This window comes from Falco peregrinus, chromosome Z (genome assembly GCF_023634155.1).
Source record: "Falco peregrinus isolate bFalPer1 chromosome Z, bFalPer1.pri, whole genome shotgun sequence".
NCBI classification, from domain to species: Eukaryota; Metazoa; Chordata; class Aves; order Falconiformes; family Falconidae; genus Falco; species Falco peregrinus.
This window is the reverse complement of record NC_073739.1, coordinates 51543454-51615542: the sequence shown is the minus strand read 5'-3', so window position 1 is coordinate 51615542 and position 72089 is coordinate 51543454. Positions and strand designations below refer to the sequence as shown.

The 72089-nt window shown below is 38.0% G+C and overlaps 1 protein-coding gene and 1 long non-coding RNA gene across 2 annotated transcripts in view; one reads left to right on the top strand and one right to left on the bottom strand.

Moving 5' to 3' along the window:
* The window catches only part of LURAP1L (leucine rich adaptor protein 1 like), a 24437-nt gene extending 10562 nt beyond the window's left edge, over positions 1-13875 (top strand). Inside the window, exon 2 of the mRNA XM_055791567.1 lies at positions 13109-13875. Within this exon, the coding sequence (XP_055647542.1) occupies positions 13109-13483 (375 nt within the window). The 3' untranslated portion in view covers positions 13484-13875. The remainder of the gene's footprint in view (positions 1-13108) is intronic.
* Positions 13876-15325: 1450 nt separating this feature from the next.
* On the bottom strand, positions 15326-55742 carry LOC114013326 (uncharacterized). Its single transcript, XR_003556241.2, has 4 exons — positions 55647-55742; positions 55250-55342; positions 53627-53662; positions 15326-17247 (listed from the first exon to the last, which is right to left on the bottom strand). It is a non-coding gene; the product is annotated as an uncharacterized LOC114013326 (long non-coding RNA).
* Between the last annotated feature and the right edge of the window lie 16347 nt (positions 55743-72089).

Below are 72089 nucleotides of genomic sequence, written 5' to 3'. Positions count from 1 at the left end.
CTAGAAGCATATTTGGATGGTCATTTATTTCAAAAATAACCTGTGCTGTGTTCCAGCAGTGAGTTCCTCTGCCTACCTGCGGATGACTGTGTGGAATAAAATGTGTTTGAGGATTCCCCTCTCAAAGTTGCTCCAAAGTTTTGCCTCCTGCCATAAGAGAAAATAAGGAGAGGACAGTAAAGAGTATATATACATCAAGTGTTAAAGCTAGCTACTCTGTTTTGACAGAATATGCAACCTTTCCCAGAGCTTCCCTAAACACAAAGAGCAGCAATACTGGCACAGTTATGCTGCCCTGCTGTCAGCAACCTAATCCTTCTCTTTCCTCCCTACCAACCTGACATTTCTTAATTTTTGTGTTTTATCAAGGGAATGGTATGGCACATTTGTTACTTTAACAGGAAACACACACTAGCTAAGCTACTAGGAGAAGTTATCTGAATGTTTCATTTGCTGTGCTCTAAAATAAACTTCTCTTAATACTGTATGACCCTGCTGGGTACAGTACCAGGTGAAGCAAAAGCATTTAGTGTCTGCAAAGCAGTGCTAAATTCCTCTTTAACTACTGGGAGTTTCAGATTTTTATAAACAGTTTAATGGCTTAATTTGTATTTGTGTTCACTGTTGTTAGATACTAGCTGCATTCATGACTAAAATGCTTCCAGAAGGAGAGTAATTTTATTGCATTGCTGCTTTGGCCATGAAACTTACCTGTCTCCATACAGAAAGAAGCACACATTCAGGAATTATAATGTAAGAAATGTGCTGAGTGTTTCCAAGCTCCCACATTTTTACCTTGGGGTAGAAACAAAGGTAGAATAGCTCTGTTGCTTTGCATTTATCTAAGCGAGGCTTTTTTGTCTTACTACAGTTTCCACTGGCTTAAAGAAGTGTTTTATTTGAAAGGGTTGCACTGCTTTTTGTAACTCTTATATGTGCTTATGAAACATAGCAAACATTGGGCACAACCCTCTTATACATTTTTCAGTAAACAGTATTTTTTAAAAAAAACTTACGGAGCTTCAGATTCTGACCTTGACCTTTCCAATAATCCTAAATTACTAGGAAACAGTCCTGATAGCAAGGAGGAAACAGTGAAGCATTTCTGTGCCAGCAGAAGTGGGTTGTGCATTGGTTTGCCATCTCTTTAGAAAACCAGTGAAGTTTGGAAGGGTGGCTGGAGAAGGCCTGTTCCAGCTATATCATAAGCCTGAATTGGTCTATATCAGCAACCAGACCTATACAGCTTTCCTTTTGGGGCAAAAACAAATGATGTGTGTTTTGAACAAAGTACATGATAAAACAGTGGTAGTGTCATGTTTTAATGCAGTTGAATACTGAAGAATCCTTTCCATGGGCAGAAGGTTTTCTAACAGAATTTGGATGCATCCATGCTAAAACATGACAACATTGAGAAGTCATTCAAGGAGTCATGGTAAACTCTGACTTTAGACTATTGTTCTAGTCATCTTAAAACTATAGAGAGAAGCAATCATGAAGTCCAGGTGATAATTTTAGAAGACTTCTCCTGATCTGTGACTGCAAACACATTTTGCCTTCACATGGCCACTTCAGCCACTGTAACCATTAATGGACTATCCATATATCATGGGACAATTGTGCCATACCCTGAAATATTTTAGCCTCAAGTGGTGGCCTGTGACAGATTTCTAGCATTACAGGGTTTGTGGAAAACTAAATCCTGAAACAATAGAAGGGAAAACCTCTTTGCAAGAGAAGAGCAATACTACTAGCATGCCAAAGCAATAGTAATTTTCTTAAACTTCGCATGCCTATGGAATTTATGTACTCCTGCATTAGCACCCAGCAGTGGCTGCTGTGACTGGAGGAATAGAGTGGAGGCACAGTTGGTTTCCCCATAGGCACATGAGGTAGCTCACAATGACCATCAATGCATATAGCTAATTATGTGCAGAGCAGCAGTCCTCCCATTTCAGAGGAAAAAAGAAACGCAGCCCAAACCACCATATGATATGTAAGATTTTGTCATTTCTCTCCTTAATTTTTATTAATTTGTAGTCTGTTGAAATTTAATGGTGAAATTACTTCAGAAGAGCCTTAACAGCCCTTTTTGAATACAGCTGTATTTCTCTAGTTCAACTCTATTGTGTCCCTTGTCATCTACTTTCACTTCCCAGGTCACTCTTGATTATTGGCAAAGGCGGCATTTGTCTTTTCCTAGCTATCTGGTGCAAGTCTTGCACCTTATTTCTGCTTTACAACTAGCTTAGTAGGTAGCATTTCCTCAGTGGAAGGAGAAATGGGAAATGTAACCAATGACCCTGATTCCTTCCCCTCTACTCATACCTCTGGTAACTGCACTGATGGCTATGATTAATATTCTTTGCTGGACTAGGATCAAGCCATATTGCCCCAGTAGTCAGCTATGTAGAAATCTTTACCAAGAGCAGGTTTAGGTATAAAAAGAGCAATGTGGTATGAACTAGAGTGGTGTAGGAGAAGCTACGCCATATGGTGTGAATGATGTTTACTGGTTAGAGGAGGGATCAAATAGTATGGGAAGGCTGGTACCTAGAGCGCCTGGGTTTGTTCTGAGGTTTATAGTTCAACACTGATTACTGCTGCTACCTTCTTATGAGGTGACCTTAGCGACAAGCATAGGATTTCTGTTTATTTAATTTATAATATATCCTTTCGCTTTATGATCTGGGTAATCTTGCCTTGTGGCCTTGAGAACGCGTTACTGCAGTGTGTTCTGTGAGAGCTAAAGGGTCACTGGGCTTTTTGAGCCAAAAGGGCTCAAAAGCTGCAGCTAGGATAGCCTGCAGCAGCCTTCCTGGCTAAGTGTTTTGACCAAATTCTGTGTTTCAGCTTGCTAAAAATGGTTCTAGCCTCTTGTTTACTTCTATCTTTTTAACCTGGAGATCCTGGGTGCAGATTGGCAGCTAGCTGTTTGATACAGTCTTAGCGAGTGAGAAAGAACTAAAGTAGTTAACTATTCATAGATTATTGGAAGTTTGGAAGGGTATTTTTGGTGAAAAGATTCAAAATACTCAACTTTGCTTTCTTTTATCTGAAAGATCTCAAATTTGCTGCCACATTCAGATGGGCACAAAGCCGATGTACAAAATGTATTTTAGCAGGATGGTGATTACAATGGGAAATTTGGTTGAAGTTTTTGATTTAAAAGAAAAAATAAGACTGAATCTGAAAGACATGCAACTTCAAATAGAGCACAGATTAAAATTAGGGGAAAAAAAAACCAAACCAAACCTTATTTGATAAGATGTTGACTCATTTTTATTCAATAAGTGAAAAGATTTAGTGCTGAAACATGGTGATCATAACTTTTTCATAGGGGAAGAAAAATCCAGTGATCAGCACATCACTTTCTAACTCTATTAAAGCAGTTCTAAGAGGACATTTGATCACTTAAAATTACAAGGCTGTCTTGAATTTCCTTTTTATTCTTATTCATATAAACCTTCAGTAAATACAGTGGGATTTTCCTCTTAGTAAAGATTTGGTTATTAAGTTAATAATACACTTTTAACAGGACCTACTTAATTTCCAGGGCCACAGAATTATTACAAAAATAATCTAATTTTGAATTCTGGGGAGATTCAGACAAAGATGTTACACTTTTTTAATCTTATGTGTCTCTGCAGTGGTATTATGAGAGTTCAGATTTGTCTCCAGTGTTTTATCTTCAATAATGTCGCGTCTCAGTTCTGACTTAAAACAAGTTGCAAGTTTTTTCTTGATTATTTTTTTCCCTTCCTTTTAAAAATGATAATGAAGTGAGGATCACTGTCTTGGTAAAAGCAACATTTTCAAACTTTGAATATACCTGTAAGCAAAACCCATTATATTCTTTCACTTGTATTTTAGTTCTATGCTTTTGAGCATACCTACACAGTGCCAGTACTGATATTAAGGAATTTTAAAGGGATTAGCAGGTCTGGAGTGCTCATTAACCAAACCTAATTCAGAAATTAACAGATACTTTATCCAGCTTTTGCGCTCTATTTGTAAGATCATGTTTTGGTCAAGTCAAGCATAAATGAGGCAGAGAGTTAAATCCAATGGTAAAAAAAAAAAAAAAAATAAAAATTACGCTGTTGAGACCCAGTGCCATATCATGTTGGTGTGGAAGATGTATATAGTCCTGTGTGGTGTGGTGTCTAGAACACCACTACAGTGATGCTGTGATTGTCAGTCTGCCATGACACTTTGACACCCACAGCTGATTATTACCACTGTGTATTGACCTGAACATTTGTGCTGTTATTATCTCGTCTGTCAACATATGTGGGTCCATAGTATGGATTTTTCTAAGCATTTTCACCTCTGTCACAGCAGGTCCATTTCTAAGGTCAGATGCTGCTTTTATGACAGCAGTAGGAGATATTTGGAAATGTTCAGTAAAAACTTCCAATAGCATTAGAGGCTTTTTGCTCTTCGGAAAATCCTACATTTCCTTGCTGCTCCTTTTAATGTTCATTGAACTAAGCTTTAAAATATTTAGGACCTTTCTTTCATATTCATTCATCCTTCTGAGGCTGGATATTTCTCCCTCTGAATTCTGATGTGTTTCTGTATTTAAAGAGCTGATTTAGGTTTTTTTTTTTCTTTTTCATTTGGGGAGGAGTTGATGAAATAGGGACTTAACTAACTAATGGCGGGGTGGGGTGGGGGTGGTCCTATTACTTGCTCTCTGATTATGGCATGTTTCTTTCCGATAATCATAGTCATACTTACTTAGTAGGTATTTGAACTGTTTCTTCTTTTTCACCGTAAAATAAAAAGATGGCCAAAAATCTAAAACAAACATCCAAGAAAAAGATTCTTGTGCTGAGAATTTTGTGTTCTACTTAAGCATAGAGGATACCTTCAATAGTATAAATATATAAAAAAAAAAAAAAATAGAAATTGTAGCCTACTGAGTAAATGATTGTCCTCATTTCAGCTGGGATAGAGTTATTTTTTTATTCTTGGTTGCTGGTGCAGTGCTGTGTTTTTGATTTGGTATGAGAACAATGTCAATAACATGCTGATGGGTTTGGTTGTTGCTGGGTGATGTTCATACTAGGTCAAGGACCTTCCATTTCTCAGGCCCTGCCAGCGAGAGGGCTGGAGGGGCACAGCAAACTGGGAGGGGACAAGCCAGGACAGCTGACCTGAACCAGCCAAAGGGGTATTCCATACCATGGGGTGGCATGCTCAGTATATGAACTGGGCGGGGGTGGCCGGGGCCTGCCAGGCACTGCCTGGAGACTGGCTGGGCATCGGTCAGCAGGTGGTCAGCAATTGTATTGTGCATCACTTGGGTGGGTTCTTTTCCTTTTGGGTTTTATTCCTCTCCCCCCACCCTTTTTTATTACAATTGTTGTTATTATTACTTTTATTTTATTTTTATTATTAAGTTGTTCCTGTATCAACCCACAAGTTTCACCTTTTTCCTAATTTTCCTCTCCATCCTGCTAGAGTGGCAGGGAGCAAACAAGTGACTGCATGGTACGTACTTGCCAGCTGGTGTTAAACCATGATGATGATTCATCCAAATCATTGAGATTTTACTGGGTGTTAATGAAAATGACAAGCTGCCCACAGATGCTCCACAGAAAAGGCTCATGCACATTTCAGGGAGGTAGAAAGATGCCTTTAGATCCACTTTTTTTGTTACAGAGATAATGTAATTAAACAGTTGCATAACTTGTTATGTATTTTCCTGTGAAGTCAGAAGGAGATTAGTATGTATAAAATGAACATATCAAAATATATTGGTATTATAACACAAGAGTGTTGTAAGACGAATGTAAATCAGCAATATTGGGATTTCCTATACCAGATGATAACCATAGTAGCACAAATAAATGTCTTTGAAACCTGTTAATTTTTTACACTCACTGCTTACCGAGTTAACTTGCTCCTTCATGAAGTTGCTCTGCCTCCTGATTATTCTGGTGGTGGCTCAGATCTGAACTGCCCACTTCCTTGCTTTAGGTGATGGGTGTTTGGTACGCTCTGTTTACAGAAGGGGAATCCTCTTCTGGCTGATGCCAAATCACACTGTCTGTCTTTGTCTTTCCTAGTTAAAAAGAACTGCTCACAAAGCTGTTATGTTGCTGCCAAATTTTATGGAAGGAACTGTAGAGGTATTTGTCATAAGCATTTGGTTCAGGATCGCGCTGGAACTGCATCAGGTTGAAATAAGGTCATGACCAGGCTAGAGCTTCTTAAGCCAGCAAGGTCAAGGGTGCTGTTAGAAACTGAAGACTTAATGACCGTTCACTTTGTGAACAACTGGGACTTCAGTGATAATAACAAATGCTGCCTAAGAATCTACTATGAGGGTTTTAACAATTTTGGAGTCTTCAAGAGAAACAAGAGTATAAATAACCAGTTTTGCAGAAGAAGGCATGAATTAAGTGATCAGGACTGCCTCTGTAGCCTGCCACAAGGTTTTTATTGTGACTCATGATGGAAGTATGGCTGAGAAGGGTTGGTGTAACTTGCGCAGTTTGCAGAAATAAACTAGGTCAGCAAACTGCAATGACAAATCAACAGTGGGTCAATTTACCTTTTGTATATGTAGGGTTTGTATGTGCTGCCTCATTGTCTGAAGATTACCACAAGCCTAAAAAACATGAGGAAAGAAATGGGAAAACGTTCCAGCAATAAATTATAACACAAAGCTGTGCTGCAAGAAACTAGATGCACAAAAAGCTGTTGATCTACATGTATTACTGTTGACTGAAATGTAGTTTACCTAAAATAGTGGTGAGGTAAATCAGTCGGACATACATGGCATAATGATGAACAATGGAGCACCTACGCTGATTCACTGTTGGTTTGATCTGTGCCAGACTTTGGTTACCACATCCATTGCTTATGCATATGAAGACATGAGAGAGCTCACACAGTGTCAGGTTGATTAGGTTAGTTCAAATTATTGTAGTGCCTCCGTTATTCCAAGCAAGTTGACTTTGCGGTAGAGTGGATGTAGAACATTCACACAAGCACTTATAGTTCCACCCGTGCATAGATGATCCCTTCCAGCTACAGATACTAACCCCGTGTTCTTACACTGTGTCACCTAAAAGCTTCCTGGCTTTTTGACAGTTGATACTGAAGATAGTGTTCAAATTCAGAAGTCAGTCTAGACATTCTGCTCTGTCATCTGGATCCTGAAATGCCATCGCCCAAAGTGGCTTAATTATATGAAGAAACCAATGCAAACTTCCTGCATCAGTGGGAAAATTTTGAAGTAGGCAAGGGTTTTAAAGTCCTGCGCATGCATATTTACTAATTAAGTAGGATGGCATTTATGCACAGCATATTCATCAACCTGTGTGTTCATGGAGCAAAAATTTGTCCCTTATCTGTCATTTATATTTTTATTTTACACATGTTAAATGCAGAAAAAAAGCATTTTGTTAGCTCACTGGTGTTGAGAAGCTATTGTAGTATCATTCTGAACTTGCTAGCCTTCAGGTGGCATACCTCATACTTTAAGGTGGTTGCTTCATAAACAAAGCTTCTGTGTGTGTAAGTGTGTGAGTTAGCTCAGTCACTCCAATTAAATAATCTTGCATTCACATATTCTGAATTTTGTACTTTAAATTGATTGCTTATGGTCTTTTTAGCTTGTTATATATATTCTCTCCCATAATTGGTTGATGAGGTTTAATTGACGAGTTTTATACACTTTTGTATCTGCTTACTAAATCTGTATCTTTGTAAGACTCAAATAATTAAACGTTGCGAATCAATGTTTATTTTATTTTTCACACTCACACCTTTCTCCTTGGGAATTAATTTTCTTAGTTACTCTAAAAATTGTTACTCTGTAATGATGAAAGTGGAATAAGATTAGCTTCTGTGACAAAAGGGATACTCAAAATTCAAAATGAATTATTATTTGGACATTGTTACAAAAATATTAAAAATCTAACACCTCAAATTCCATGGAAAAGTGAGGTAACCTGCCTTTAAAAAAAAAGAAAAGGGAGGTAGGCATAGCTGGGTAGCCACAGAGCTGTTCATCCTGAATGATATGGGAAATAGAAGAAATTGAATGTGAAAGTGGAAAGCTGTCTCTGACACACCCTAGAAAAAGGAAAACAGCAGTAGCATCAATACTTCTAAATTGTAGTTGTCATGCACACCTGTTTGCCATGGAAAGATTCTACTGGTTTGAAATTCTGTTTGTAAAATCAGTGATACAGACTGGTGTAGCAGTGTTTAACAACAGATGGAATCTGCTCCAGTTTCATCTAACCTCTTCACTTGCTAATTCTCTTCTGCTCACACACTGAACCTCTGAACAAGTTTCAGTAGGGTGCCATATTTTGCTGCTGTTTCCATCCAACATCCATTTATTGTGAAATATCTGTCCAAAATTATACTGCCTTAAAAACACAGATTACATAGTAGCCAACCCTAGATCAGTGTTTGAATCCTGCCTGAGATCATAGGCAGAGCAGAACTTCTGAGCTGAGTGACATAAATAGCTCCCTGAATCCATTAACTTCTAAGGGGTTTTTTATGTCTTATAGTGACTTATTTCTCTGTGCTCTGCCAAAAAGATTTGTCTTGAAGGAAATACCTTGTTATTCAAACTCATTATGGGCTCTTTACAGCACACAACATAAAGGTGTTGAGGAAAAAATGAAACTAGTACCTTTAAAATAAATTTAGGAGTGTCTTTTCCTCAGACCACATTTTATGGTTACCATTAATATCCCTGCAGACTTCCTGTAGTTAAAAGAAGCAGCAGCATGTGACCCCCAGGAATCTAGAAGGAAGTAGTCTGCAGAGAGGGACTGGAGGTGCAGTTTTGAAAGATTAAAAGGATATATTGAACAGAATTTTTAGCTTAGTCATTGGGGGTGGGGGGCAGGGGGAAGGGGACCCGCTATCTTTGGAGGTGACTGGAAGCTATATCTGCAAGACATGCAGCAGAAAAACAAGTCTGTTCTGCCTGTAGTGTGAGCGCAAGTGCAATTTTGATCCGAAAGGAAAGTGATCAGGCTAGGGACAGCTCATGCACTATTTTGGGAGACTGCCAGGAAGTGATAATTGTCTTTGTTAACAGCCCTGGTCATGAAGAGTTTTATTCTAAAACCAATAATCTACCCAAATCCTTTCTTAAAAACATTGTATGTGTAAAAATAATATGAATATTTGTATATTTATGTGTATATATGTATGTGCACAGACGTCCATATGTTTGTGTATATATATAACGTCTCTTGTATAAGGTATGACAGTGTTGCACATCATCTTAGGGAAGACCATAAGCAAGGCTAGCTGTGCAAGGAAAAAGTACCTTGTTAGAACAACTAGTATGAGAGGGAGGGAGGCACAGGCAGGTGGCTTAGGCCAGTTATCCTTTCTAGACTGAAGGTCTGGTTGTGTTTGAATGCTGATCTGTTCTGTCCACCAATGTATGATAGCAGACTGCATTACTTGAAAGATGCTGTCACTTCAATTTAATTACTGTTCTTTGCCATGACTAGCTGTTCAATGTTAAACATTTCCTGGTGATCTGCACTATTGTGGTTATATAAGCTAAGCAAAAAGATACAGAAGCTAGCCTGTAACCAGAATTCCTTTCTTGCTGTCTTGTCAGAATTTCTGTGTACACCACAAGCTTGTGCTGAGGACTGATACATACTGACATGCACTTTCCCTATGGTGGTGCTGTGCTCTACCTTTAACTCAAAGAGCAGCTGTAGAAACTGTTCTGAAATACCTGTATTAACCATGATAAACTCTTAGAATATTTCTGAAGTGCATCTGTAACAGTGCATAAGGAATGGAGCTATGAGACATGATGAGGTTTTAGTGTGTTTAATCCCTTTAGCTGAACCATCTTGGAACTGCCTTGTGTACTCTAATGGCTACATTAGGGTTGCAGCTACATAAGTCAGTATGAGCTAATGTGATTGTATCTGTGCTAAAGCAGGTAAGAGGCAAGAAATGTAGTGACATTTTTGTATTATCAAACAGATGATTAAGTAAAGCATATTAAAGAAAGATGACAGTGGGCTACTTTTTAATGTTTGCTTTAGGAAGAGCACGCTGTTGATATGGGAGATTTGGGACAATATGGTAGCTGGGTGGAGGAGGACTCAAGTACGCAAGAATGCAAAGAAACACTGCCAGTAAAGGCTATTCTGCAGAAACGCTGAAGCTATGTATGTATTTGGAGCAAAAAATTATTCCTGTGAACTGAAATATGTGAGACATCTGCTTAAAAGGGACTGTTTGATTAGAGGCATATTGGTGCTAGCTCTGTTAAACATTTCCTTCATTGGCCTGTTGGGAAATTTGCTGTCTCCAAGCTGGCTTATATTCAGCAAGTTGCTGAGGTCTGTAGTTGTATTTGAGAAGTCGGGTAATTTACTGCTTTCATGACAGCCTAGTTGCTGAGCAAATGGTTTATCGTGATTTATGGGTAGGAGTAGAAGAACTGGCTTGAGCAGGAGGGCTGTGAAATGGTCAATCTGTTTTCAAAACCTCACGTCTGAAACAATGATAGATGGGCAGTATTGTTAAAACTGTGAATGGTAAAGCTATTTTGCACAGTGCCAGGTTAGCTATGTTACATCCTGTGGTAGTGGATTGAGGATAATTCAGGAGTCATTCTGGGACTGGGGAGGGAGGCTGGGAATGCATATGAGAGTTACATAGGCAGTTTGTTACTAGCTATCCTTGAAGTATGTTTGTGTTGGTTTGACTGGCTGGTAACTAAGCACCCACCAGCTGCTCACTCACTTCTCTCTCCCCCTCTGGTGAGATGCGAGAGAGAACAGGAAGAACAAAAGCAAGAAAAACTCACAGGTTGTAATAAAGGTAGTTTAATAAGTGGAGGAAAGAAATTAAAATTAAAAAAAAGTGGTACAAAGTCAGTCACTTACAGTCTCCTACCAGTATACCAATGCCTAGCCAGTCCCCAAGCAATGGCTATGTTGGAAAGGTGAAACCCATGGGTTTTATTGCTGAGCACAACATATATAATGGGCATATAGGCAGGGAATTGGTTAGTTCTGGTCAACTGTCCCAGCTCTGTCCTATCCAAACGTCTTTCTTAGCCCCGGCCTATCATTGGGGGTGCAAAGTGAAAAACAGAAAGGCCTTGAGGCTATGTGATCACTGTTCGGCAGCTGCTCAAATGCCAGTATGCTGTTAACGCTGTTTCAGTCACAGATACAGAACACAGCCCCATACTGGCTGCTGTGAAGCTTCCCAGCCAGAACTAGTACAATCCCTTGCAGTATATAACAGAATAAAACCACATTAAAATAACTTCTTCAACAACGGTACCAGGTCAGTGTAACTTCAGATATTGAGAAGACAGCATTTGAGTATGGAAAGAACTGTGTCCATATTGTACTTCTGGCAAAACAAGACACAGTCTTTGCTTCCTGACAATACCGATTCCGTTCCAGTCCATTGTGGCTGAACAATACAGATGCTGTATTTCTGAATAATGGTTGTGGACAAGGAGAATAGTATAAAACATCTATTGTCTGGCAGAACAGATCTTACTTCTTCCTTATTTCTCAATTGAGTGAAGACATTGAAATTTTTTATATACTGTATTGTTTTTTTCAAATTAATAAGCTGAAAGTTAAGATGTTAGTGTCCTTTGGAAAAGCATGTAATGAATACACATACATCAGATGTTATGGCACACATTTTGTAGAGAGGTACACTCAAATTATGTATAAGGGCAAGTATTTTCTAAATGCATGTATTAAATCAGTGACATCTCTGCACATATTATGCTTGATAAGTACAATTGAAGGGTATAAGAACATGTGATAAAATATGACACAAATTACATGCTACACATGGTATCCCTATGAGTTAATCTGAAACGACTGGCATCTTTTTCCCAGTGGTTTTAAGCGTGCATGCCCTATGTTGGCAGTATGGCAAAAGTTCATAGAGGTGGAGGTCTTACTGTGGAAGTGATGAGACTGAAGGTGTGTCTGTTGTGATGTCAAACATTTAGTAGTGCTGAGGTGCTATTAGAAGGGGCTGCAGAGTAGATTAGGTCACAAACTAGTGTTATCTTCTCACATTATGGGTGTAAGCAGCTTCTGGCTCTCCACACTTGTTATTGTGGTCAAACCTAGAATCATCTTCAGTTCGTCAGACTGCCTCTTCACCATTTTTAACCTCTTTCATGTGATGAATAGGAGGTCACACAGATATTTTTTTCGTTTTCTTTTTTTGTCAACGCTTGTGATGTTTCAGATGAGAAGAAAGAAGCAACAAATAAAACTCTTAGGCCTCACCTTTGTGTAATCTTGTGGAAATTCCCTGAGGAGAAAGGCTTTGGGCTGTTGGTGGCCGAGAACCTTGACATGGCCCAGCAATGTGCACTTGCAGCCCATAAAGTCAACTGCATCCTGGGCTGCATCCAAAGAAGCATGGCCCGCAGGTTGAGGGAGGTGGTTCTCCCCCTCTGCTCTCATGAGACCCCACTTGGACTAGTGCATTCAGCTCTGGAGTCCCCAACATAAGAAGGACATGGGCCTGTTGGAGATGGTCCAGAGGAGGGCCCCAAAGATGATCAGCGGGCTGGAGCACCTCTCCTATGAAGACAGGCTGAAAGAGCTGGGGTCCTTTAGCCTGGAGAAGAGAAGGCTCTGGGGAGACCTTATAGCAGACTTCCAGTACCTTGAGAGGGGCAGTTTACAAGGGCATGTTAGTGATAAGACACAGGGTAATAGCTTTGACCTGACAGAGAGCAGATTCAAGGTTAGATACTAGGAAGAAATAATTTACTGTGAGGGTGGCAGGACGCTGGAACAGGTTGCCTGGAGAAGCTGTGGATGCCCCATCCCTGGCAGTGTTCAAAGCCAGGCTGGATGAGGCTTTGAGCAGCCTGGTCTAGTGGAAGGTGCCCCTCTCCATGGCAGGGGGATTGGAATTAAATGTTCCCTAAGATGCCTTCCGACCCAAATCATTCTATGATTTGTCCTAGCTGTGAAAGATGGATTTTTTTGTGTGGGTTTTTTTTAACCCATTCTTTTCCTTCAGCTTGCTATTTGGAGTTCCATTTTGAAGAAAATTAGTAATATTTTTATTCACTTTTGCCTTGTAGGTTAATCTCCGAGCCACTGATGTGAAGCTTATGCGCCAGCTACTGATCATCAATGAAAGTATTGAATCAATCAAGTGGATGATTGAAGAGAAAGCCATTGCCAGCAGAGGTAGCAGCTTGAGTGGCAGCCTGTGCAGCTTGCTGGAAAGTCAGGAGACGTCCCTTCATGACAGCTGTAACAGTTTACAAGACTGTAGTGATGGACTGGATGGAATATCAGTGGGGAGTTATTTGGACACCTTAGTGGATGATGTCCCTGGTCACCAAACCCCTTCAGATATGGAGAAGTTCAGTGATTCTTCTATTATGGAGGACTCACAGCCTCTGCATAGGCATCCCAAAATTGATTCAGATGAGTACTACTGTTTTGGTTAATAAAGTTCCAGAGGGACACAAATGCACTTGTACTTACCCTTTTGTACTTACCCTTTTTCTTTGCTGCTATTTTATTTCATATGCAAACTCCACCCCCACCCCAACTTCATTTGGAAGGAAGACATAACATGATACTTTCATTCCACTTCATAGCTTTTCTGTTGCTTCAAATACATTTTCTCCTTTGTCGGTTGGGCTTTCCTCTTTCTCAGCTTTTCTTTTTCTAATTTATTTTTGTAATTTTTCTTCTGTTTGTTTTAGTTTTTTATAGTGCTGTATTTACAGGTCTTTAAAAGTGGTGAAGGAAAAGCTTTGTCTTTAAAATGAGACATCCGGGCATGACAGCAACAGTTTTGTTCTTCTTGGCAATAAAGTATCTTCTGATACACATATGTTGTGGTAAATTTTCTTGACTACCAGGTCTGGCCTTTCCAAAGACACTTCTTATTGAGCCTTAAATCTGAATGTTGAAAATACCTCTACAATATAATTTTCCTTTTGTAAGCAATGATATTTGATTCTGTTAGGCTGTCTTCACTTGGAATATAAAATATCCTAAACTTTTCTCTGGGGTTTCTTTCATCTTGAATGTTCTCATCCTTATTGTCTAATTATGATTTTAAATTCTGTGCTTCATTGGTGTCTTGCAGTGATGCATTCCAGTGCTAGAAGCTCTGCCTATGAGTATATTTCATGTTTTGTGCTTTAAACCTTTCATTTTCATTGAACCTACTATTTTATAGGCATAGTCTCTATCCCTTAAAAAAATGAAGGGCATATCCCACAATAAAAATACCCAATTCTAATAGTTTGGGTTCTGATCCGAAAGTCCTCAGTGGAGTTACTTTAAAAACACAATTTGAATTTTTGAAAATTTTTACCTTGAAATGTTGTGGGATGTGGACAGCACTGGTGAAACTTTTTACAAGAGGCAACAAGCTAGAAGCCCCAACCTTAACAAGTTGATTTTGCTTTTACCAAATATTACTAAAAGAGAGTGTTGCCCTGCTGTGTTTTTGTTTCCTGTTTTACAAATAAGAGTCTCCTTTAACCTTTTTATGCCTACTGGTAGGGTTAAGAGGTATGGCTAGTCGATCATATTGGAAGCATGTGAGAAGAAAAACAGGAAGAAACTGCTCTGTGAGAAGTCTCTGGCTTTGAGCCATAATAATAAAATAACAAATAAACAAGGTTTTTAACCTTCTCCAGTAAAGAAGAAATAAGAATAAAAATAAAAGAAATAGAATGGAACTGTACACTTTAACAGATTAATGGATGTGTATTTCCAGTTTCCAGATAATGAAAGAGGTGTTGATACTGATACATCATCTAAAAGTGTCCTGTCTTGCCCTGTCTGTATACCTACTGCCAGTAAATCGTGAAATTCCCTCACTGAAGAAACTAGTGTTTGCCAAGTATAATACAGGCTCCCTATTCAAAATACATTTTATGCATTCTGAAGGATTAAAGCTAGTATATGCAGCAGTCAACATATGTTGGTCTGGTTCATTTTGAGAGAAAGTAATAGTCCAATAAGATTCTGCTCATTCAAAACATGTCTCCATGAATCTTTCTTGTCCAGCCTTGATCAACATCGAATGTGGAGAAAGGGTAAAAACTCAAGAAATTTGAAGTGGCAGTTTGTGCTTTGTGGTTAGCTCCATTACTTCTCAATACAGTAGATGTCTCTGTCCCCCAGAATTAAAAGACAAGGTATGTATATTTTGCATCAAACATCATGATTTATTGAGATAGAGTGAAGAAATATGTGGTTATCAAGAATGAGGCTTCTCATTTCCAACTTCTGAGATCAACCAGCTTGAAGGAAAACAGAGGCAAGCCTTCAAATGCTCACTTAACATTTTCAGGTTTTTTCAATCCTTCCCTAGCTTATTACTGCTGGACATATTTTGGAGAAAAAAAAAAAAAAAAGGAAAAAAAATCTTGTAAAAAATAATTTCTTGGTGTGACATTAAATAGAATATCAACTGTGAATTCAAAATAGGTTTTATTACTTTAAATTATTTGAATCTAGGGAACAGAACTAGCTCCCTGGTATAAAACTCTGACTCTTTAAAGTGTTTCTACCTTTATTGCTTGGCATGAAAGTTAAACATCAGGATGTGTACTCCCTCTGAATGTAATGAATGTGCAATATATACAGCCTTTTCTTCTCCAACTGAGATTTTGGGCAGTAGACCAAGACACAGATAAAATTTTTCTGCTATGAAGGAAATTCAAAAAATATTAACATACCTTCTGCAATAGCCACTAGAGTTATGCTGAAATTACTTCAAGGAAAATACTGGCTGTAGCTGTCACCCACCTACTCACAACTGTAATACTGGATAAAGAGTAATTACACCAGGGATAGATGTATCATGTTGTGATTAAAAAGTTCATTTAACTGGGAATCAAAGCTGGCAGAAAAAAAAACCTACTACAAGAAGTGGTGAAATAAAAACTATGTGATTAGAAGCTTTTATTCCTATATGTCTGCTGACTGGATGTACAGAAAGAGTACAAATGACAAAAGAGAGATTCCAGGAGACTCTTAGAAGGAAACAAGAATTTCCAGGTGCATGTTTCTCATATCCAGGAACATAAACACCTTGGTTTTTATTATTGAAGCATAAAAACTTCAAAGATTTAAGCTTTACTTACATTCCCTTACTGTATTAATAGGACTTCATAGCAAAAAGATAATAATCTACTCTTGACTTCCTACTTTAGACAGACCATGAAATTTTATTATTTCCTAAATGAATCCAATAACTCTCAAATGAAACTTTACTATTTAGGCAATGCAAGATGTTCAATATTCCTTAACAAAAAAGGGTACCTGTTGTGTAATTAATTTTGCTTTTAAAGGGTTTACATATTTCTTCCACACACCTCTTGACTTCTTTCGCCTTGGTCTTGCAAAGGTTTTGTCATGTCAAAAGGGATCTGGATGCCCTCTTCTAGCATTTTGTAGAGCTGGGTTCTTTTTTCCCTTGAGTGTCCTTGCAATATTTTTTTTCTGATTTACAGAACTAAAAAAAAATAACTCAGCAGTATAGGGCAGGGTATCTGAAATCACTTTAAAAAGCTATGTCTCTTTCAAATGGATAAAAGCAGCATATTAAAAAAAAAAGTGGAAAAATAGCAAATAGAATTCATTTATTCTCTGTCATTTTCTATTATCTTGGCTCTTCTGTCACGTAGTTTGCTTCCAATTTCAAGACAATTTGTGAAATCACAGACAATAAGCAATACCCAGTTTGTTCTTATTTCCGTACTGCTAAAGTTTTGTTTTTGAAAGACATTCCACTATGTAAGCTGTGTAACTCCAAGAAAATAAGGGGCAGTCAAAATGATAGATTTTATACGCTTTCTGTTTTAAAATAACTGTTACCTGCTAATAATAGGAACCAGCTAGTAAATGGATGTGCTTTTGTTGACAAACTGTTGAAGGAGAAGAAACAAAAATAACATTCAAACTTGCAAATCTGAAAACCATTGTGCTTTAAATATTTGACCAAGACAGCCTAGCTGTGAAGTTTTGTTGCATTTTCAAAAGATAAATGAAAATTCTTTGAAATCTCTCTGCCATCTGCTGGCTGTAGTACTGATCTCAAGGTAGCATGGCTGTGTCTCCACAAATGCTGTGAGAGGATGGAGAACCAAGCAGGAGCTTGTGGATCCATCAGCAGGCCAGAAACATTGTACTGGGATGCTGAAGACAGAACAGGCATCGCCTTTGAAGGTGCACTACCATTATCCTGCAAATTGAAACAGGATGATTAAAAAATGCAGAAATGTGGTGTATCTTGTTAAAATGAGTCCTGTCTTTTGAAGAGAATGGTAAAACACTGAAAGTGCTGTCAATATGTTTGAAAGTTTGATGTTTCAAAAGCCTTTCGTTGCATTTCCCGTTGGAAAAAAAGAACTGGTTAATCAAGGTGGGTGAAGTGCAGTCTGAAATAATGTCTGGTTACACCTTGTAGCTACATCTCATGCCATGGTATATAATCCATTGGAAACTTGGGAGGGGGGATGGCGGGGGGGTAGTTACTTAGTAATCTTAAGCAGTTACTAAACTGTCTAAAAACCCTGCGCTAGTGTTCACGTTGCCAACACTTCTGGAACCAAGCCTAAAAGATGTGTCTTTGATATAGAGAATTAATACATACATAATAAGCATGAGATCAGTAGAAAGCATCCATGACCTTGCAGCAAAGGAGGCTTTGTTTCACTTTAAATGTGCTCTGTTACAGCAATTTTGTCATTCTCAGAATAGCTATGAATTTACTATAGCATCCTGTCCTAAAACAAATAGAAGCTTCTCTCTCACATAAATTAGAGATAAATGCTACCTGAACTCGACCTTTCCATTGGTCAGAGATTAAATTTATCTATTAAGTATACCCAGAGTGAAAATAAAACAATTTTTTTTTCCTCATTGAATTTTCTATGCTATGGCATACCACAAATAAGATAAACGATCTTCATGAAGCCTTTCTAAAAGTGTGCTTTTCCAGCAAACTTGTCTGGTCTTCAGGGCTGACTGTTCCCTATAGTCTTTCCTGGTTTTGTTGGCTCAGTACCAAAAGAAACATGTTTGAACAGATCTTTTAGTTACTGTTAGGTGACTACATGACACAAATGCCTGGGAATAAAGCTTGGTAACATAATTTATCTTTGGGGGTTTTTTTCCCCTCAAAAAAAATTGGCTGTAGAAACCGTGTTGGTATTTCTGCTCAATTATATTTTTTTTACCTTGTTTTTATATTGACATCCACACGGAAAGAAAGCAGCAGATTAAGCCCAGAGCTGAAATCATGCTTTTACCTGTGGACTGTAGAACACACTTACTCTCAGTGCAAACTTGTCAGCATTGCTGTGCCCAAAATTTTGTAGCCCACAACTATAACATTATGATAAATTCAAACCCTTTCATATGATCACTGTATCAGTCACCTTCTGGAAACCTGTGAGAACGCTGAAACCTTTTTCATTTGGAAAGGATACTGCTTTGATTTTGTGAAGGAAAATATTATTAGAACAGCATAAATTTTGGTTATGAATAATGAACTCAAAGGAAAACTATCTACACAATAAATTGAAACTCTCTTCAGGTAGGTACGTGTCGTAGCAGTAGGCTGTGTTTCTCTTCAGCATTTTATACCACTTGAAAATAAAAAGCAATTTATTTTTCTTCAGATGGCATTATGTGAGGTTTAGTCACAACTGTTCAAAGTTGTTGTAAGAGCAAATAGTAGTCCCTTAAAAGAATGCACCCAAATACTGATTTAAAAAATAGATTTTAAACTTTAGAAATTTTAATTGTAAACTAACTGTTTATTGTTGGCCGATTTCATTTTAAATAAAATCTTATTGTTTATGCTCAATATAATTTTTATTTGCATTCCAAATTAAATTCTAAGAACCAACATAACAGGAGAACAACGAATGCTATATGTGAGAGTATTTGTAGAAAATGGCTTGGTTAATCCTTTGTTCAAGTTTTTCTCTCAGAAATGTTCCCATCATCTTACCGCTTGTCTAAACAATAGTGCATGACTTACTAGGCAAATCAGAATTAAGAAATAAAACATAAAGTAGTATTTGTAATAAAGTGATTGTGCTTCCTTTTTTTTTTTTTTTGAGCAGGGGACACAAAAAAATAAAAACCAAAACACACAACCAAAACCAAACCAAAACCAAAAGCAAAGCAACAAAAAGCCAACAAAACAATAAACATTTCTTTAGGAAGGGAAGGAAGAGAGACAATGACAGAATAGTTACTAACGCACCCAGTCCTGTGTGCATCCAAATGATAGTGGATCTCAATAGGTTAAAGACAGATCTGACCCTATGACCAACCTTGCAGGAGGCAGCCTAAATGCTGTACACATAGAAAACAAATCTGAATGCCTCCTCTGCATTTTCCATCATAAACCATTTTCTCAACTCTGCCTAAAAGTGTTTGTTAAACCAAGGAAAAAAAATTAATGAACCTAGCATTTGGTAGCCTGGCTTCCTAGATTGCTCACTCTAGCCCTAAGACTGATTTCCAGGGGACTGCTCACATGTTTGAAGATAGAATGCTATAGTTGTCTTAAAGTAGTACATGAATAATAATTTAAAAAAATGTTTCACAGGAATATTTGGTATTTATTTTCCCCTTATCCATTTTCTAAGAACTTTATCTTACTCACGGTTGGTACCATTTGTTTTTCTAAAAGGCAGGCTTTTCCTCTGAACATGAGAGGACTCTCCCAATAGTTATATATTTTGGAATCAAATTATTCAGGCAAAGCTATCAACTGCTCAGTTGTTATCACAAATGGTCGAATTAGGGAGAACCTATTTACCTTTTGTGCATCTCTGAGAATTTTTATTGCTCAGAAGACCGTCTCTTTCCCACAGGAATACAGTGCCCTTTGTTCCCTGACAACTGAGTGTCTCACACAATTTGCACAGTCAAGTAATCCTAAAAATGTTTTGATGATGGGGGAGGAGAAGGGTAGTTAAAATGCTCCTCGGGTTTTTGCACAGAGAGGCTGTGTTAGGAGCAGTGACATAATCCGTAGGACAAATATGGCTTTCACTGTGCCACCCACCTCCCCATTGCCTGAAGTAATGTAAATATTTGCTTCAGCCCGTGAAGCCACCCAAAGTCATTGCTGGGTCACTTCTTGCTATTCAACATGCTGTTATCAGCATAGAGATTTCCAAAATGAATCATAGTGCTGTACAGGAAGCTACCAACTTGTTTTAAACTTTCCATAGAGCAGATTGCTTCTTCAGACCACCGTCATCAGGAAAGGTAGAGCTGAGAAAGGCCTTTACGTAATAATTCTATTTTAAAAAATAATGTAAGCCTAGGGATTTCAGCCTTATCATTCCACTTATCCTGTAGCTTAAATTACTTTGCAACTGAAGAAAGGTGAAGGATGAGTTTCAGGTTGTAACAGGAAAGTTGTGATTTATCGATGACTATGTGGAAGCATAAGTAAAAGAGAAAGATACCACCAAAAATGTTATGAAAATACTGATACTTTTTCCTATGAAATTATTTCAAATTCAGATTATACCCTTGGATTTGCTGAAAGGTTTTGGGGGGTTGTTTTTTGTTTTGTGAGGAGGAGGGAGAACGTAAGCTCTCCAGGGAGTATAGTTTCTTGGTAAACTGGGACACACAAATAGAGGAGTGAATATGGAGAGAACAATTTGAATAAACAGAGTAAGCTGCTGATCCTGGTGAAGTATTCATTAGCAATGGTCCTGAAAGCCAATTAAAATCTGAATGGATTTGTGGAGGTGAACCTTACAAAGGACAGGGAATTTGATACAGTATTTATGGAGACTTCCTACTGGGTAAATGTTTGGTGACTGTGGGTTATGGAGCTTGTGTTGGGGGTTTTTTTGATTCTTTTGTTGTTGTTTTTTTTTTGGTTGTTTTTTTTCCTTCCTGAATGGTAAGGTAAAAACCTTACATTCCTACAGTCTATAGGTTAGGAAATCAAATACCTTCTCTTTTTCTATCTGTATTTTCAAGTGCTTGGCTGTCAGAGCCAGTAAGGCATTCACTGAGTAATACTAAACTGTTAACACCATAACTGGAGTTGGACTTTCTGTTACAATGCTGACATTTCTCTACCTTTAAATAAGCATACAAGAAACTCAGCTTGAAGCAATTTACTGGAGAAGTCATTGTATCAAGGTTTCCTTACGTTTTTGCACAATGTGAATTTGAATTTTGTATCTCTCTTTTCCAAAATATGATAAATCCATAATATAATAAAATCTAGAGCTCTTTTGCCATTCTCATTTGGGCCAACAAAATTCCAGCAAGACTGTTAAGCTCTTGTTATTTCATAAAGATGTAAGAATCATTTAGAAAGACAGAAATTTACTGTTTTTTTCTCAAGGAGTTAAAAAATCGTATAGGACTTACAAGGCAACATCCAAGTCCTCAGCTTTTTTAGTATGGCAATCAATTAGGGCAATAAAAAGAACAATTTTAGTTTACTTCACATTTCTATGTAGATGTTAATCTTGATGTTATGGCAGAAACATTTAAAGCCTGAATTGCCAGTTTTGCTATGTCATCAGGCTGTTGAGCCATTGACAATGTAAATGTGACATATTTTCATGGTTTAAGACTATACGATCTTGCCTGGGAAATGCTTTCAGTGAGGCAACCTAGGAATGGCTGATTTGTGCTACCAATCCCCAGTTGATTTTTATGCTTTTATACAGATGAATATTCATTAATCAGATAGGACCTGGGGTGGTATCTGGAATGTACAGTACACAGAAGACTGTATCATTACAGTCTATCATGAACAATGTGCAATTCATTCAGTTTATTAATGCTCTGTTTCCCCTTCAGGCAAATCATTTCACCAGTGCGTGATAATAAAGGGCTTCAGACACTTTTGACAAACATAACATGTTTTGGACAGAAGCCATGTTCTCAGATGTAAACTTACAGCTTGGTTTGCTGGGATTTCTCACAACAGGCCTGGAAAAGGAAAACACCTTTCCATCAGTGCCAGATTATGTGATGCTAAACATCAGAGGCTGTTGGCATATGTATGATATTGAAGAGAACTGTTTAGCAAGAAAGATTAGGAGTTGGAGAGAGAGAGGAGGTAAAAAATTATAACACAGCAAGTGACAAAAGATGCTGATGGTGTGTGGGTTCCAGATGGTGGTTGAGAACCAAGAGCACAAAGCAGAATCCACCAGGAAAGACAGGAACCAGAAAAAGTGTTGCATCTCATTTGTCCATTCCATCTCCTTTCCACCATTGCAGATCTCATGGCTACGTACACTCGCGGGGCAACCACAAGCCATCATTCCTTTTCACTGGCTCTTTCTACACATATAGGGGATAATTTAATGAACCCCTTGAAATGCTACAGCTTGTTTGCCTTATCTACCTCTTATCCCAAACCACTTTTCTTTTTCACCATGGGAAAAGCCTGGAAGAAACCTTAACCTGTATCTCTCAACACTCAGGGAAGGAATCCTGGCAGAGAGAGAACTGGCCACTACGCAACCCATCTTCCTATCTCAGAACTGCACTGCAGGCCTTGCCAGCTGCTGATTTGTGTTAACCAGTTCAGTAAAAAGAGTTTTATTAATGAAAAAGTAGTGGTGATGGCACAAAGTTTATAGGTTTGGTAATTTCTTAATTCAGCAATAGTCTATATTTTTGTGTTTCAGCAGTTTGTATACAAAATAGGGCTTTATTGTGCCAAAGCATCACAGTAGCAGGTAAGGAAGACAAGGCTTTGCCATGAAGAAATTATTTTTAAAAATGAAGAATTATCTGTGTTTTTGATATGGAACAATATGGTACAAAGGTTTGTCACTTTTCCCTGATAACAAGGGGAGCTCAAAGTACAGTTTGGAATAAAGTCCAGAGTACCTGAAACCACATAACTTTACCAAGGACTACCTTTTCCTATTGACAAAATACTGTTCTCTGCTGTAGGTATCTTATTCTCTAACGTGGCTTATGACTTTCATCCTCTAAGAGAAAAACATGATGTACTGTATAAACTTTCATGTTTTCCAAGTATTTTATCCTTTATGTATAGAATGGTGGGGTTTTTTTTCAGATTAACAAGTCATAGTCATTTCTTAGCCTCATTTTGGAAATTAAGCAGGTTTCTGTTCTGTGTACAGGCTCATTGTCCTTCTGGTGTTTAAAATTATTTTAAATGGATGACTTCTGTATTTTTTTGGAGCTTTTTGTTTTCATAATGCTGAAGCATGGACATTGATTTCTCTCTTTTGTTGCTCTAATTGAGGTTAAATAAGAATAAATAGTACCATCTTCCCTTTCAGCTTCAATTCCTTTCAGCTGAGAGGCTGATCATTGACAGTGATAGGGAACTTTCTTTCAAACTCCTAGAATAATGCTGTTAGGTTATTTTAGCCTGTTTGAAAAACACCCAACATGAATAACATTTTGCAAATCTTGCAAATCAATCAGCACTTGTTCTTTAATTTAATTTTAGAAGTGCTTCCCAGGAGTACGATTTGCTACAGTAATAAGCTCACTCATTAAGATTCAAATATGACAAAATCAAGTCCAGAAAACAATTGGCAATCTTGACACACAGGGCAAAGTGGAAAAGGTTGCTTTATGCTCCTGCATAATCTTCTTAAAAGAACAAGGCAAAGGACTATTTTAATTGTTTTACCTACTAGCCCCTAGCTATCCTGGCAGTTCAGTGCGGTGGGGGAACATACCTTTTCATGGGAAAGCTCTGAGAGACTTTTCAAACATTACAAAGCTGATTCTTAGCCAGTCTCCGGCAAACCAGTTTGCTACTACCGTTCTGCAAGCGTAGGCGTCCATTTCAGAAAGATACTTAAGTATGTGGTTAACTTCAAGTAAGTGAGTAATCTCATTGACTTCAATGGGACTATTCATGTCCTTAAATGCCTGGCTGGATCTGGAACTAAATTGTCCTGGTTATCCTTTCAGCCTGCACAGAGCTGACTGTGCAGACACTGAATCTTTCCAAATGAAGCTTTGCCAAATGGTCTTCACTTGGTATCCCAGCTCATTGTTTTCACTGCCTCTGAAATGCCTCTGTAATCACCGTATGACTGGAAGATAGTTCAACTTTCATGTGCTTCCTTCTTAGTCTTTACAGAGATCATCATCTAGCAATATTCTCTGGTAAATAACAATTCTCTGATAAAATTGTGACCATACCAGGGTGTAGTCAAAAATAAGTCAGAATATGAGTTTGTTTTCTTTTTTAAAAGCCAATACTTGTTTTAAGGGGTGTACTAATCTAGGCCAATTTTTCAGCGAGTCTTTCTAAAAAAATGGAAAATTTGCATCAGGTCAGGAGTAGGGAAAATAGTAATCCTTCAGCCACAGATAAATCAGTACTACTTTATGTCTTGGCACCTCTTTAAGCTGTTTAAAATTTATAATTTCTTTGTCAACTTGCCAGACATCTTCTAATTAGCCAATGAAAAAATGAACTATCAATGGCTTTCTTTTTTTTTTTTTTTTTTTTAAGGATAAGGGAAGCTCTTTCATCATATTGAGTAAAGACTGCTCTTCTCAGTTCTTTCAGTGAAGAGCAGTGCTACACATTGCTGGTATGTACTCATGTGAATTCTGTGCTAACACACGCTGTTGTGCCTGAAGACATTACATGTGTTATTAAAATCCAGAAAAGTGAGAGCAGGAGAAGGAAGGATAAATCTATTTGTATTCTCAAATAGAATACAATTTCTATTCTCATACTGCTCTGTATGGATGCTGTTGCTAAGTCTCTACCATACTTCTACCGATGTCCTCATTGCATTAGTTGTCAGCTGGTAGTGACTTAGATCAGGCTTTTGACAAAAGCCTTTTTGTTTGTTTGGTTTTTTTGTTTGTTTGTTTGTTTGTTTGTTTTAATTCTGCTTTTACTGCTGTTGTCTATCTACAAGAAACAAGCAAAAAAACCCTATTCTTTTTTTTGTTTTTTGTTGTCTCCTAAGGAGCCAAAGGAGAAAGACCTAAAGAACCTATGAAGTCATGAAACTATCACAGACAAGGGGGAGAAATGCAGCAGAATGTATACTAGTTAGGGATACGCAGCAGAAGCAGTATCACTGTGGAGGACTGTATGTGTCTTGTGATCGAGAAGTTCAGAGCTGTTACTGGACTTTTCATACAGTGCCTCTGGAGCTGGGTATAGATTAACAAAAGGAGTTTCCTTTTTCCTCTTTAAAATGAGAAGGAAAAGTTAAATGTGTCCCAGCTATCTTGATGTTTTGTCACAGACCCCATAAACAGAAGACAGGTAAACTTGCTAGTTCTAGGGATGAGGAAGCAGAAATGTATAGAAATAGCTGGCATTTAAAACTAAAATATGAGAGTAAGATCTTAGCGTGAACTACATCCTTCAAAATGCTTGAGGACTAACCCTCTTTCTGTCAACAACTACACATTTGCTCAGATTTATTTATCCAAATGTCCCAAGGACTTTTATAGAATGACTTCTGTGTGACAGTAAACGGCACACAATACACCAAACCTTGGGCCCCCACAGTGTGGCCAGTGTAACTTATTGTTTCCATCTGTTATGCTGTCTTTCTCTTGCATATGTGTGTTGTAACTGCTAAAAATCATATACCTTGTAGAGGAAATCAAACCTTAATCTGAGAGCATGAGCACCTACGTAGTGTAAATTCAGAAGGTGCTGGTAGCCTTGTAGCTGCCAGTCTTCTTACAAAAGAGAAAGGAGACCCAAACCTTAATTTTAGAGATCAAATCTATTTCTATTATGCATTAGTTGTTTTATTTTAATTGGAAAACTATTTTGCAAGGAAAGTTCCAGTAATTATAGCCTCATCTCTTTAATATAACTCACATTTTAATTAAAAAGGTGATTCAGTCTTACCAGAATCTGCATCTATTTTGTTTTCAGTGGAAATACAAGATTGTTTAGGGAATGCTTATTTGATTCACTGTGAAGCTCAAGGACATTCAGACAAATGGTCAGCTGGATCTCATTTAATGGCTTATACCAAATAGAGTGCAACAACCAAGAAACCTCTGGAATTAAATAAGTATTGACCAATGTGGAAGGAATCAATAGCTGTTGAAAAAAGAATAATTACAGTACACTGCTTCCCCAGGACATAAGCTTATAAGTACATGCAAGTGTTCGAGCTTTTGAAGCTTTTTTCTGTTTAGGCACCAGAGCCTAGGAAAAAAATTTGGAATTGTTACCTGATCTGATCTGATGATTGTTTTCTCTGAGAGGGAGAAGCAGTATAGAGACTGTTGTTCTCATCAAAATATGATAATATATTTGTGGCAAAAAGTATGGGTGGCACAAATTCTTTCAGAATTGTCTAAATGTTTACAAAGGGTTGATCCAGTTTGACAAGAGCTGAAATGTATGTAATGGTATTAGGACAAAAATATCAATTTATACTCACTTCACTCTGAAAAGCTATGTAGTAAATTGTCTCTGGGAGATTCCATGCTGATTACATGGAAAAGGCTTCTAGATCATTGTGAAAGAACACAGAAGTATTTTGGGCCAGCATGTCATAGATGTGTAGGACTAAATCATAAACATTATCAGCATAGATAGACAAAACACAATTTGCTTAGCCAAAAAAGAACTATCTTTTAGCAAAAACTAGAGCTATCATACCGTCTTCCAAAAAATTCTGTCATAGCAGTGTCCTTGACATTTTTGTACTGCTTTTTGGAAATATTTCTCTGTGTGACATTCATATTTATGTTTTCCTTACAGAAAGTATGTAGCCCAGTGCTTTCAAAAGAGCATAGAGCTACAGTCAATTATTTTTCAGTGTGGATCTCTTTTATGGTTGATTGACTTCCTCTGTCGACAGAAATAGGTGAATATTGATGTTCCTGCCAATATTATGAGATACAGTTTAACTACTTCTATTGAATTCAGTGGGAATTTACCTTTGACTTGAATAGTTGTTCTATAATAAAGGTCAACAGCTTAAAACTGGATTGTCTAAAACTCAGCAAATAAATCCACATTTACTTATGCAAGGAAGTGGTCCAGCTTCCCAAAGCACTAAGCAGCAATGTGAAACTACATGCTCATCACAGTTACACTTTCTACTTAGCAGAAAGTATTGCCAGCATCTTAGGAGAAAGGTAGTAACAACTTAAATTCTCTGTGTCTGGGTATGTGTAGCAAGTGAACAAATAGGGTATGCATAGTGAAGTCCTTGAATTCTGTAAAGCAGGCCAGAATTTTTCCCAGTTAGATTGAAAACTTTGGCTCAATTGTGTTCATTAGAAGTCCTACTGATATGAATGGCTACGTATTTAACTCTGGCTAGTTGCATGACTCATACCCAGATTGAAGGTCTTTTCACTAAGAAAGATTAATTTTACCAGCTCTAAGTCCCCAGTGTGGAAGCCAAATTCAGAATGCCCATTAACTTCATATTAATCAGTTAACCATGTACATGACTGAACAGCTCCATTAATGATTTCACTCCATCAAATTCAAAATTGACTTGGACTTTATAAATCAGTTAAGCTGTGGATATGTGTTGGATAAACAGGTCTGCACAGGATGTATAGCCTAAACGAGTTCTATGGTAGAGACCTATTTTTGTTTCCTGACTTGTTTTATAGTTGTCTTTGCTGAGAAATGCCAAAAATTCCCATTAAAGCAATTTATAATCCATCCCTAATTCAGTTAATGATTTAGTTCGAACTGAAAGGAAAATTATGTGGGAGATCTCAAGGAAGTTCATTTTTACTTTCTGTGAATGCACTGTTTCAAGTTTCCAAGCCAGCCTTAGAAAGGGGACCAAAACCCCATCTTCAGAACAAATTAGAAGGAAATTCTTCCAACAGAGTTTTTCTTCTTGAAGCCCATTATGCAGCCTGACATTCAGATGTGAAAATCCTGATTCAGATCCATTCTACCCCTGATTTCAAGTCCTTTGCCTTTAGATACTTCCCTGTTGAGTGACATGGTTTATAGGTTAAACCAATCCCATGGGAACTGACACAACTGTTTTGGTCATGCTGTCAATAAGTATGTATGTATTTTGTACAAAATGGAACCACATATTCAATAGAAATTGAAGGACTCATAGAGAATACCTCCTCACCTGGTTCTAAGGGCATTCTTCCATGAAATCGCTAACATTTGTCCTAGTGTCTTCTCTTAAACCAAGCTGAAAAGGACGTAAAATAATATTTCAAGCTGGATAAAATGTTTAATTTGACCTAAAGCTTTTTTTTTTTTTTTTCTTTTTCAGTTTGACCTTTATAAACACATTCATTTTTGGGGGGGATTTGAAGTAACATGAAAGAGGTCGTCTGGAAGACAACACAGAAGGTTTTTTCAAGCATATGGACATTATGAAAGTAAATGTAGAGCCAGATCTTCTGTGCATCCTATTAATCTTCTTCTTTGATGATAAGAGTCCTGAAGTGTTTGAAGAATGTAATCATATCCTCTCCTAGTAACTGTTTAGCCAAACCAAGGTATTTATTTCATTTAAGCTTTCATAAATTAAACCCTACAACTACATGTTTATTTCTGTTGCTTTCTCTGAACTCACTCCAGCTTACTGAAATTTTTTGGCACATAGGTGCTTGTAACCATAAGCGGTATCTGTGGTGTGGTCTCCTTTATACTATGCAGACTGCAGCTATCTTCTCCCTGCTCCACAGTATTGTGCCTGTACACGTACAGCCTAAATTTACACTGGCATTTTTTGTTGCTGTGCTCCTTTGCAAGCTCCCTTATAATTTGCTATCCGGTGTCACCCTGAAGGATTTTGGCTGAATCCCTCTGCTGCTAAATATCTGTGTTTCAGGTTAATTTTCCCCTTGATGCAATAGCCTGCATATTTTCCAGATTGGACTTCATTTTCTCATTTCCTGCCCAAGTTTCTAAGCTTTCTCATTTCTCCTCTGGTTTTAGTATTCTTTTACCACAGCAAACCTTATAATATGTAGATGTCATTTACATTCCATTTCATATGGGTTTTAGTTCATTAATGAGTAAGTTAAATGAAACAAAATTTAAGGTGGATCTCTTTTGTGTCCACCACCCTCTCTGTTACCGGCTATTTTGTCACATAAAGCATAATTTTTTTATTGACATTTTTACTATAACCCCTAGCAAAGTCTGAATATGTGCTTTCAGGTGTCTTTTTCTTGCCCAACGCCTTTTCTGTGGCAGATGGAAAAACAAGAATTCAGTTGTAAGCTGACTTTGGTACTTACAGGTGTAACTGTGTCAATGCACTCTACCCTAAGAATTTATATGTACGTATTATTTTTGCATACGAGAACCTCAGAATTTCAAATTTAATTAACTTGTCGTTCTTACTGTCCTAATGGAAATGCAGGACTAGGGCACAAAAGACTGAAGCTATGACTAACAGGAAATCTAGGTTTGCCATGCCTGGACCCTAACCACTACATCATATTAATGAACAGGGAATCCTTGTCCTAAGTAACTCTCATAGGAATTTAAATCATTGTAGAGAGTGGATGATATGATTTCATTAAAACAAAATAATGAAACAGTTGAAAAAGATATCCTGGAAAATGCAAGAATGAAGAAGCTTCAATTACTATTATAGAGGTTTCCCCCCAGTGGGGTAAGAACTATGTATTCGTATGTAGAAGGAGCAGTAATGTTACAAAAAGGTTTAATTTGACCATAGGAACGTTAATTCCAAGGCTTGCTTCAAAGTACTTACGCTGTAATCACTGTGTTGTCGAAAAAAAGAGGCTGGGGCAATACAAAGTCACCACTGAGCTATTCTGAGCAAGCATCAAAAGGAGTTTAATAACAGTACTTGCAAAGACTTTGTAGATTAATAATAACTGTAGAAAAACTCGTTATTTCTTAAGGAATGAGAAATGGTTGATATGGCTTTACTTGGAATGTGGGAAGGCGTCAGTTTTATTAAGTAGAAGTCTGGATTTCACTTTCTTGTTAATGGAGAACCATTGATGAGGTGGGTGTCTATGATCTGAAGGGGAAATAATATTTTATTTGACACTCTTATTACAAATAGAATAGAGCAATGTGCCCCAAATGTTTTAGAGGCTTACTTAATCAGAAAAAAAAACATACCGAAAGGTTTTCATCAGGAAATAAAAAGAAAATGTAACTTTAAAGTTACATTTTTGAAATGTAGATTTATTGGATAAGGGGGGTTGATTTCTTTTTTGGGGTTTGTTTTTTTTTCTTTTAGGGAAAAATAATAATAATAAAAAATTAAAGTCTTGGAAACTTAAAGTGGTACCTCTAAAAACTGTGGCTCTGAAACCTTTTCTTAACTGCTACCATGGAATTTTACCTTGGAATACCAAGGTGCCATGGATATTTCCAGAAACTTATAACATGTCAAAAACAACTTCAGGAAAGTGAAGACTCCTTTGCTTGAAAGACCTAACACATAGGCAGTGAGGTATTAGTGTGTTATTAATACATGCACACTACACACATATTGTTGAAGGTATTCCACACCTTCGTGTTTAGTGAAAAAGTCTGAGTTCTCCTATATGAGGCAGCTAATTGCTGTATACTATTTTACCCTATCATCTCACATGTCCTCTTTTTTCAAGAAATACTCTAGGAATTCCATTCCCAAAAGAGTCTTGAAGCAGAGTTTTTCAAAATCCACCAATCCTGCAAAACCTTATGGAGAGAGAAATGTCACAACAGGTCACTGGAATCTTGCTTGGCTCCTTTGCTGAACTCACTGGGTTCAGACTGCCACTGTGGCACACAGCTGGGAACAAGGTGACTCTGTAGTCTGCTCCAGAAAACAGGGAAATTAATTCTTCCTGTTTGCACAGCAAGAATTCACAAAATGAAAAGATGGGGGTATTTTTAGGTTCAAAAGTTTTACATTCAAAATATTAGTGTTTTCCGACAGAACTCTTCAAGAGAAAATGTTTGACTAGACCTAATTATAAGTAACGTTAAAACATACTTCAGTGCATTTGATTCTTAAATGAGGCAGAGTAGGAGAAGTTCAATCACCATACAGAAAGCCTTAAGAGATGTAGACATTGGTTCAGGCATTCTCCAGTGAAAGATTCATACCTATTTTTCTCTAAACCCAAGCTATATCACTCAATGTGATTTTACTGAGCCTGAGCTCTTCACTGTTCTTGAGATATGGTTTGCATGCTGTACTGCATGTCATACATTTTGAAGTGTTTACTATAGAATCTAAACATAATGATTCTTTTGTAAAAATGTGTTAGATGCTTTTTTTCAAACATCCCAGAGCAATGGGCTTTTTTCCCATGGAATTATATCTGAGTGATTTACAGTCCTCCTGAGAGTTCCTAAGGAAGGTCCTGAAGCTTGAATGCTTGTGTAACCAGCTCTGTGTTTAACATTTTTTTTTTTTTTTTTTTTTCAGATCTTGGACAAGTAGTTCCATCTCCAGAACTTCAATGTGTAAACCACTCTGATGTAAAACTCAAGAAGCACTTTTTCTACATTTCCACACATATTTCCTCATTGCTTTTCCCTTCTTGGCCTCAGAAAAACACCTGTGCTTGTTTCAGTGTTGTTCTAGGAGTGCAGTGAGGATGCAAGGTACTAGCGCGTTTGGTGAGAAGCTTTTGTCTAATAGCAGAGGAAGGAAGATATTACCAGTCCCATGCAGCACCACAGTGCAAGCACAACTGCTGTCATATTCTGTCACCCACCCTTCCCACCCATGAGGCAAGATGGGGTTTGTTTTGTTCAGCTTTCATTTTCAGAGGAAAGGGAAATGCAAACTGTTTTCTGTGGTGTTTCAGCTATGGTAGTGTGGCGTGTAACATCTCAGGCCCAGTGCCTTGTGCTCTCAACCTCTGTGTCTCCCTTAGCATGCAGAGAGAAAAGGTGAAGGTGAAGGAACGGTTACACCACATATGTTTACTTGCACGCAGTGTTTTGGGTTTCCCATTTGTCTGAATAGCAGTGTGAGGCCTGTCTGGACAGTTTTCATTTCCACCTGAAGGGAGCAACCCCTGTGTACTCAGTAAAGCTCTGATATGAATGATAGCACATCTTCCTTCCATGACTCACGTGAATCTGGAGTTGCAGAAATCCTTATAGCCTGCTTGAGAGGAAAGTGCTGTAGACTGAAAATGCTGGGGTCCTTTATAGACTTCAGACCTTATTTTTTGATACTTAAAACAGTGCTGCAGGGTAGGGTGACATCTTCACTGTACAGAGAGTCAGACCAAGAACATTTCTGGCTCAATTCACATATTCTGATTTCAAGAACATACCATACAGTCAGTATAGTCTCTATTGAATGGAAAAACTCAGTCAAAAAGATAAATGGGAAGTGTTTATCCAAGGATAACATGCTTTCTTAAAAGATCCACCTTTTTTTAAAAAAGTTGTTCTTTGATTTAAGAAGCTCAAGAAACAAGTCTCAAATATGCTGTGAGAGCAAAGCAGTAGGAGAATATTAGGAGGAGGAGAAAAATGCGCTTCCCTTTATAGCATTAATGAGTCTATTACTGTTCCTGACAGACCTATTTAAAAGTAATATACAAAATTGGAAAAGGCCTAATGAGATGGTCTGGATTCTGAAAACTGGACTGTATAGGGTAAGCTTTAAGACCCTTCTACTGTGGAAGATTTAAGATATCAATCTGTCAAATAATCCAACAGGAGGCTAGGATTTGGTTTTGAATCTTGTTTTTTAAGTATCTATGTAGGAGACATTTATGGATTTTAGCAGAAAAACACATAAAGAGATCAAGAGAAGGAAGCTGGTGGAGATGAAAGCTAAAACCAAAACGCTGTATCAACAGTGGAGTGGTTTCCTTGCCGCCAAAAACTATTAAACCAATGCAAGCTGCTTTTTCTAAAGATATGCTATAATTCAAACAAAGTGATGGTTTTAGTGCAAAACTACCAGTGTTATGCAGTTGCTCAGAACTTGATTTCTCCTGTGTGGACTGGGAAGGTTTCAGATTGTAGCTCAGAGCTCAGCCTGTTCCACTGCCTGTGTCTGAGATTTCTTTACTTTTTGTGTGGGGTAACTCAGGAGACAGAATGACACAGGCAACAACTCCTAAACACTTTTGCCATGCAGAGTGCTGTTTCTGATGTTCACAAGCTAATACTGAAGGTTTGAGATAGACACTGGGAGCTTTGCTTCTTGTGTGTTACCTAATAGGCATATCATCATTTCAGAAGATGAGACTGGTCAAGCTATATGAAATTATTACACATACTAAGACTTCCCATGGGCTCTACTTTCTTGAACTGGAGACAACCTTAAGTTGTCTCTCAAGTCATTCAAGCTTGTATTCCTCAAAGTGGAGATAATAGAGGTGAAATTGTAGAAAAGCTGCTCTGCACTTTTTAAAATGTGATTTCTTTAGTAACAGCAATGCTCTATCCCAAGACTTGTGTCCTTCCCAAACTGCTATTCTTTTCCCCAGAAATAGCTAGCTTCTTGTTATGTCTTAACCTTTTGAACAGTCTTAGGCTGACTAAGGAAGACTAAAATGCTACTCTGCAATAGATGTCTTCAGCTACTGCTTCATGGACATTTTGTACAAATACAGCTCATTTAGAGAAGTCGTCTCGATAAATCCATTTTACATAGAATTTTTTATATCTGTTTCCAGGTGGTCTTTCCAAATTACTCAATTATAAGATAAATAAAAATGTTCTGAAAGACAATATTCCATAGCCAAGGCATATTAAAAAATTCATTATATCTCTTTCTTTATAAATTACTTATTATCTAATTGCGTTCCTGGTCCTTTTTTTTTGTGTCTTTATATTACATGATTCTCTTTTTGTAATGGTTTGGACTAGAAGACAATAAAGTGTTCCAAACAGGTGAGAATTATTGAACTGCTGTTAAAATGTGTTGCTTTTAAGTCCATAGATAATTTAATTATATGGTAGAAAATTAAGGCATTAATAACATATATAGTGAATTAATACTGTATTTCTATTTGACTGTGACTTCAGGTGTGCTTGGTGTTGGCTTAGTATTCCAAATCAGTGCTAAGGATGTTAAAAAATAATAAACTATAATACCTAATTCCCTATTAATTTGTTCCTTATTAATGAATGGTTCCTTGTAAATTGCTTTGACACATGCAGTTGAAGGCACAACTATTCAAGTCAGTAGAACAGATCTTTACCTACAAACAAGAAGAACATAGAGAGCAGAAAGGAAGGACTAGCATATAACAATGGTCTCATGAAGCTGCTATCGCAACTGTATATCAGAGAGTATTAGGAAGACCTTTCCTCAAATTATTAAAGTATAATTATGAAAACCTGGCATCTTAGTGACTGGTGAAGGAGCTAAACAAATCAGGTGCATTGCATTCCAAGGTCATAGCCGGGGGTTTGAGTGTTATGAAAGTCAAGATTTTAAGCAAGGTTGCTTTAGACCAAGGAACAGACATAAAGGTTTTAATTCTTGTTTCAAGGTTCATCTTTTCCTCTGTTTCTCTTAATTCGATGACACATTTACTTTGTCTTTCTCTCCACATCTGTCTACAATGTTTTCTTCAAAAATAGCTCTAGAAGAGAAGGAAGGAAGTGGTCATACTCTCATGAACAGTTTCTTCCCTGTTCTACATTCTATTGCAGGGGTCCTCAAACTACGGCCTGCAGGCCCGATACGGCCCCCCAGGGTCCTCAATCCGGCCCCCAGTATTTACAGAACACACACACACCAGGGGTTGGGGGGGGGGGGAAACCAAGCAGGCACAGATGGCTGCCTGCCACTGCATCCGTGCGCCAGGCCCCTGGTTAAAAAGTTTGAGGGCACCTGTTCTATTGGCAGCAACAGGTATAGTTTTTAGATGGTCTTTACAAATATGCATGGTGGTTCCATTTTATGCTAGCTCAAAACTAAGAACAAAGCCTCATCTTAATACATGATCCTGTTATCATTTAATTGTATTAATTTAGGTCTTTTGACATTGAAATTATCTGTGTATGTTAACTCTGTCACCATAAGAATCCCTGGGGGTAAAGTACTGTAGACATCTAGATGAGGTCAACACTACACTCAGACCAGTGTTCAGTTTATGTTGTGTTTCTCACAGTACATACCTAGGTGACATAAGGATTTTAAAGTCAACCTTAGACTAAGCTACATATCTTATCTTTCCCCATCCCAAAATAAGGAAAAAGAAAGGACATCCTGCAAGTATCCTGAATGCTGTGCACTTTGCAGTAAAGACAGAGCCATACATTAATTTTAGAAGACAAGCTCTTAATTTTCTGACAAAATGGAAGACTTCCCTGATGGAACTTTAAGAAAATTATAGATAAATTTATTCTGAATCTTTCCTAGAAACAATATTTAGTTTTTTCAAACTGTACACAATGTGACCCAGTGGCCTGAATATAACAAACTCCGTCCCCTAATTGGTCCACTTAACTTCAGTGAGAGTATCTAGTCACTTGTAAACAAGACAGGGATATTTTAGAATATTGTGGTTTTCATTAGCAGAGAATAGTCATATAAATCTTAGTTGTTGGCATGCAATTGGGGAAATTAAAATATTTAATATATGGTATCTAACCTTATTACCTACTCCTTGCTTTACTTTTTTTCTTGTACCCTGTTGTTCTATCATCCCTACTGTATATCTGAGCCACTAAGGCTTTTTAACGTAGCTATCATGATGGTGTGAATTGGCATAACTCTGGTTAAAAGGACTGCTTTTGATCCATGTTAGAGTCTGATGACATCTAAACATATTTCAGTTTACAGCATCTATGTACTAAAGGCAATTTAGACTTGATAGTTGTTTTACATAATGTTTTTTGGTTTTATGTATAAGAAGCAGAATATATCTGAAATAAATTTTATCTAAAAATTCATGGAACACTACCAGAATGGTTACTGTGTGTTCACCTGCCTCCATGCAAACTACAGCGGCTCTGAACAGAAACAGGTCTGTTTGTACCCCGAGGAAGAATGCTTAGGAATGTTTAATGGAGGGAATACCAAAGACAGAACACTAGGTGAGTGTCCTTCCCTCTCTCCTCTTTTTATTCCTTCCTCCTTCCTCTACTGGCTCTCACCTCCTCTCACTCCCTTGTGTCAGTTTGCTGTAGCTATTTAAATCAAGATGAGAGAGAAACTACAAACCTTCATGCTTCAAAGTTACTTCATTACAGGTTGAAACACAATCTTGGATGCCCACCTGTGTGTTAATCTTCACTTCCGAAACTTACGCACAGTAACCTAAAGAGCCCGGATTTGTTCTCCACGAGTAGCTGACAGTAACTATTTTCTCTCTTCTGGTTTATATAGCTGTTTGTGTTTATAATTCTGAGGGATTAGCCTAAGCCTAGGGTAGCAAGTACTTTTAATTAAAAATAGATGGAGTAGGTCAATGAACTGTAACACAAAATCCTTGTGAACTAAGAGCAATACTGAACCTAAATAATATTCTTTCCTATAGAACTTTCAAACAGGAATGGGTTTGCTCTTATCACCGACCCTTGGTTTTAGAGCACACAGAATGCATCTTTATTATATTTTACATTTCACAATTTATTCCTAAAACTCAAAAAACTCAGGAAGGCTGAATATTTGAATCCCCATGTGTCACCTATCTACCATCTGTAAAATTCTGTTTATTTGTCCAGCCCTGTGAAATGGCAAATAATATATAGGTATCTAATGCAGCACAAGGATAGGTCTATTGTATAAGCACAACTAAAGCATAATATCTTGCTACTTACTCAAAGATTTTTACAATGTTAGAAATTCTAGTCGTGGCAGATCCTCAAGTCAAAATCTTGAAATACAGAAAATTACAAGATTAGTAAGATTTTCTAGCTGACAGCCACAGGTCTCTTCTGCTTCCTACGCATATCTGTACAGAACACATTTCATAAGACAATCATGTAATAACATGATGAAAGACTTTAAAGGTGAGTAAGAGTCATTCAGCCATCTCAAGGCAAGACAGAGTTGCTTTCCTGTTCACCAAGCTTTTACACAACCCTTTTTCTTATCAGTTTTTGCTGCCTGCAGTTTCTCAGATCATGAGCCCTGGGTCACTAGACTCAGAAAATAAATAAGTAACATGTAGAAATATGGTAGTATAAAGATATGGCTTCACAATTCTCCTCTATGGAATTAGTATGAATACCTTGACCTGTAGCAATGTATCTGAGTCAAACGATCTCTTTTTTAGAAAGAAATCACAGACTACATTTTGGCTGTGATAAAATGCCCTGGTTTAGGACAGGGATCCTTCTTGTAAATGTAATTTCAGTTTCCAGGAAATATTGCTGGGCTGGTTTTTCCTGCAAAAGATGTCTATTTTCTAATTTATGTGAATTCAGACTTGTAAGCAGCAAGTTTTATTCCTATCTGATTTTCACTTTTGTAACCAGTGAAGTTTGGTATTTGTCAAATGTCACTTCCATTTTTTATTCCATCCAAAATGGCAATAGTATGCATGAGGATGATTTTGCTGTTTTTCCTAATGACAGTCTCTGCTTTTAGCACAGGAGACCCTGTTACCAGTCAGCTGCATTTTCTACAGGATGTCAAGTAATAAGTCACTGCAGCTCTGAGGCAGCAGAACTTGGGACAGTGCTTTCCAGGTTTTCTCTTACCTGGACAGTCACTACTGATTAATGAGTATCAGATTAAGTAAATTTTTGAAATTGTTGATCAACAGCTTATTCATTTAGAAGTGTGGCACACCTTGAACCTGCCTGTAACAGCCCTCACCTGCTGGTTTAGATATTATAACATTTACTCGAACTAGAATTGGGAAGGAAGAATGTAATCATGATTCTGAAAGGAATAGGTAGGAGGAGAGCTAGAAGAAAACAAACTGACCAAAGCATCTGCAAATTGATGACTGCCCTAACTACTAATGCTATAAAACACTAGGTATGTTTCAAAGTTTTACTGCTTTCTAGTCCTGCCAAGAATCATTATGACCTTACATGAGTACTGTGTTTTGTCTCTTTTAATAAATACAGTACTTGTGGAATGCAGACTACCCTTTATCTGTAAACTCCAGCAGAACATCTAGCTTTAAAATACTCCAGAATTCCATTTGTTTCCTTAGTAACCTGTGAACTTCCAGGTGCTCTTGCTGTTGCCACTGCTAATGTCCTGTATCAGCCCACCAGAGAAGCCTCTAGACAATAACAACTGAAATATTCCCTTCAAAATCAAATAATATATAATCACGAAAAAAATCATATAAGGTCCTATCAAAACACTAATTCTTTCAGAACTCATTATCATACATATAAGGGTAGATCTGTATGTAAAATTGACAAGGTTTTAGTTTCCATATTATGGTTCAAACTGAATCTTTAACTTCCAGGAAAATTGTTTAGTATTAATATTAAAGTTTTTCAACCTTTTCTGTTTCTCTGGATTTCTTCAGGGCTGGCCACGCTGATTTCAAGAGCAAAGTGGCATTTCAAGTGGGAAAGATTACAGGATTCTCGTACTGGGAGGCTCTCTTGGAAGATGCTGGTGTCATTACACAGAATCCAGGTGGATTACTGCTGGCTCATTAGTACATCAAAACATGATTGGTATCTTTAACAATATGAAAGAAAGGAAGGTAGTTTTTAGACAAGTAAATTTATTTACCTGTTTAAAATGAATTTAGGTATTGGAAGATTGCTACAGGCCCCCAGACAGAGTTAGAGAAGCAACTTGGTATGTATTTCTAAGAGATTTCAGTGAAATTGAGGACCACATTAAGATCAACTTAATCCTGAATACCTTCATGAAGCTTGGTCTGCACACTTGAAAAAAAGCCATTGTCCACTTAGATACTACTTTGAGCCCCACAGGCACAAGCCATTCCACAAAACATTCAGTAATGCAAATAATACTGGAAAAGGACTGAGCAAGTGTTAGGAAGGTAAAACTTCACCAAACGTGTCTTTAAGGACTCCTTCAAAGCACTGTTGTGTTTATCTGTTTGGAGGTGCACCAACCTCATGGCTTGACAATGTAACAGGAAAAAAACTTGTGTCATTAGGATAAATGTGTTGTTTCTTTCCTCATACTCTCCTTTTAGATACCTAATGCAGTTCACTGCAGGAAACTGGAAGTCTGAAAAGCACACAGCCTTGATACTCTTTTCCATTGAGTCACATGGACTGAAACTTCTCCCTGTATAAACACTGAAATACCAGAAATACCACTGCTGAAGAAGCTTATCCATCCTGAGTTTTACAGTGTCTGTCTGACTGGTTTGTCAAAGAGATTTGCAGATAGAAGGAAAACAGAACTATTTTGATGCCAGGTTTCTCAAAACAGCTGTCAAAGCAGTAGAGAGGTATGTGAAATAAATCAGACCATGAAAGGTTCCTAACTTTTCACTTTTCACTTTTTCCCCTTTTCTTTTCCAGTGCTTTGGCACATCTATGTCTCCTGAGCAGATTACGTTTCAGATTCCTCAGTTTACGTGAAAGGAAAATCTGAAATTTTCCACACAGAAAGGAGTTTTTGCAGTCTGCAAATGATGTGTATGTGACATAGTTGGTTTCTCCATCATTGTGACTTTGAAAGAAGCCTGAAATTTATGATCTTTTTTATAATCTAGCATTTGCCAGAGGTTTCCAGTTTCTTTCCCTAATTATTGAAAATCTGGAACAGAAAGGCAGACTTTCAAGATAGCTCAGAAGCTAAACTAAATCTGTAGAAGGGAATGTCTCCATTTTCTGAGAAAGGGGAAAGCATTAGAAGGAAATAAAGGACTAAGCTAAGGAAACTTTCATTTGTGTCACTCAAGGTCATCTGTCTAAAAAAAATAGCTTAGTCTGTGGTTGCACACAGTGGGTTATTTTGTTATTGCACTGAGCTGTAAGCAGAGCTGAAAGAGTTGTCTGGGAATCATGAAACAATAAAATACCTTTTGATTTAAGAAAAAAGGAAGAAGGAGCTGAAATGCCATGCCTTCAGATAGCTGATAAGAGACCATGATGTTGTGGCAAACAGGGTGGTTTACTCAGATGTGGAGAGCATGAAGCAGGAGAGGCACTAGCAACATAAGTCAGGCAGCTGCTATGGATGGCCTGGCTCTCTATGCTGCAGTAAAGGGCACAATAATAATTTTCTTCTGCCTGACAGATGGTGAGTGAAAGACTTTAGAGTGAACTCCAAAGACTAAGGTGAAGACATGTGGGAAGCATCTGATCCTCTGATAAACATATTGTGTAAGTCTCATGCATTGTGACCTCACACTCTGTACAGCTGCTTTGTACAGCTTTGTGAATCTTCCTAATTTCCACAAGTAATATCCATTAATAAACACTCTTTTTTTAATATTCACATGCATAAATGTTTTTACTAACTTTTACTTCCTATGTACTTGTCTATTCTGGGCTTAAGGAATGCAAACACCATTAAGTGAACTTCTAATTATGGTTAAAATGACAGCTAATATACAATTCACCTGCATAGTGTTTACTGTTCAGTGGCACAAAACTAATCACCAAGGTCATGATAAAAGTGACTTAAAAGGGATGAAAATGATGATATGCCTGAGTCCTGTTTCCACTTCGAGGTGATTAGAATATTCGAACATCACAGCAGGAAAACTAAAGGCAAAAGACAAAGTATTACATCTGTTATGAAAGAGGTTTTCTTCTAACATTCTTAAAACCAAAACAAAACCAACAAAACAAAACAGAACAAAACAAAACAAAACAAAAAAAACCCAAAAAAACCCAACAAACAAACAAAAAAGTATACAACAAACAAACAACAAAAAAACCCAACTGGGGCATTAATTGAAAGTAGCAGAACCAGAATCTAGGACACAGCAATTACTGTGCTGAAAGAACACTGATGTGGATGACATGCTTTGCCTCCATGTGAGCCAGTAGTGAAAGGACAAACATAGAAACAAATGTCTTGGTAGAGAAAAGGTTTGAGTAAACTCTAAAGTTTCTCCGCTATAAACATCTTTGAAGAAATCTTGATTTTTTGCTCACAAATGCAATTAATTTCAATGCTGCTCAACACAGAAGTTTCTCTCCAATTTGTATTATGCATTCTCCTTGTAGAAAGAAACACTAGTTTTGGATAAAGGTCTACAGATTCTAGTGAATAAAAGATTTCTGTGATTTTAAAAACTTTTCTGTGAAAAATTTTCCATTTGTCTAGAGTCCTTTCTCATCCACAGAACCACGAATTCCAAGTACACTAACCCAAGGTGAGGAATCTAAGCTATCCTGTTCTAATACAAGGAACTGTAGCACTAAAAAAAACCAGTCTTAATACATGATCCTATTAAACTACCTCTGATTTTATTGTGAAGAATGAACATAAGGAGATTATGACATAGAGATATTTACAAAATATTTACAGGCTATAACCACCACTTATGAAATCAAGCACCACCCAGTTAGCAAATGATAATAGATACTGGTTTCATGTATTTATTTGGGGATAGAACAAGCTATTGTATTCAATTCCTTCATCTGCTGAGATTTCTGCATATGCAAAAAAGCTTGTTTGAGTATTTATGTAAAATTGTAAATATTTGTTCTTTTTTTAAAGAATAATTTAGAGCTTATTTATTGGCAGGTTCATAACAGATAGCACCTCTTAACATCTTGCCTCATTACAGAGTTATCCATGACAATGAGTCTGCAAATACTGATAGCCTCCTACGATATATTTGACCTTTCATGTGTTCTGCATTTTGACGGTGCTTTCCAGTTCAGTGTGCATTACTGAAGCTATAAACACAGCAGAAAGGACGTAAAGCTGAACAAACAGCTGAGTGGAATATATAACCAAAATAACAGATTTTCTTTGAAGGTATCTTTTATTAAGTACTGTAAGGGAGAAGGATTGGACAGAGTTAATAGTTTGCTTGACTTTCATATATGCTATGCATGCAAATGCATATCTGCAGTACACAGGTGGAAGACAAACTTATGCCAATACATTATGAAGACTTCAGAACTGTGTTTTTTGCACTGCCATCCTTTTAGCCAGCAAATTGCGATAGCGTAGGGCAGCTCTTCAGCCTGACAGAATGCATTCCTTTTTCTCTCAAAGATTTTCTTCTTCAGTAGATGACTACACCATATTGCACAAAACCAGCATACCTTATGCAGTGCAGCTGTGAAGTGCCTGCAGTTTTCCTCAGTTGGCAACAGTCCCCAGGGTACCTACATGACACTGGGGGAAATGGCAGGCAATATCAAACCTGGGGAAAATATTTGTTCTGCTTAAAGAAGCTTCAGTAACTTTTGATAGCAAGGCACTGCCTTATTAACTTGCCCACAAACTGCTGATACATAAATCATTTTAGCTTTTGGCACACTGAAAAGACTGTAATAATGTAAGATTAACCTACCCTTTGTATCTGTGTGTAGGTGTCTTGTAGATGGGGTTAGGAGAGGGATGGGGAGGATCTGATGGGTCTGAAAACATTCAGACTTTTGGATAATTACCAGTCCCTTGAAAAATATGATGAAAGATGCAACTAGCTGGGCATCTTAGTGGACATATTTGCTACATGAGCAACACCTGTTTTATATTACAATTAACAGAGATTTAGGGCTTTAAGTGGACTTGAGTAATTGCTTTTACTAATTTCTTATACTGGTATTTACAGCTGTCATTATTAAATGGACCAAAGTTTAATTTTACCCAGGGAGTCTATTAAAAATAGTTTTGTTTTGCTTTCTCAGTCGTTTACATTTAACAAAGGTAGCTAATGAAATCATCTTCCTTTCTCACTGCAGAAATACACTTTCTGTGATTAGATACTTGAATCACCAGCTTCATTGTTTCTGTTTGTTTTGACTGAGGCCCTGACTTAATTGAAAAATGCTTTTAATTACATTTTAGAAGTTCTACTAATAGAGTTTCCAGCCAAACACATAATGACCTTGAAAACATTTCTGACATCCAAGAAGAAAAAAATAAGTAATCAAATACATGAAAGCTAGGAAAATCTTATTAATTCCAAGATAAAAGCATTTAATTCTCAAAAATAATAAAAAAAATCTTTTTCTAGTACCATTTCTTATGACTATCAACTGGAAGCAAGAACGGAAGAGTTTGAAACTGGGTATATTCTTATTTAACCAGCTTTATTTTTTGGGTAACACACATGCAGCCTTGTATTTCCTCTCTTCTTAAATGCAAACACATGGAAGACATAGATATGTTTTTGTTTTAGAATCCCAGACAGTCAGAATAAAGGCATATCTTTAAATTCTGCCCATAATAACCTAATTACTGTTCAATCTTACTCTTTTTTTTTCTTTTCTTTTTTTTTCCCCAGCATGTATGAAAGGCTGATGCATTTCCTAGTAAGACTACAGAGATTAATACTGCAAACTAAATGAGGTTTTGTTCTGTCCATACAAATGCAAGGTCGCAACTATTGCAATTTTGGGACACGTCAGTTTATTACTGTCACATACAATTATACAGAGACAGAGCATAGAATTAGCAGGACAAAAGTAAAATTATCATTGATAGTTATCCTTGACAGCCAAAACCCAGTAGAGTGTAAGGGAAGAACATTAAAGCTATGTAAAATGCAATTTGGTCAAAGAAATTTGGTCAGAGAAAATGTCCTGAATATAAGGGAGTTTTTATGTAGTTTGGGGACAGAATACTATAGATTAAAATCTTTAATCTTTTTCTTCATTCTCTTAACCATAACTACACAGAATGTAATTGTCTTTAAGGACCAGATTTCACCAGAAAGAGATGCAGAGGAAGGAGCAAAGGCTGTATGGAGGGAAAAGTTACCTACATTTTCTGGCAGTTAAAGTCTAAGCTGTAGATTTTGATATGTAACTACTTTTGTGTTCTTTTTATTATTCACCTCTGTATGATACTTACATACAGAACTGTCCACCTTTGCTTTCAGTTAAGTTTTTCCACTGCTCCTCCTCACTCTGTTGCCATCTGCTATCATCTCTTTAACAAGGAAGCATCCAAAACGGTAATTAACATTGCTGTTCATTGAGAAATTTATGATCATGTTTAACTGTGCATAATAGCTATGCTGATCATGTTGGAGAAAGAGAAAAAACAAAATCAATTGCTTTGATTTAATCTGCTTTAGGTATGCGTAATAGAGGTGTATGCTAGTTATATTGGTCTGCTAAGTATAGTAAGAAAATGCAGTGTGTGTCTATTTGCAGTGCAGTTTTGCAGTTTTATCATTTAACCCTTTATAAGGATTTCTGGTTTTAGGATCCTCAGAGTCACAGATGCTTTCTAGCTTACAGTTTTCACATTTAGTGACAAGGTATGTAGATTTTGTGGAAGTGCATATAGGAGTAAGAGTTCTGTACATGCAGAACAGTTATTCTATTCCTCATGTTTCTGTATTTCTGTCTTCTGCAGTGTTATTCATGCTAGAACTCCTGGCAGTAGTGACGCAAACATGCTTTCTATAAATGAGACCACATTTATATAGATTGCAGTCTGGTGAAATAGGAAAGCTAATGTTAGCATTTATCAGTGGTTTTCAGCTGTCTGGGAGCTCTATTTATTGGACCTCTTCTAGGCAAAGTGGAAAGCTTGTGCATGATCAATAAACATTTAAGCAATGGTAGTTTATATTCCTTTCTTTTTTTCCCCCAACAGTTCATTTACCATCTGAAGGTGATCTGTTGTGGAATATCCTGATTAATAGTATCTCTGTTCCTTTAGAAATATGGAGCTCAGCATAGAATGAACTGCTTAGAAAAAGAAGATGATGAGCTATATCTTCCTTCAGAGTTTATTTAATTTGGAACAGCCATATTCCTCTTTGCCTTTTTCTTAAAGGACATTATAGATAGATGGATAGACAGACAGATAGATATGTAGATGTACATAATATATTATGTATTCATTACATATGGTTGTATATATGCATATCCACGTACACTGGGGCTGTATCCTCTTGCCACCTTCCCTCTCAGAAGCCCACTACATTCCTTAGGAAGGCTGGAGTAGGAACCAGCATGGAGATGAACACTTAGGTTGAATTTCCTCTAAAGCCAATGTTGGAAGAAGTTTAAAGGGATTTAACACAGAAATCGATGCTGTTGATTTGTTAAAGATTTGAATTGTTGGTTCATTTGAAAACTGAACTCTGACCGTCAGAGCAATAAGTGTATTTTAAAGTATCTTTTCAGTGATTGATGATTCAATGGTACACACCCCGAGGTATGAATACTTGTATTTTCTATTACATTCCTTTTGTTCTTCCTTCCACTTACCTTATCTCTATGGCTTTCAAGATTATGGCTGAAGTGGCAGCTGATACCAAAATTAATTTGCTTATGGAAGCGGAGGAAGTCTTTGTTTACTCTGTCGATGCTCACCCAGAAGCCTGTCTTAGTTTGACTTCAGTGTGGGTCTGGGTTTCTGATCAGGCTGGAAGATGGAACACCATAGGGTGGTGTTGTCTAACCTTCAGTCCTTTTTCTGTTAGCAATCTGCTGCTTTGTAAAGAATGGCCAAGGGTGAATATTTCCTAAAGCAATCTCTCCTGAATGATTTACTTTTTCTAGATATGATTAGCAAGTTGTTAAAAGTCATGATTATTAAAGTGCTTTCCTTTCCATTCTAGCTGAATTTGTGGTTCTCTCCCTCTGTTATTTGTTGTATAGTACTTTATAAATCAGCTTTGTAGGAAAAATGTCCCATAATCCTGCAGTATGGCAACACAGATCAGCAGCAATTCTTTAGAGAAGAGTTAAAACATTTCAGCTTGGTGCTGAAAATTTTCATGTCTTTTATATATGAAACAATGAAGAGCATCCATGGGACCATTTAAGCTACTACTTGACTAGATATTTGAAATTTCATTTTAATTTATGATACTACAACAATCTTATATTTAAAGAAACCAGTTCTAAATGCAAAGGGGAAACCTGCTGAACATGAGATTTGAATATTGGTAAGAGTAACAAATCTGTAAATATAAATAAGGAAATGTTATAAATTTGGCAGGAAAGAGGGAAGGGCTGTGTGATCTAGCAGTTTACCTGGATCTATGATAATTGTAGGCATTTTTTATAATGTTGTTTAGCATAGCCTGAAGTCATATGTTTGGATGACTCACCAAAAAAGACACTCTTTTGCTCCCTTTTTAATGTGCTTGCTGAATTTCTTAGCTTTGCAAGAAATAACTACATTTTGGCCATGTGTTGTGTGTCCAACCCTGGAGTTAGAAAGATTGAGCTATACTCTGTGTGATCAACTTTTCCTAGAGCAAGCGTTCTACAGTGCAATGAAATCCTATTTCCTTAGATGAAAAGGATATATATAACATGTTGATATCTTGCTTTTTCAAATTATTTTATATGTTTAGTTCATCAATACGCTTCTAAAAAATGTCATGGACTCTACTATGTTCTTTACATTTTTGGAAATGTATTTTCTCCAGAATGGCAGAAGGAACAGGTTCATTTGAAGTCACTTTCCTTTTTTACAGTACACACACACACACACACACACACACACGCCCCAAATACTTATTTGTTTTTACTTATATATCTGTTTTGATATATGACATGTAAGGAGTTAAAGCTGTAAAGGAGAAAACACTATTCATATTAGAGCCTGAACACATTCTGTAATCTACTTTGTCTTGTCTGTCTCACTGCTATTTTGGGATGGTCTTTTCATGTGAACATGCCCATGAGCTTTTCTAGCTGAAGCATGAAATTTGCAATGTGAAACTGAGCAACATGCTCAATCTTTCTGATGTACTTCTGCTGGGAACTGTGCTGTTCAGTGCAGGGCTCCTATAGTAGCTTTAACAGGTATCAGCTGTGCTGAGGCAGAGTAACATTGCTGTCAGTGGCTTGGATACATCCCTGAGACATCCTGCCTTGGACACATCCTCAGATTCCCTAGGAAATTTAAGCTTAATTGGTTCTCTGGATCTGGCTCCAGCTTCCAAGTTACAAGCAAGTAACTTATTAGTTTTCCTTTTAAGTAGGTCTCTGATATTTACAGCTCAGCACCCTAGCTAGTGGCAAGAGTTGATATTTGCTGATGACAAAATTCATTAAGACTAGCCAGTGAAAGTAGGCAGCCCTGTTGTCTTGTAAGTCTGACTTACAGCTCCTTGCAGTGTGGGAACAGTGCTCAGCCCTCTGCAGAGAGGACAGCTGCTATGAAAAGCTTTTCAGCACAGTCCCTGATGCCGTGACTGGCACCACACCTGTGCTTGCAAGCCAGCACCACAGCTGCAGAGGTGCCTCTTCATGTGGTCCATTTAAGTGACCTTTCTGAGCAAGTCAAAGGCTGATTGATGTCAACAGTTGTAAATGTAACAAGAGTCAGATGACCTTTCCAAAGAAAAAATGTGGGGTCAAACAGATTCCCTGAAATCAACATTACAACCTGCCTTCGGCCTTTACGATCAATGTTTCTTCTAGCACCCATAAAAACAAGATCTTGGATTTTGTATTAGACGGTGAAGGCCACAGTCACGGGGTGGTTTATGACAAGCAGTCCCACCTAAGGCACAAACACTGTCCAAAATTATCTCACCATTTCATTAACTCCATGCTTACCTAGTGGAAGGGACGAAGAAGAGGTTTTCCTTTGGATACCCACAATGGGCTCATCACCAGACCATCATTTATTATTGAAAATAATCAAGGTTTTGAATCTGCATATCTACAGCCAAACAAACCCCTGTGTTGACCCAAATACCAGGGCCTGCATCCATTTCAGCACCAAATCTCATCTTTCATAAAGCTAAACTGGCAACACGTAAAGCCTCAGAATCATGGGAGATGCTGATCAATCTTTTAGGACTGTTAAACCCAGTTTTCTGTCAAATTACAGCAAAGTGTGTTTTTCACAAAGCTAAGTGCAGGCTGCAGGTTGAGCTATGGTACTTTTTCTGTTGTCACTCTATCTTCCAGATTCAGTTTGTACCTAACAGCAAACATAAATGAAGGAGCAGGCACTGAGGTATTCAGGGAAGATGCGTGCTGTTTTCTCTTTTAGCACTTGCTTCTTACTGTCCAGTCTGTCTTTCCTCTGCCTTAATACCATACAGTTTTCCCCTAAGCTTAGCACTGACTATATGGCAACATAACCATATATTAATATAGGTCTTAAGAGCACTAATAATGTACAACTCAAACCCTGGGGACTATTATTGAGTTCTCCTCAGTGGCATCCCATTTACCTGTGGCTCAGTTTTATAGGGCCTAGACATTAACAGCTTGGATTTCTTAGATCCAACACTTTGTGCTAGGGGTAGAGTTGATCTCACCCACCTTTAGCTGTGATAAAGGAACTTCTCTACCTGTATAGATTCCCACTTTAGTCATTGGCAAACATCATATTCAGGATCCTAGTCACCCCAGCCTGAGACAAACGAGCCACAGGAGGTGCTAATCTCAGTGATTATCTCCAAACAACAACAAGATCTCAAGTTTTATTATGGCTGAGAGTATCTTGTGATCCTGGAAACGCTCCAGAGCAGCAACAAACACAGGTCTACAGTGCCTTGGCAGATCAGCTTTGAGACGTAGGTCTCAACACATAGAAGCTGTGCTTTATCAGAAGGTCCATGTCTGACAGTTTCTCCTTCTGATGCATCTGTCCTTAAAGTAATCTATGATAGCTTAGGTAACATTCAGCTTCCAGTTTTTCAGCAGTTAAAATCATCTAAACATAGGAGCTGAAATTCATTTCCTCTGAAGTCTGGATAAGTGTGAAATAAGTTTTGCCCAGTTCTGCCCAGTTAAGATCTGATTTCCATAAGAAGAATGATTGTTTGGTGTCAAGAAATAAAGTGAAGTGGCAAAGATCCCATGAAAGGCAAAGGTTTAATATACTATTCCGAACATAAGGCTGAACAGCTCCAGTTCATTTATAAAAGTGTATTACAGACAGAGAACAGACTGAGTGAGCAACCCTGTTTTTCTGTTAGTATATAGAAGATGTAAACACTTGCAGCATGATGTAGTGGAAATTTTTTGAAAACTATTACATTTTTATAAGATTTTATTTATAAAGACCAGTGACAATTGGCAGCTAAAACATTTTTAGATTAGCAAACACATTTTCCAGAAAATTAAAAGGAGAAAGTAAATAAATACCCTGAGGAGATTTCAGCTGCAGACAAGGAAAATGTGTCAAGACAAAAAGTCTTACATATGGACTTTGGAATACAAGAAGCAAAACAATGAATGTAAATTGTAAGTAGCTGTTATTCATGACATATGCAGAAAGCAGGCCTTTTGGGTGACTCAGTAGAAAGGACAATGGTTTGTTTATCTGGGCTTATGCAAGTGAAATGTTAACTATGGACAATGTCCTGAAAGCTATACTTCACTGACAGAACTCCCTGTGTCATGGAAAAGTTCAATATTTTAAGTCAGTATCTTCTAACACCAAAACATATGAAAAAGCCTTAATGAAAAAAAAATTAGAACAGTTACCCACAGATCAAGACTTGGATACATTAGTTTACACACAAGTGCTGAAAAAACAATATTTAAATATACTAAATGTCATGAGCACCTTTTCATGGTGGCCTGAAAAAGCCATACATTTGAAATATTAGAAAGCCATAGTCATGGTGGAAGACATGATGCTGCTGTCTTCAGATTAAGTTTCTTGAGTATTGAGATGCCTGGCCGACAACATCAGCCTTGAACACACACAGAAATGCTAACAGGACTAGGGGACCACATAACAGTGATTCCCAATATTTTGATTTATTTAGGAGTACATACTTTTGGTAAGCTGCTTCTTGATGTTTACTGTTGAGCACTTTTGCCATTGGAACTGCTTTACAAAACAAATGCTGACTATGAAATTAGCAGACAGGAGGTCACTGCCTCCTGCAAGAAATCTTGTAATATAAATGACCCTCTTAGCTGACTTTTCCTTTGGTACTGACAGCTAATATAGTACAGACCAAGCTGCTGGAAAAGAAAACTCAGAGGATATACAACAAGCCAACTGTAACAACTGACATTTCAGAGAAACAATATTTTTCTGATAATCAGCCAAATCTGTAATCTCACTTGAATATCCCCTCCTCCGTCCTACCAACTCACTTGTCAACAACCCTCTGTCACAACTGGTCCATCGTCTTCACTCATATGCATTTTAAGATTTTTTTACGAAGATTTACTTCAAAAAGTAAACCTACATAAAGGGGCTGTGGGAGGAATATAAAATTATTTATCCAAGAAGTATTCCCTCCCATTAACCACTTTCCTACAATGAATATACTTCTATTTACTGATGTCTAGAATAACTTCAGTGACTCATGAATTGTTATCTAGAATACTATATGAGTAATTTGAATTATCTTTCAGGAAAATTTGATGATGTTCCTTTTCATCTTCATGTATTTTCTGCTTAGAATAAGTATGATGATGCCAGAATTAATGGGTGCCCTGGGGAGGTACTAAGTCCCATCCTGACACTCCTGTCAGATGGACAGACATCCCAGTAATTCTTTCATTTCCATTGTCATAACCCAGAAAACACTTTTAGGAATCAAGGTCGGAAAATTCCTAATATGTAACTTTCCAAAGTTTGTGAGAAATTGATTGATGGGCCTCTTAACCATCTTCCTCATAACTCTTACTATAACCCATTGACTGAGATGGAAAACAAGAAACAACAGAATTATCAAACCCCACAGAAGTAATGGTCAGGCAGTGTTTGATTTTCTTCCCTGTAGTTTACTGAGGTATATCACTTGAGAACTAGATCACTTCCATTGAAGGAGTTCACCAACAGTCTCTAGATTGAGATCCACCTTCTTTTTGGCCCTAAAGATAAAACTGTCCTGTGGCATTCTTTGCAGCTAGTCCAGATTGACAAAGTGGAAGGGTTGCTCCACCAGGCTAAGAGAGATATTCAGTTTACATGATCAGTGGGCGTGGATGTCATGAAACATAAGCTTTGCTTGAGGGTTTCCCCCACACACTTTCTTAGCATCAGCCCTCAGGTTCTCATTACTTTAGGCCTCTGAATCATTTGTGTAATTATCAGGGTGTAATCATCATCCTCCCTCCAGAACAACCTGTTGACTGCCTTCTCTCCCTTCAGAAGCTTGATGTGCCAGCACTGTATTACCAAGGACAACATGCACCAAAGCTATCACACAGAAAAATGCACAAGAACAGAGAACAAGACACTTCATTTTGTTTCTCAAATTACACTGCATAAAAATATAAAAGTCACTGGAGTATAGTTCTTGATAGTTCTCCTGGCCTTCAAAATGTAAAACCTTTCTTAAGGCCTGCAGAGTGACTGAATGCCTCTGCAGTAAAATTTATACTAAATCTTAATTATCATTCTCCTTTTCTTTCAGGGCTGTGTGTTGGGAGACCTTGAAATCCAGCAAGGCTTATCTACATAGCTCAAAAAAGGTTAGCTTTTTAGAAGACAGGAGGCTTTGCAGTATTTATTGATGCTCTGACCTGAAACTATGTAAAACACTTCTTCATTGCAGAGTACATAATTGCCATTAAACCTAAAATCAATCATTGTCTGTATTTGTCAGGCCATATGGCTACACTCTTGCCTAACTGTCTCTACTTTAAGCCTGATCTACCACTAGACTGCTAATATTAATGGTATTTGATTTTCAGGATATCAACTGTGAGTTGATAGAGCAACCTAGGGGCAAAGCATATGCTGGACTTCATCACCCTTAACATCATAGGCTCCTTTTGTCAAATGGGAAGGTTAAAACTCTCCGTGCTTCTCTAACAGTTTGCAAGACTATGTGAAAATCTACATTAGTGAATGTTTCTTCTGAGTTTGTGAGGAAAAATGAGCTAGCTGACCTGATTTATGTCTTGGCCCTATCTATTTATGTCATTATCTATGTATCTATTTATTTTTCAATGACTGTATTTCTGGATACCTAGATATCTGAAGATAAATACCTACATACATGCACACACATATACTTATGTATGTATGGCATTTGTAGTATTAGACAGATGCCATACCTGTCTCTCAGTCTGTCTCTCTGTCTATTTACCCATTGTTTATCTATCAACAGAATACCTTTATATAAAACACATATTAAGGGCGTTCGTTTTGAAGAACAGGCATAGAGTCTGGTAGGTGTGAGAGGCTTTCTCTGAACATCCTCCTCAGCAGTTTTAAGACTAAATGAATCTGAGTCATTGACTTTCTAATTGTTACACTAGATACCTCTTAAAATAACAGAGCAGTAGATGATAGAGAAAATATCCCCCCCCTCCCTCCTTCAAACGTCGATGATGTGGTGGAGACAGAAGAGTACTATCTGTGGAAAACTGATTAAATACATGCCTTCCAAAGGCTATGTATGGAGTGAAGACCCATACGTTCAGTCCTGCACAAAAGGGTCATGATGCTATTCTACTTTCGTTATTTTAGTTATGAGTGACTATTAACCAGCATTAATTTACTTCTTGAAGACATGGTATGGCAACGGAGGGAGGATGGCTGGAAAGGGTAAGGAGACAAGGAATTCATGCTTTTCTAGACAGAAACTGTTTGGTCACATAATTTTTGCTCAAGTTCATTGTAACTGTAGAAAATAAAGCTTATTCTGAAAGATGACTCTGAAGAACACATGTGGAATAAACTGCTGGCCCAAAGTGAGTAAAACTCATGCTTTTTTTTTTATTCTAGTAAAATCAGGCGCTGATTGCATCAGCACGAACTCCTTTGTTTAGTGATGCTTAAGCAGATAACAGTCCTTTCCTCACCACCTCACCTTAAAAAAACTTAAGATGTGCCAGAGAAGAGGGAGAGAAAAATGGACTTAAAATATCAAACACACAGTGTTTTCTAGGGAGAGACAAAATAAAGTATTAAACATCACAAATAATTTTTCATTTTATGAATTCACGCATCTGATGCTTTCCTAGAATCCAAAAGTCCACTGTTCATAGATCAATACAATCAGTCAGATGAAAAGGCTCCAAATACACTTTCCCTGGTTCAGTGTATGTCAAAGATAGTTTCACTATGTGCATCATAGCACAGTCATCCAGTAAAAACAGAACTGAGCCTGTTGCTTAGGCGCCACACAAGACATTATCATACTGGTGATGGCATGAAAAGGATTGCACGTGCAGGATTGCACATGCAGGAATATAAGGACCTAGCTATCAAACCTTCCAGCATAAAGAAGGAGTCTAAAGTTGATTTTGTATAAGTTGTCTTAACAGACTCAGGATGTCCAAGAGTAAATATAGGAAGACAACTGTATTTTTCTCTGTTGGAAAGATCAGAAAATGTCACAGCAACTTTTTCAGACAAATTTTTTCTTTTGCTGCAATTACAGTATCTTCAAAAACTGTTCACAGACAGCTACTTTGGTATATAAATGCTGATTTCAAAAAAATAATCCTGAGCCTTGCTTGGCCTTATATACAGATAGTTTGCTATTGGTTTGTTCTGCTGAGAACTGAGTTTTGCAAATCTGAACTTGGGTAACAAGTGGGAGATGGACAGCCATGGCTTAGTCTAGTGGACCCTGATAAGGGAAAGGAGAAATGTAGTTTATAACTTGTAAAGCTAATTAAAAATTGAATATAGTGTAAAGCACAAACTTAAATTACAAAATAAAAACAGAAGAAATGTATTCACATGCAGAATTCAACTTACCATCTAGAGACAGAAGACTTCTGGGCTTGCAGTTCTCTGGAAAGAAGGAAGAAAACCCATCAGCTGAGCCCAAAGGAAGATTTAGCCTGAGACAGCCAAATTTTAATTAATCTTAATGAAAACAAAAGGAGGAGCACATTCACGAGCAGTTGAGGATTGCAGACTAAGTAGCCATTCTCTGTCAGTACAGCCACTAACAAGAAATGGGTTTCAGTCCCTTAGATTTTGCACACGACTTGATTTTCCTTGTAAGCAATATGTGTCATGTTTGCTTTATAGAGAAGTAAACCACACTGAGACACCTGCTCACAGACCTAAGGGTCAGTAGTGTCCAAAACGTTTATATACCTGTGGTTCTGCCTGTGTCCCCACAGTTGTAAAGAGGACTGACTTACACGATTACTGATGTATTACTGATGTCATCACGACATGATTTCAGCCTCTAGAGTGGAATGGAATTAGAACTCTAAAGCTTTTCTTGTTCTGGGCCTCAGATAGGTCTCATGAAAATTCAGAACATTCCCAAACTTTAAGATTTTCTCTCTCCTCATAGCCAGCAACAGATTTTAAATTCCCCTCTGCAGTAAGAGGTACAGTCACTGGAAGTTCTATGGACGTTAGAGATATTTAAACAATTATAGTAACTCCTATACTGACAATAATCACCCCAAAAAAGGGACAAGCAACTGATGTAAGACAATACAATATTTACTGATTGCTTATGGTAACGTGGGACAAAGCCTTCTCTATTAAAATGCAATCACTTTGTTTATTCACATTGGGCATTTGGACCCAGGTTCTTCTGTGGGTTATACTAATGTGAATTTAAACTACATCCTATATCAGTGCAGTTAATACAAATTCACACAAATGTAACTGAGGCTGAAGTCTACCTGGCCAAACAGATTTGTTAGGCCTCTGAATTCCGGCTGTGTCCCCAGATCCTTCACTAGGTGGGATCTGACTGGCAAAATCCCATGTAAAGGCTTTCAATAATATAAATAAAGGATGTGGAAGAGCTGACTTCTTAAATGGTTATACCTGTCAATGCCTTGGGTTTGCATCCAATTTGGAGTAAAGCCTAATATCTTGAAGCTTGCCCTAATGGCAAAATATGTTCCTCCCCAAATAATTCAATTCATCACCATAACTGCTATGTAAAAGCATGTGTTATGTTTTTTCTGTGCTATTATAAGATAAACTCAAACTCAGAAGTAATAACCTTTTTAACCTAGAAATTTTATTTCAGCTCAGAAAAAAAGGTTAGGGAAAGCAATTAATCTGCTTAGAGAATATTTCAAGAGAAGACAATAAGTTCAGGGTTTACTGTCTTCTGCTCTTTCCCTACCCTTGCAAGAAGGGAATATATAAGGGATTTATGTATAAAATATGGGCCTATTATTTCTTCAGCAATAGCCATATCTAAGGCTACCAGCCTTAACTGCAACTAAGTCTCTTGGAAAACAGCTTAATGCAGTTCCATCTGGCTTTTGGGGTTTTAAACCAAGATTTTCTCCATGGTATCACTAAATCCATCAATCCATATCACCAAATATTGTTAGTGACATTAATAGGTATAAGTACCTTGAACAAAGAACACATCCATAAAAGCTGCCAACCTACCTCATGGTAGTGTCGTCTTCTATTTTTGTTTCTCCCCAGCCAGACATATAATCACACTGATCTGGATCTTCCTTTAGTCTCCTGCTGCCAATCCTGCCAGCAGACAACAAATCTAGTGCTGAAATATCTTAGAAGTTACTTGTGATTTTTTGCTTTCTTTTGTTTCATTTTTTACTTTAGCATAGTGTTCAAGAACAGCAAGATACTTTTCTAAGAAGGAATGTCTCATTTCAACATAAGAAATAAAAAACCATCAAGTATGTGGTAGGAATGTTATTGCTGTATTGAGGTTAAAAAATATTATTGTAGCTGAAGTAATTTTGTAAAAGCTGGTGAGCATTTAAATAGCAATTATTAGTTAAACACCTGAGGTACTTTTGATAGTTTAAAGACTTACCATGTTTCCCAGCCTTAAGCTATTTGAAATTCAGGGTATTTCTCATGACAGTTTACCATAGGGTGGCTGGTGTTCAGCTGTTTTCCTAGAGGAAAGAGGAACTAAAATGAATGAATGCTCTAGCTAGTTTGAAAAAAAGAAGTGCGGTTACTCCTTGCACAGGTCTCTTCCTGGAGATGGATTGTGAACTTAGTTTACTGCCTGTCCTACAGATGGTTCTTTAACCTACTTTCCACAGTTAACTTGCAGAATCCAGAGACACAGGTTAGTTTTAAACTTTGGTGTTTCACAGCTAGCACACAAACAAAAGAAAATAATTTTTTAAAGGGGCTAGTTACTAATTCTCAGTGACACAATTAAATATATTTCATATTTTTCACAACTGAGGACTTCTGTCTTTCATAAGTTAAAAATGATACCTAAGGCCAGTTTCATTCATGCTCTTGTAATTTTCTTAGCCAGCTTTGCTATAAAAATTCATTTAAAACTCACTTTCTAATATCTGTAAAAGCAAAGTAAGCTGAAATAAGATTTTGATTCATTTAAGTGCCAATTTGATTTACAGCAATAAATACTTATTTTCAGGTTTCCAGTGTCAGAACCGTGTCATGATAATGTTGCATGGGACCTTTGTGGCAGAAATCTAAATTCAGCATTAGTCTGACCGTTACTACATTACAAGATTCCTGTTACTATGAAGCAGAAAAATTTGGAATGCCAAAATATTCTTTGCCCTGTTTTTCCCCATTTCATTACTCACTCTGGAGCGGTCCACACAATGTTCCTTTTTGATCCTTTTTTTTCAAAGACTAAATGTATGCAGTAAAAAATCTTGAAAAATACTGCTTACTTCATTGACCCATATGCTGACTGGTACAATCTCATTTATCTCCTGTGCTTAAGAAGAGGAAGACATAGAATTTCTATTCCATAAAGTAGGATGATGAATGGATTTGGAATAAATCTGAACAAACTACATTTTCAAGTTGTTGTATTAGTCACTGTTTGTAGTTCAGTGCAAGGTTTTTCAATGTCTTCAGAGTAAGTGAACCAAAAGATGTTCACACTTGAGAATGAATAGAGAAAATAGAGATAGAAAAGAAAAAAATATGAATCCCTGGCAAACTTGGTGTTCTCTTTGCTCATATGCTTTATCCCATCCTAGTTATATTAAGAATGTTCCACTTCATTGTAAACACTGGAAGATGAAAATTGTCAAGCTGAAAATACACATTCTGCATTTCCTGCAGTCTCAGGTATGCGATAACAGTAAACCTAGGCCAGTGATTACATTCACATCAGCTTCTCTCTTTAGGCACATAACTAACCCTACTGAAACAAGTAGAACTGCTTGTGTATTTAATGCCTTGTTGGATTACCTCCAGTATGTAGTGATCTTTCATCATATGCTAGCTAAAGGAATATGCATACCACCTTAACTCTGCCTAAATTATAATGGTAGCTTGATTAACTTTAAAAAAATATTAATTCTGCTGTGTGTGAAATGAAAAAGATATAAGACCATTAGTGGAGACACCCATTGACACAAGACAGTATATGAAAAGTTTATATTTAAATATCCGTCTCTTTGTTTGATCTCCGAGTCTAATTATCCCACCCACCACAAACCCAGAAGAAATATCTGGCTTTATAGTTTAGTAAGTCACCTGACATCTTAGGATTCTAGACATGGAAATAATGCATTAAAAACATATACAAGTCAGTTCAAGTTAGTTCAATCTAAATACTACCGTCCCAATGAGCTATATTGTTTCAGTTTTGAAATACATAGGTATTCAAACTAAATAGCTCCAGGATACATACGCAGCACTTCCCTTATCATCTAACTCAAAGCCACTGCTTCCAAAGTAGGCTTTTTAAAGCAAAATTCTCACACATCTGCCCTTCCAAATTTTGTTGTGGAGTCTCTGGGGTTGTCTCAGGTATGCCCTGTTCTAGAAGCATGCCTGGCATTTCTTCTCTTTTAGAGAAAGTGGGTAACGCCTCACAGATTCTTTGAATGGGGAACAGATGATTGATTCAGGATTGCCTGCATCAATTGGCAAAGGCATTCTGCCTAAACCTGTGAGAGTCCGTGCATGCACAGGTAACCTGGCACTGTTTAGGTGGTCTATGGCTGTTCTATGTGTTGGTCTTCATTGCCAGTGCCCTTCAACCTCCCAGAAGCTACTGCTTTGAGGAACTGAGACAGTAATGAGGAAGTTGCAATGTGTTTTGAGTAAAGCTGTACCAACTTGTTCACAGACTGTAGCAGAACATGTTTTCAGGATTCACACATCTACTGAACTAGTTTAAGCATGAATCCTTGGTATGTTTTTACAACGTATTTACATAGCATAGCACACTACAATGCTATCACAAAATGAGTCAGAAACAAGTTTTTTCAATGAGGAAGGCTTTTGCTTATTCACCCTGAAACATATTCAAAAGATATTTTTTTTTTTTTCTGTCTAGAAATGACGTCTGAAACACAAATTTAACCTACAATTGAAACAGTAACCTAACAGTAACAGAAAAGTAATTCTGAAGACAGCTAGTGCTTTTACAGCATCGTTTCAGTATGACTTAGGAGATAAAATAGAAGCCAGCAATACATGAGCAGTTTACTGGAGACTATCAGCCGAATTAAGACGCCAGAGAACACAGACCTCTGGCAGCCCCTGGGCCAGGGTATCCCAAAAGCTAACCAGCTTGCCATTCACATGCTGTATTCTGAGCTCTTCTATCCCTGATTCACTTAACTGTGTGCCATATTTAGACTATAGGCTAACAATGACAGTGTATCATTCATAGCCTAGGAACCTCCTCATAGAAATATAGTGCTCTGTAGGGGAAAGGAACAGTTACCCATCATCTGCATTAAGAAAACGTGATTGGAAGCAAGTTCTGAACCACAAGTTGCTATTCAGAAACCATTATGTGTAGAAACTACACATGCTGTTCTTTTATAACCCAGTTTTTAGGTAGAAAACTAAGTTACTGGACTTTCACTTCACCAGAATATGGTGATGTTGTTGGGTTTTTCCTTACTCTTTGTCTAGTGTTAAAAATCTAATCACTAGGCAATCATCAACAACTAGGATTGAGAACAGCATGCTTTTCCTTTGGAGCAGTAAGCCACCAAGCAGATTCATACAGAAAAATCTTTGTCCCTGCCACTAATTCTGAAAAATATACATGTATGGTTTTATTGTGGGCTCCCCCTGGTCAATGGCCAAGCACAAACACAGTAGCTCATATAAAGAATGCAAGAAGACTCAAGACAGTTAAACAGATGAAGAAAAAGCTATGTGTGGAAGCAAAGCAAAATAAGGAATTACTTTACTACTTCCTGGTGGCAGGCAGATGTTTAGCTGCTTCCTAGAAAGCAGGGCTTCATCAAGTGTAGTGATTACTTGGGAAGACAAGTGCCATAACCATCAAAGTTCTGCCTTCCTCCTGTTTCCACCAGTTTTTCTTGCTAAGCAAGGCATCATATGATATGAGTTATACCTTTGGTCAGTTTGGGTCAGTTCTTCTGGCTGTGCCCTCTCCCAATTTCTTGCACAACCCCAGCCTACTTGCTGATGGGACAGAGTGGGAGAAAGATAAAGCCTCAGTGTTGTGCAAACACTGGTCACCTACAGCCAAAACACTGGTGTGTTATCAACATCGTTTAAATCATAGTTCTAAACCATAGCACCATACATACGGTCTGTTGTGCAGAAGGTTCACCTCATCCCAGCCATACCCAGCACAGATTTCAGCTGCCCTGTAGCAGTTAAGGCAGTACTGGCTTCAGCGTAAGCAAAACAAAATACCCACACACCTCATTGAAACGTGAGATGAGAAAGACGATGGTGGTTGGCGAGCTGAAAAACCTAATAATTACACAGATCACCATTCAACTCTCTGTAAGAACATTAAAACAAGCCTTTTGGCAGCGTTTAGGTCAGGGAGCTACTGGCTATCAAATGCATTGAGAAACAAGAGCAAGGTACTCTACTGAAGCCTCCAAACCCCAGGTGCAACTGATTTATTAGAGAATGTTTTCATCATTGTTCCACGTAGTTCTCCTCCTGGAAGACTATCATGGTATGATCCCTGGATATGAGCACCAAACTCAAAAGACTTGCTCGTCTGTGGTTGCTTAAATACAGGCAGAGAGAACCGTTACCAAATTTAATACCTGACAATGAATGTATAAATTTTGTTCACACAAACCCACATGATGATGTTCTCTGTACTACATGCTGCTGTCTCCCACCACTGAGAGACACCTGCATCGATTATGAGCTTATGGAGTGAAATGACTTCTTACTTGTGGCAGTGTAGATAAATTTGAGGAACTTGCAATAATCTGTTTCTTAATTGTTCAAAAAATACAAAACACTACCCTTAGATTTAACAAATCATGCACATTATATATGGCACTGAAAAAAGCACCTATGTATTGAAAAATGGAGAGCAAATCGATGCTTTAACTGTGAGAAATTGCCAAGAATTTTATACAGCCTTTTATATTTTCTTCAAAAGCTGGGAGGAATATCAATTCATCATTTATAAGACAGATGATATTATTTTAATTTGGTGGTTAGAAAAAAGAAATATTGGGAGAATTTTTATCTTGTAACTCCTTAAAAAACATTAGCAGGATATTCAAGAAAGTATTTCAGAGCTTAAGAGGTCTTTGTTCCTCATTCTTCTAGATGAGATTTGCAGTCCAACTGTAAGGAAAACTTGATATAAATTTTCCATGACTAAGACATGAGAGTTTTACTTATGGTAGTCCTGTAGTATAAACTTTATTCTCTTGAATGATTAGGCTTTAGTAACTGTAGCTTTGGTCCTATTCCATTTTGTCAGATAAAGACATAAATCCAGTATTTCCAATTTTTAAATTATAAGACTACAGTGCTGTATAACAGGTACTTAAAAAAAATGTAGTAAATTTAAGGTTATGAAAAATGAAAAGCGTAAAACAGGCTTTTCAAAAAGCAAGTAAAAAAGCATGGATGTTAGAAAGAGCTTTTAATTTTAGGTCTGAATCCTTTATGAGCATAATTCTAGATTTAATTTGCTGTAAGTCCATGTTTAACATTGTATGGTACCAATATTTTCACCTTGGTACCATATTTTCTTTCTCTGCTAGTGGAAGACTGAACTATTTGTGCTAAATAAAATCCAAACACTGTTTACCAGTGGCACGAGAAATTTCTGAAGCATATTTGTCCAGGACAATGCCACCAAAGACCACCAGGAAGAAACACTTCAGATAATGTGTTGTAGAAAGCAAGTGCATCTTGATACAGTGTGTATCAACACCATGGAGTAGCTTTTCATGCTCCTGGGGGCAGCTATGTGCCATGTCCTCCCTCCCTCCCTGCCTCTGCAGCCAGCGGGCTCGTCTGTGGATGAATAGTCATCCAGCAGGGTACCCTGGAGGATCCACAGAGGGGAAACTGCTCTTCAGGCAGCCAGACAAGGTTCAAGGCTATTTGGGAAGGGGTAGTCGTTTTGGGAACTGAAGCTCCTAAGGGAGATCAGAAGCAGAGCTGCAAGCCAAGCCTTAATTCACTGTGCGGAAAGGCAAACAGAGAACTAGTCCTAATTAGATAATGGGAACCCCTTTTAATGACCTGCCCATATGCTGCTGCACAGATCACCTATTATTAACTAAATATCCTCTCTGGGATTTGAGCTCAAAAACAACACCGGGTAGCTCATTTCTAGTGCAGAGAAGGTCATACAGTCGAAATTTATAGGAGTCAGGTCATATAAGGTAAAAGCCATGATCAATTTGCTGTTGAGGCAATAGTGGAGTGAAACTGTGTTAGTTTTCCTGTACTTGGAGGGGATGTGCTCAGGGGATTCATCTGGCATCACTGATAGGAGGAGTTAGTTGTTACAGGGTAAGAGTAGTTGAGCAAAAGCACCATCCACTTCTGAAAAGCATGTTACAGCTTTTTCAGTCTTCACCAGCATTGTACAATGCATTTCAGATCAAACGCAAACCTAAGTAGCTTCTTGGGAAGTCACGGTCAGCAGAGCAGGTGCTTCTGAACATGTCACATACTGCCCTCCTTTTGCCAGCAGGTTCAGCCGCAGGACTGTATCTGAAGTTAAACATCCCCCTACATACCTTACTGTTCCATAGTAGGAGTCAACTTGACCAAGAAAAAACCCAAGGGCTGGTCAGGGAAAGCTACGCTTTTTAAAAAGGTGGATAATTAGTCTTTGTGTCAATTAGTCAGAGAAGAGAGCTGGCATTGGTCCTGCTGTTGGCTGTCTCGGAGCAGAGGTAAGCACTGGGGACAGAAAGAGAGACCTATCAGTGGAGAAACCCCTGCTGCCCAGAGCGGTTGATCTCAGCCTCCCTGACCCAGCTTGACTGTCTGCAGTGGATACTGGCAAGGGGTGGGAGACAGAGAGCTCTTCCAGTGTCAGAACTCTGTCTTTCCACCATTGGCAGGCGCAGCACATCTAGAGGTGGGGGCAGCTCAACAATCCTGCCTAGGCCCGGTCTCTTTTCCTGACTTCCCTGTAGCAGGAGCAGACTCCCCCTTCCCTCCCCACTCACCAGAAAGCCAAATAGGTCTTACTGGGGGTGGTGAAAGAAAGAAGGAGCTGCCACCTCATATTCAATTTGTGTGGCAAGGTTTTGGTAGTGGGGGGGCTACAGGGGTGGCTTCTGTGAGAAGCTGCTAGAAGCTTCCCCCATGTCCAATGGAGTCAATGCCAGCTGGCTCCAAGACGGACCCGACACTGGCCAAAGCTGAGCCCACCAGTGACCGTGGTAGCGCCTCTGGGATAATCCATTTAAGAAGAGGAAAAAAACCTGCACAACAAATGGCGGCGGAAGAGGGGAGTGAGACTATGTGAGAGCAACAACTGCAGACACCCAGGTCAGTGCAGGAGAGGGGCAGGGGGTGCTCCAGGTGCCAGAGCAGAGGTGCCCCTGCAGCCCATGGTGAAGACCATGGTGAGACAGGCTGTGCCCCTGCAGCCCATGGAGGTCCATGGTGCAGCAGATCTCCACGTGCAGCCCGTGAAGGACCCCACACCAGAGCAGGTGGGTGCCTGAAGGAGGCTGCGACCCCATGGGAAGCCCATGCTGGACCAAGCTCCTGGCAGGACCTGTGGATCCATGGATAGAGGAGCCCATGCTGGAGCAGGTGGCTGGCAGGACTTGGTGACCCACGAGGGACCCACACTGGAGCAGTCTGTGCCTGAAGGGCTGTGCCCTGTGGAAGGGACCCACGCTGGAGCCTGTGGGAAGGACTCATGTTAGAGAAGTTCATGGAGAACTGTCTCCCATGGGAAGGACCCCATGCTGGAGCAGGGCAAGAGTGTGAGGAGCCTCCCCTGAGGAGGAAGAAGAAGTGGCAGAGACAGCGTGTGATGAACTGACTGTAACCCCCTTCCCTGCCTGCCTTGTGCTGCTGGTGGGGAGGAGGTAGAGGGGCTGGGAACGAAGTTAAGCCTGGGAAGAAGGGAGGGGTGGGGGGAAGCTGCTTTTAAGTTTGGATTTTATTTCTCATTACACTACTCTGATTTGATTGGTAATAAATGAAATTAATTTCCCCAAGTCGAGTCTGTTTTGCCCGTGATGGTAATTGCTGAGTGGTGTCCCTGTCCTTATCCCAACCCACGCGCATTTCGTTGTATTTTCTCTCCCCTGTCCAGCTGAGGAGGGGACTGACAGAGCAGCTTTGGCGGGCACCTGGTGTCCAGCCAGGGTCAACCTGCCACCACACATCCCTTTTCCTTTCCCAGGAGAGCTCCTAAACACTTCCCACCCCACAACCCACAAAATTCTTACTGACTTTTCCCAGTCCTCAGAACCTTGTGAAAGGCTCCATGGGGTCCCATGTCACTTTTTAGCCTCCCCCAGCCTTTCTCTCTCCTTTTCCAGGAAGATGCTGATGTGCCATCTTTGAAGAATATGTACTGATGTTTAATTGGCAAGACCAAAATTCATATTTTCATGGCCCTTGAAAATTCCTTTGTAATTTGGAAATACACAAACCAGCTTTAAATGGAGTTTAAAGTAGTAATACTAATGTTTTTCTGACTACTGACAGCATAAAGCCCTTCTTAGGTAAACCTGGTTCTGCTTTGCCAATCTATACTACATCCAAAGCATAACTTCTGTACAATTTCTCAGCCAGCAGTTGGAATTTTCCTTTCCTTTTTGAAGTAGTTTGACAGTTCCTACTCCAAAGGGAAATATCCCTCCAAAACAGTGGTATAGTAACACAATGCTGATGACAGAGCAAGAAATACCCCTACTGTTAACAAAACACCTTTATTCAGGTCAGTCCTGTTCTAACATCTGGAAGAACTGAAAATGAAAAATCCTCACACATGATGGACACTTTCTCATACATTAATAAAATATGGGTGTCTTTGTCTGGTAACGTTTAAAACAGGAAGAACACCACTGTTTTCTAGGTTAGAGGACAGAATGCTTGAAACTTCAGTAAATACCCAGGCCAGCTCTGACAGCTGAAAGTGGACCCTCTAATCAGTTCATCTGCATCAAATCACTGGTTAAAATTATCTGTGTTGTTACTGTGTTCCCCAGTAACATACAGGGATCAAAGAAGAGGCAGAAACAGCAGCTTTAAAAAAGTTCAGAGGAGCAAAAAAGCTGGGAGAGAGCAAGCATCTGAACAGATGTGGAAAGCATTAGCAGTCAAAGAGGATGAAGACAAGCAGAAGGTGCCAGTGGCAGAAGCATCTCAAACAAGAGACTGCATTTCATACCCTGGGCTAAACTCAGGACTCCAGTTCCCCCTCAACCTGCTGATGTTGCTGCCAATAATGAGTGCTGTCATCTGCAGGCCCACAGATCACACAGGTGTTTAGTAACATAGCATAGTCAATAGCTTAAAATAATTTTACCATCTTTACAGAACACTTTCTTCATCTGGTAGGTTCGCGCACCATTTGTAGGGAGACAGCTACCATTAGAAATCTCTGCAACATCCTGGCAGGTCAAGCAGATAGCCTAGCCACTTCAGGGAAAATAAGGTTATTTCTCTAATGGCAACCAATGCAAAGAAAATCCCTGTGTTTCCTGCCTTTTGTTATGACATAGATGTAAAAGGAAGGCTAGGAAGCAGAAAGGTTGTTGGAGTATATTTCACCATATTCTGTTGCTGCCGTCCTCCTGGTAACAATCCTGCTCAAGTCACAGAAGAAGGGAGGTTTCCATCAGGGTGGTTTGGTGGTTTGGGTGTGTGTGATGTACAGGTGTTTATCTTCACTTGCAGTCAGTGGGGAATGAATTATTCACTTTGCCTCAATGTTTCTTAGTCAATGAGGAGAGACACTGTGTATTTCTCTTCTTTGCCAAAGACGTATGTTTAAGAGATGTTATGTGCCTTGCTCAGAGATCATGAGATATTAAAAAAAGAGAGAAAGGATGCAACTTAGTACTTCACAGAACAAGCTACACAATGTATAAGTGCTGTCACTATCTTGGCTGTCAGCCCAAAACAGTAAGATGGAAACACTAGGAATGAAGTCTCAAAGTTCCTATTTCATTTTGCCAAAAAGCTGAGTGTACTTCATAAGCCCCAGTTCTGTAGTTCATCATACAGAAAAAGACCGTCCACTCACAGCTGTAACAGGATGATCCATCCATTCATCCTGGGTCTAGCTCCTGAGCCCAATTGTCAGTGGCAGAAGATAGATACAATTTTATATTACATAAGATTTTTACTATTTAGGGTGTGGGTGTGGGAGGGGTTGGGGGTGGGGTGCTTTAAACCATGCCTTTGGGTGTCTTGACATTTCCTACTGCTCCTGCAACCTATACCAAATACCGGCCCCAACTCTTCTCAAATTCCTCTTCATTCAAAGGTTCTACCACATGGCTGTGAATGATCATTATTTTCAAACTTCTATTATTTTTTAAAAGAAGTCCCTGATGCACTCACAAAGGGAGATGAAGGTTATAAGGAAATAACATTCAAAAACATTGCAAAGCTCTTACTTCACTGCACAGTCTAATCAGGCTGGAAAATACATTGCATATTTATTAAATACCAGGCTTTACTCAGGGGTAATCTATGGGAAAAACAGGGGGAAATAATGCTTTTCTGCCATTCTGCTTCTCCCAGTAAATCAACATTAGTATTTATAAAAAGAAGAAGAGCTATTAACCACATGCTAATAATTCTGGCTTCATTTGACATGGAAATCAGTCTCATGCATAGGAAGATCTTCAACCCTTTTCATACAGATTGCCCATATTCACCAGTGGGAACTGAACCCTGGCAAACTTTCCCTGGAGAAACGTCTTTAACCTAAAAGGCAGAAGCCGCTGTGGGTTCACTCCATTCCGCCACAGCATTCCTACGTTTTCCCCTTGCAGAGTACCAGGCTGTCTTGTGTATGGCATTAACCCACTACAAACTGTGAAGCTGGGTTTTGCCCTCTACTCCTCTGCAGGCTGGGAAGGTATTCCCATGGGGATGTTACAGTACGGTCCCTACAGCATGTTATGTTCTGAACCCAAAGGTAAGCTCAGCACAGGATGTGCCACTCTTTATCCGAGTCAAGAGGTTTGCTGGAAAAGGACAGCTTGTACTCTAGAGACCACGCTACAGACCTGCTGTTAACACCTAAGAACATTAGCTTTTTCATTTGTAAGTAGTTCACGAAGCCGAAATTACCATGAAAGGTTTGTACCTAACATTTTTATTAAAATATGTAAAAAATGACCATAAAGTCACAAGACTGAATACAACATTCAGTCTTACTCTAGTTTTCTACTTGTGGAAGCGCTGCTACAATGAAGTGTGAAATACAGAGCTAACAGTAGCTCCAGATTTAATCATAACACATTGACAATAACTTTGCAAATGGCCTGTTAACAAAACTTGAATTACAGATATATTAAAACACCGAGATCATGTCTTCCCACAGCAGCACTGCATCAGCAGCTTGTCACTTGAATTGCTTCTTTTTAATTTGCAAGGCCAGCAGTATGTTTTTAGTGGCTTGGCTCTGTTACAGGAATTAAATAATAAACTAGCTAATGTGTGGCATGCACTCTATGCTTAACAGCAGTGAAATTGTTTCTAATATACAGGCCAAACCTTCCAGTTTTGCTTATTTCCATGGGTTTTGTATGAAATTACAGGTACGTTTCAGTGCTGCTGTGCTGATATACTAAAAACTGACGTTAAATTCCTGGCCGTATCATCTCCATCATCATACAATGTGCATGCATACATAAAGGAAGAAAATAAGAGACTACTGTTCTGTATTAGAAGAGAACCTGATTCAGATTTATGTGTGGTAATTTCTGGGCTTGTCAACATGTCTCCATGTGCAAAGCTGCATTGTGCTTCTTACAATAATGCAACTGAAATACCAGTAGTAAAACAGCCTTGCTCTTTATGCAGCCCCCTCACTTCCAGCTGGAGCACATGTTCTTTTCTCTCATAGCTCCTCGCCCACACAGCAGAGCATTTTTGGGAAAGGCCAGAAGAAATTAGATACCCCCATAGCACTTTTATCCTTCCAGCATGAAATTTGTATTGATTTTAAGTGTGTATTTCACATACAAAGTTTTTAATTGAATCCTGCAGAAAGCTTTGAAGTTGTTAATTTAGTTTAGTTCATCTATCCAATTTTCCTTTTGCTCTGATCCTACAGTCTGCAGACTAGCACTTAAATGTCCATTCTTCTTTCAACGTATTTCAGTAGCTTGTTTGTATTTTTATGTGTAAACAAATGTGCTTACTAGAGTAGCTGGAGGGGGTTTTGTTTTTCTGTCATCTGGGCTTTTATACAGAGCAGGCTTGTAGCATAACAGGATTCTCTTTTGCCATAGATTTGCAGTAACAGAGAGTTTATAAACCTGTGACGGTAATATCACCACAACTCTCCCACCTAGCACACAGGACACTACCTAGTGAGGAACTTTTTAACTTGTTAATAGTAAAATATCATACCTGCAAGCCCAATCTGCTAACTGATATTTTAGAAAAGGGATAATTTGAAGACTAGCCATTTGATCTGCTTAAAAATATTTTAAAACCTGATATTTTTTTAATTCCTGGCAAGAAATGCCTCTACAAATGTTGTGTCTGAGATGACGACAGCTGACCTAAGATGCAACTCCAAGTACATTTTTCTATTCTGCCTTTCTCTCCCATACAGATATGCTTTTTTCTTTTTTTTTTTAAACCAAATAATATTTTTTTTAATGCCAGAAAAATATTCCATTATTTTCAATGAAACAGGTCTCTATGTTCTATTATGCTAGTCTGCAACCAAAAATTTACAAGCTCAAGGTCATCAGGACACAAGGCCATCAGTGAGAAAAGACAGTACATAATAGAACTGTAAAAATATAATTCCCTGTTGCTGTAGTGACAAGACAAACAAAAATGAGGCACTAAGAAACATTTTCAGATTGAGATGTCTGTCAAAAGTACACAGGAGGTTATTTGGTAGCTGTCTTATCACTGGGGTGCTCTGAGATGGGAGCCTGAGGAGCCACTGCTCAGTGGCCACACAACAAACACATTGCTGTAGCCAGCATCCTCAGAGCCTTACAGTCACAATCAACAGCTGCAAGTAGCTAGGCCAATGAAATCTGTGCACAGTCAAGAATTAGTTTGGATTTTGGCATGCCATAATGAGAAAAAGGAAGATGAGATGGAGTCCTGCAGTAGTTGCCTTGCAGTCAAAATAGTTCATCTGGTGTAAATATCTCTGGGAAAACAATTTTTCCTGTTCTTCTGTTTGAACAATTTCATTATCAATGATGTCATTTTGCCTAGTTTGAAATAGATCTATCTAATGGAGAAGACAGTGTTTAGCCAGCTTTTGCTTGTATGCTTTGCTACCCAACTGATCACCAAAGAATGTGCAGTACCTGGCTATGATGGATTTTTAAAAACTAGTCAGGTGATCTGTTATCATTTTGCCCAGTAAAGCCACACTGAAGTTAAATTCTGTCATTTTACTGCAAGCAGACTATTTCCATTTGAGTTTATTTTCACTTTATATTTATTTCTGCACTTTTAGGTTTGTCCTGGCATGCTTGCCTTACTCTGGTACAGATGTCACTATAAAACTATTAAGAACAACTAGGTTTCAGTTACACCTGACTTAAATTTACAGAAAAATTGTTTTAAACAGAAAAAGATATGTAAATCAATCTGGCTTAAAAAACAAAACTAGAGGAAAGTATAAAATTAAAGATAGTGAGAATATGCTGGACAAGCAGGTTTTGTTTGTTAAACCTTCATCTCTGAGGCAGTGAACACAAAAATTTTTGGACTTATGCTAACAAGGTACTCCTATGCAGCTAATTAATACACTTCAGTCTTTCACAGATCTTTGTATTCCCACATGTGCTATTTAACTTTTCAAAAGTGTAAGAAGCTGCTTCTATTATTAGTCTTTGAGAAGAAAAATGCACACAACAGTATATTTTGTGCAATTAATGTGCAAAAAGCCCTATATAAAATGCAATAGTATTGAGGAAGTCGGTATATGTGAACTTTTCTGAAATTACATAATAAAAACCTGAAAGTTGCTCATTCTGTATCACTCTGTAATATTGCTGTTCTAATGTTTCATGGTCAATTGGTATTTTTTTAAAAAGTGAGGCAACAGATCTTCCTACTATTGCAGTCACTGAACTGTATGTTTCTAGGCAGAAAGGCACTAGCAAAATATAAAATTTAAAAACTTTAAAACCTCATAAACCTCAAGAAAATCCTTAGGATGTTCTAAGTAATGGAGACTGTTTAGCGTCTTGTCATCCTTTCCAAATATTTTTAGAACTCAGGCCTGGCAACCCTAGAAGCATACTTTTATCTATCAGACATCTTGAAAAAATCATGGAGTGATAGAAAGGATCTATAAAAGCAAATAGGAAAAATTCTATGGTGTTGGTTTCTCAGCTCAGAGCAGGTTATGGTGCCAAGCAGATCCGTTGAAATGAGCAGGATGGAGTACTGAATGTGTTCACATCAGCTTCAGAGAAAAAGAAAAAAACAAAAACAAAACCTCAAAAACCTCCTTGTGGTGGGCATGCCATTGATCTGGTGGCAGAACACGCAGCATGGAGAAAAAACATCCACCCACACCCCGTCATGCAGCTTGTTGGAGGAATGCACATCAACAGCCAGCCTGTGCCAGTAGTTTTTCTGCTGGCCATTTTGTGGGGCCCTCACTCCACTCAGTCACCTTCCCATTCTTTCACTTGTGGGAAGATGTAGTGCATTTCAACCACTTCATCCATTTGCATTCTCACTTGACCCATGCATGTGTCTTCCCCAAAGCATCATTTGCCACACTATGATCAAAAGACGTAAGAGAGCTTTTGTCCCGTGGAGCCCAAGTGTGCTCATCATATTTATGATGGAAACAAACTGTCCTCAACACTGATCTAATTAAAAGTCCTATTCAGCAAAGACTTAAAAGTAGCCATCCCAACGTCCTATAAATTCAACAGACTATTACTGTTTTAAAGCATTTGCTTCAGTGCTTAGTAGAATAGGAATGCCAGAGCTGGGGGTCTAAACAGTTTTTCAAGACTGAAAACCTCCTCTATTCTAAGTTTTACGTAAAAGTATACAACAACCCAAAACTCAAAACACACCTTTCCTTTACACATCAGATGCACTGTAATTTTTCTTTGTATAAGAGAAAAGGAAATAGTTAGAGTTGATTAAATTGCTGACAGTCCCTAGCATACACAACTGCATTGCGTTTCTTTCATAGATGATGTTAGAGATTAATTGGACTCTATCGGCAAACTGATTAGGACCTGACCTGATTCTAATGAAGTAGCAAATCTGGTTTTAATGGAGCACCTCTAACTTCACTGAAAGAATTTTTTTAAAAATTAGCTGGTTTTCCTTTCATTTCATGTTACTTAAACATCCCTCCCATGTTTTGCTCTCCATTATTCATTTCAGTTCCACTCCCTTGATAACTTTGGTTACAGAAACAACTAACCTGATGCACAATTAGTAAAGGCTGCCATAAAAGCACAATATTAAGCACTATACTTCCAAAAGAAGTGTTTCTTGTGAATGTTTACAAGTGAAGGTATGAGTTTGGGTAACATCAGATCATTTTGTGGAATATATGTCAGCTTTCTGTAGTATATCTGAAAAAGTCTAAAGTGGACTTCAAAAACCAACATGAAATTAAAAGAAAAACGAAACAAGCAAGGTCATATGAGGAATTCCAACCAAACATTTACCTTGATCGTATTTGTTTACCCATCCTGTGTACCACTGCTCTTAAGATTTACTTTTCAGTCCAATCCATATATCCTTCTCTTTTCCATATCTCAACAGTCTGTTTTCCTGAGCACAACCTGTTCTGAAAAATGCTTCCTTTTTTCACGAAGACATATTTATGCTAACAAGAGCTGCTAAATCTTCCTGCAGTGCCTCTTGCTAACCTTCACTGGCTTTTTTCAGGTTTTGTTTAAAATTATCAAGTCAGAATTAGTCAAAAGGTTCATTAAGATCAAATAAATTTACAAATAACTGCTGTTGCAATATAGTTGGCATGAAAATTTCTTGCATTTGCGTTATCCCACGAAAAATCTGGATTTTCTGTATTCACTTCCATGGATTTACTTTTGGATCTACCCCTGACTCACAAGCATTTAAGCTGTATTTAAATGACTCAGCAGACTGCATTGTCTGATACACATGGTCTGTCTGCCTATCTACAGATATATAGAAAGGTATGTGTATATATATCCCTTAAGAATATTTTCAGATTAGTATCCAATGGATTTTTTTGATATAATGATACTTAAATAGCCTTGGATCAGCAAGGTCCAAGTACTTTCATGAGCTTGTACTCCATGTGAATAAAAAGGCAGAAGAGAAAGACACTGTGGAATGGAATAGCTCAGAGCAGTAAAAGGTCCATTCAGTCCATTTTTAAGCATTGTTAAGCTATTGTGACCATTTTCCAAAATAGCCGTCTTGAAAAAATTAATGAGTTTTCCATTTAAATCCTGCATCTGCTCTAACATGCAGGCAGCCTTGCAGGGTCCCATGTGTGTATTTCACACATAAACATGCCCCTTCACTACACACTCTAAATTAAGAAGATGACACAAACACTTGTCTTTTATTGTCCTTACTTGGTCTGTACAGCTTAAAGGAATAAAAAATTTCTGTGTCCAAAGTTGTGTGAACGTATCACAGACAATGCTGCCTTCCAATGAGTTATTTTCTGCTTGAGAAAAATTGCCCCCTTTGATTTGCAGATTATTCCCAACATCTGCTTTTAGTGTAAAAATCTGTCGGCTTATTTGCCCTTTTCTCTCCTCACATTAAAATTGTTGATTTTCTCATGCTTAGGCTAGCACATGTTGAATCAAAAGGGTCTGGCATGTTGTGTTAACAGATATGTTGCACACATCTTCCAGTGCTT